We start from the raw sequence: 72,089 nt of genomic DNA, 5'->3' as shown, positions 1-72,089 counted from the left end.
TTTTGATTGGTCGACATGGTACATTTTTCCACCAACACGAACGGGCTGTTTTTCGCTTGGTCATAAGCAGAGAGTGCTTGCTAGCTCTGTCCTTAGACAGTAAGCGTGAGGAAACTATTGAGGAAAAAACGCCGCGTATATCTTGTTTATCATGACTCTGGTTTTACGTGGCCTATCAACACAATTTAAAAACTGGTATATATCACCTTGTTGCTTTGTCATCTTAAAGTGGTCATGTGATTGGCTTACCCCGACTACTTTATTCTTCCTCAGTCAAACAGCAGCACTCATGCGATTGTTTTGCCTCCTTAGCTCGAGGTGTTGTGCCAAAAAGTGATCATCTACAAGAAAGTGATTGCCGTCCGCGGGAGCACGTGCAGCCGCTTAAAGCTGTAGCGCCCAGATTACTTACGTAGACAGCTACTTCCGTGCAACTGATATAAGATGCGGTAACCCGAACACAGCTTCAACCGTCTGTTTGTTGAAAAATAGTAACGCGACCGCGCCGCATCTTCTTGTTAGTAACGGTAACGGCGTTGCAACGATAGGAATAGTAATTAGTTAGATTACTCATTACTGAAAAAAGTAACGCCGTTAGTAACACCGTTACTTGTAGCGCTGTTATTTCACTGCTAAAGTGTATCTCTAGTTTTTGTTTTTCCTTAGAATAAGGCTATCATACCACAAAAACTACTCCATTGGTTGATTTTTCTAACTGTTTATTATTTTTGTGTGGGAATTATAATGAAATGTAATAAAGTAAACATTGTTGTTAATTGCCAGCATGGCCATATCAGTCATACAGAAGACGTTAGATGCCACTAGAGAGGGTGCCTTGACACAGATGCAAACTCTTAATAAGATGGCAAAGAGTGGTTAAGCTTGCCTTACAGCAAGAAGGTTTGTAGTTTAAATCCCGGCTGGGGCATGTCTGCGTGGAGTTTGCATGGACACCCTGTGCCTGTGTGGGTTTCCTCTGGGTAATCTGGCTTTCTGCCACAGTCTAAAAACATGCATGTCAGATTCTAAATTAGCCATGGATGTGAGGCGAAGTGCTTTAAGCGTATAGAATAAAGTGCTGTATGATTATCATTAAAGTGTAACTTGTGGTCAAAAGCACTTTGGGTAGTCAGTAAGTCTAGGAAAGTGTTATATAACTGTGACTATACTGCATTGCATTTTCAACAGCAAGTGCAACACAAGCAATGTAACAGAATAATCTAAAATTAAACAAATTCAAATCCATTTGGTCTGGGCTAACTGAGGTCCCAAACATTCCAAAGTTTTCCCATCACTGCTCTGAACATACCAAGTAATTAGCAACAGATATTTATTTGTGTTATTTGTTCTACGTTAATTAATGAGGGTTGTTTTATGATATAGGAGTGAGGACGATTGTAGATGGTTATATAATAAAAAAACCTTAACAGTTTTTACCGTTTTCACTCTTCAAAAAAGTATATCTAAATCTTTATGACTGTTATGTTTTCATGTATTAAAAGTTAAACATTCAGACATATTTGTCTCATTTGAATTGTGAAGCTGGCATTTATTATCTAAAGGCTTCATAATTTAATAGCAACAGAAATATTTATCTCCTTTAGATCAATTAAATGTTCACATGCCAGTGTCTTTATTTTCCTACATATGCTATACATGAGCTTCTGACTGTGAATTGCAAATGGACCCCACATTAGAGTATTTTGCTACAATTAGACTGAAAAGGAGGTCTAAATAAAAAACTTATGAATCTTCCTTTGATGTTCTAAGATTGTTCTAAGAGTTCAGGGAACAAGCATGGATTTATACACATATGTGATAATGCCTGCTTAAACAGAGAGATATATACCACCACTGCAAAAGACCATAGTAATGTTATGTCCGAATTTAGCATCCACCATAGAATTTCTCATATGTATCAGCATTGAGCTGTCTTTTTTAATGCAAATCGTGTAAGCCTTAGTGCATGCTTATTAAGTAGCTATACACTGGATGAATAATTTGATCACAGAGACCAGTAACATAGTAAACCATGTGACTTATGCTGAATAGGTCAAGATTATAAAGCTATTACTCACAGAAAAAATGTGTGATTTTTGTTATTAGATTTCTGCAGCATGCTAATAATGTGAGCCTGCAGCTAATGAGCAATGCATTTGGTTTGTTAATGCAGACCCTGAATTATTTTGGAAGGACTAATGAAATACATTTGTACACAGACACTGATATATTTATAAGTTGCTAAATGATGGCATAACAGGCATTTTTTATTATATTATATTATATTTTTTTAATGTAATAGGCTTCAGATTATTAGTAAGTGTTAAAAATCTGAAATAAATGCTTTTATTACACCATCAAACTATTATACCATTCTACATTTGATTTGCTGTAAGATGACATAGCTGCCATTTTTACTTTTACACACCAGCAGATTAATGATTGCAGACATTTTTTGAGCATTTTCATGATAAAGACAAGGCTAAACAGACGTTTAGTTCATCTTATTAACTGAGAATTGCTTCATGCAGTATTTTTAAGCTTTGTAACTGATGGAGGAATACAGACGGGGTTGTGTGCAGCTGAAATAAGAATATGTTACAGAAAAAGAAATATTGACTGAAATGTGAGTTCAAGTCTTAAATTTACACATGAAAGGAGAAGTTAAATGTAAAACTTTTCTTTTAAACTGGAGTGTTAATATTTAAAGCATTTGGTGTACTGTGTTAAAAGTGTGCAGGAGTGAGAGACATTGCAGCTCTCATTTAGGACAGGTAGGTGCGTTGGCCATTGGAGTGGAGTCAAGTTTGTGGCAAGCTGTGAATGTAACAGTAAATGTTGGTTATGGGCTACCATTTTACAGAGAATAACTGCTACAGCTTCTCAAGAAACAGGCAGAGCTCCCGTCTTGTTTACCAGCAGAGCTTAGTGACAGATAATAACCCTGAAGCTATAACTACACCCCGAAGGTCTAGAGGAGTCTCCTCTGTGCTTTCCAGCATCACTTCTGACACTGAGGCAGGTTGTTTCTCAGACTGAGGTTTAGTGGTTGTTACTGTAGTGCTATTGTAAACCCTGGAATATCATACTGGTATTATGGATATACGAAACATTACTGGCCATGTAAGTTGGTATGCAGAACCTGTTTATGTGTTAAAGTGCTTAAATTCTGTGTTAAAGAAATATTACCCAGTTGCAAATATCAGTTACAGAAGTAAAGAGGGCCACTACTCTGTTAGGGCAGGCAATCTTCTGCACTGTTGAGTCTAATGAACTGCATGTTTCAATCATTACCTAGGTATATGTAACAACTGTGATATTGATTTTAGGTGATATTACTCAGCTGAAAGGATCCAGTATGGATTGACAGGAGGACCGCTGATGCTTACATGTTGTTTTTTTACAGTCAGTGCACACCAGGCGCTGAGGTGTACCCAGACTGAATATAATTTTCAGTTTGTATGTGGCACAACTGCTTATGAAGTTAATGCAAAATTAATATTGGATGCCAGTAGACTGCTTGGTCAGCTTGACCCCAAGTAGAAACGTGGGGTAAAGACATTTCAAGTTGGAGGACAGGTTTGTTGGTAAAGTAAATTGTTCTTTATGATGCAAGCAGTTTAGTTATTTTTTTCCTTTTATCAAAGACACAAATTCAAACCATTTTCACTCTTTGCAGAAGTCGAGCTGCAACACATCACGAGGGACGTATCTGAACAAAATTTCATAACAGATAAATCCAGAATTTGTGAAAATTAAAAAATGCCAAACTCATTAGTTGACATTACTTGTCAGTTATAATCCATTAGAGGCATAACAAAATGTTTTATCATCTGAGGAACATGTAGTTCTGTGCAAGCTTTCACTGCAATAAAAACAAACCCACCCAAAAAAGGTATAATTGCAGTAACCTTTTAAGGGAACTCTTATGGTGGTGGCGTTTTGCATTTTAATAAACAAAGCAATCAGCCAGCTAGATTCAAAATGAAACTTTTAGAAGGTCTGGGACAGATGTGGGGATTGGTGTTAGATTTGGGAGAGCAGCCATGAAGCACAGTCCTGGTCTATAACCCCTGAACCCCAGTGTGATTGATGGCTTCTATCAACAAGCTGCCGGCAAGGTTAAGTCCAAGATGCACAGTGTTCCTGCACAGCACAAGCAACAAGGGAAATGGAAGATTTTTTTCCACAACAGTTGTTAGAGAGGCCATGACGGGCATTAAGAATAGAGGGTAAATAAATAGAAATTACAGCATTTTTTCCCAGCAATAAATTTACAAGCGATTTTTTTTCTTCTTTCCTTTTTTTTTCGCTTGACTGTGGTAGTAAGCAGAGCATTAAAGATTCCTTTGAAATCCTCTGTGGTCTAGTTCAAAGATGCGCATACCCTTAGCTAAATTCCATACTTGATTTAGGACTATACAAAAACTTCAGTAGAGTTTGCTCAATCATCCATTCATTCACTCTCTGACTCTGTTAGCCTCTTATGGGCATATGTGGAGCGTTCCCACCCAGCGGCTAATCTCTGGTTCCCTGTGCTAGATTTCCTGCTTGAATGCACTGTAATGACATTTATATCATTTTGTGAGTAACCTACTCACATTCCTTATAATTCCACCCACTCACAAATGTGCATTACATTATGCTGTATGTGGAAGAAACATTGTGATGATTACAGAATAAATTGTAAATTAGAGTGAATCTCTCATAAATTGCCCATCATGGCTTTTCTGTACAGTGTTCTGCTGCTTGGCTGGTTATCATTAATTTTCATGTGGCGTATGCTTTAAATATGAATTCTTCCACAAAGCATTTAATCAACAGTGCATGTGCTTCGAGTGCTTCTGGAGGCCCAGAAGTTGTAAATGAATCATGGATTGCAGCTGGTCCTCTGGTACGGGACTTGCAAGGTCATATCTGGCTGAAAGGGCAGAGGGCTAATAAACTACTCTCCCAAATTACTTTCTCTAAATGTAAGAGTAATGCCCACACATTATCTATGGATGTCATTTTTTATAGCCGAAGGACCCGGTGTTTCATTCCTCTTTTAATTAAGATTCAGAGTGATTCAGCTCAAACTACAGACACAGACAGTTTACAGCTCTTTTGATTTTGAAACCAGGAAAAACAGCATTTAATGGAGTGACAAAGGGTCCTGTTCTCTGTCAGACTATACGTATAACTCTATGAATAGGCTCATTTTATAGATAAATGATTAATTAGGCCTGACTAGACCTGTTAACTGTGGGGAGGAATTTCTTCATTCTACTAATATAATAAACGTGCAAGATTAAATTAGCCACATTTCACAGATATATCTCTCTGTGCATATGACTGCTGATAAATGAAACAAAATGTCACTGCAGACATGCCAGTAAATTACATTTGAAAGTCTCCCCAGTACTTAGTTTGTCCATTAAATTGCTCTGAAATTATTATTCTTCAACTATAAATTTTCCTGCTTAAAACATCGCGTCTGTGTCATATATCCAAATACAGCATGATGTCTGTATTGGTCTTAATAATCCATTATTAATTGGTCTTCAGTAAATATTATTAAAGTCTAGAAATTGCTCAGCGACCACCTTGAAGCCACTTGCCAAACTGCTGGTCATGTAGACCACATGACCGATCAGTGTCTCCAGGTTGCTAGGGAACTCTAAAAAGTACATATATCCATAACTGGTTGGCAGGTGGTTGCTGGCAGTTGCTAAGTGAAATTAATTGCAAAGAAGAATCTGGTGTTGCATTCAAATCCTCTTTGTGATTGCTTTGGTTGTTAGATGTCTGACAGCTCACCATCAAAGTAGGTTGCAGGGGTAAGGCCCAACTTTACTTTGAAGGCAAACATGCTCCATTTTCAGTTTGCACTTAATTTTGTAACATTTCCCTGCCGCTCAACGAGTAGTTGGCAAGTGTTTACAAGTCAAGTTTGCATTTTTTCCATGCAAACTACAGGCAACTGGACAATGTGCTAGCACCCAAAGCAAATTGCAAGGATGTTTTTGGTCGAGCGTTGTATCTGCAACTGATTGCACCTTCCAACAGCAAGCACCCTTCGCCAACTGGTTAGGGAATACATATTTTTGCAGTCATGGGTTGTCAACTGGTCTTTGGGCCAGTGTGTCTGAAGCTGTAACAACCTATAAAACCTACCTGAAATAAGAGGTACCAAAATACATAGTTCCTCTGGTGGCCACTTGAGTTTGGCCCCAAAATGAGGAAACAATTCCTAGTGACTGAAGTTTAACAACAATAATAATATCAATGACTTTAGAGGAATAAGAAGACAGACTGGTAAAAACAAAAAAACACAGAAAGTTGTAGCAATATAGTCTGCTAGGCCTCACCTCTGTTCTGCAGCATGTTTTAAGAAAAGATAAGATAAGATAACCTTTATTAGTCCCACACGTGGGAGATTTGTTTTGTTACAGCAGAAAGTGGACGGTGCAGTGTTACATAGCAAAAAACACTGGAATAGGATAAGAGTAAGAATAAGATACTGTACACAACTGTACACAATAGAATAGAATAACATAAAACACTATATACAATAGAATAAAATAGAATACAAATGCTATATACAACTGAGTATAATACAACGATTTCAGAAAAGAGTATTTCCTGCAATTAGTGTTATTGCTATTGCACATGTGTGGATATGTGTGTTTGGTCAGTTGCAAAGTCTTTGTTGTGGAGTCTGACAGCAGTGGTGGTGCCTTTCTGTATATTTTCTAATCAATAAAATGTTGTATGGTGTCTGTATCGGTGGCATTTGTTATTTATCACTAATTAATACAAATGCGTGTTGGCTGCAGCCCGCTAACTAAGCACTCTACCCTTAGCTGATAACTTAGCACTGCAGCCTATCATTCATATATGGTAACTAACATGGTGGTGACCAAAACACTAACATTGATGCTTCCAAAAGTAATGAATGACATCACAGAGGCTATGTCAGTGTTTATTATGGTCTAAAGAAAAAACACAGCCCAGAAAAATGTTAGCATATTGACTACTCATACGTAACACTTATCTATATCTCCTTATTCATAAATATACATCCAGAACACATTACCATCCCATTTGAGTTATATTTATGTTTCTGCAATTTACTGACCTAAAATCTCTGGGGATAGGTTCATAAATAATGTCACATACAAAAAAAAAAACACCTATAGCCTATAATCAGACATTTGTTATGAAAGAATGTGTGGTAAATTATTTTTAAAGCACACTAATCATAATAAGATAAAGAGGTCATGAAAACAATGACACAAAACAGAAAGGTTTTTACATAAATGTAGTAATATGAGCCACAAATATTTGTGGCTTCTTATTAATGTTTCTGTATTATTGCTAGCACTTGTGTGGGGGGGATAAATAGGTATTGCCATGCCCGGATTTCCAGCTTTTTTGCCTCTTGTTTGTAGTTTTTTATTTACCCCTGTCAAGGTCTTTTCCTCTGACTTTCACAGTTGATTGCTTTTGTTCTTCCCCCTCCCCAAAACTGAGACCACCAAACACATATTTCCTTTTCTCGAATTCTCCAGAGAGTATCTTGGTTTGTGGAAATATAGCTTCTGCTGTTGTCTAAACTGTCAAATAATAACGGAATTTAATATGCAAATGACTTAATAAGGAAGACTCTGTCCATTCATGGATAGGAGTGGAAACACGGCTCTGCATAAAACTTCACTCTGAGTAAGACTTATAAACACAAACCCTGCATATGCATGGCTTTATAAATCTGCCAAAAATAATGTGTGAGTATGTATGCATGCAAACAGTTTTATGTGCAAACTTTCATGCATTGCTCAATAACTTGTGAAAAAAAAACGTATTATTATTCATGACTTCAGCTGGCCACACGCTTGACTTTTAGTACCGGCCGCTTTTTGTTTTATCTCTTTGCCCTTTTGTGCCGAACACGTAACAGCTTTAGTGAGAAAACAGCTGATTGATTATTTTATATGACGAGGCTAATATGACTCAATCGTCCTGTTTATGTGGAGGTCAGAGAACCAACACAAGGAGCTTAAAACTGAGAGAACTTCATGGTCACAATAAATGGATTTATGGCAGAATAATTTAGACATGACGTGCTGTAATTCTGAGCTGCTACTATTTGGGTTTAACTAAATATTTGAATAAGAATTTAAAAACTCTCCCAGCGCACCCTTTACAGCTGGCCTGTTTTGAATTCATGGCCATCAATAGGATGCTCCATAATTTACATATCAGACTGTACCATATTAATTAACATCACCAAGTGTGCACACTTCATGGTGACAGAGACACATCGCCTGCTGGCTCCGTTATTGGGATCCAAGCCCTCTTTTTTTTTCTCGCACTCAGCAATCAATATTAAAGCAACTTAAAGATTTGCTTAGACTCTGCCAATGTGCCATCGTGCCACAGTCACACTGGGGAAAACAGTGGTTGGAGATTGCTGCACAAACTAAATTATTCCTTTAGAAATGGCCGTTTCAAAAGTTGGACCAATCGCACTCAGTTGGCATCTTCAAATCAACTTCAATGCATGATGACAGCAATAAAAAAACAATAAGATGAAGTCAGTCTGCTATCGGTTTGTAATTGAATAGGGTCAGGTTGGCAATTACAGGTAATCGGTTTGTGATGACATAGTAATTACAGTAAATGTGATAAATTGGTGAGAGACTCAAATCTGTTGCTGTCTGCATAGACAGAAATTCTCATAAACAGAAATTCAGATTAACTACTTGCATTTAGAGTCCAGCCAGAATTACAGACCTGAAATCAAAATTCCTTCACAAATAGTGACATTGCTGCAGAATGGCAATTTAACCACAATGTAGGCACTTGGTAACCTTGCTTTTATATAGGACTGTAACCAGGTGCCTACCAGCTGAGTTAAGACCCTTTTACAAAGACAGATGTCGCAAATGAGTTATGCACATCATCACAGACCGACTCAGATTGATTGAACACATTGGTAATCACTTATGAATTAGACAGCAGTTATTTGCAAGTCTTTGCCACTCTGTCTGAGAGCGATTACACCGTGATTGTTTGAAGACACGTTGCCTCCGACCAAGCAGCCTGTGCAATCGCCTTGTGATCAAAAGTAGTTGGATGCCAGTTGGCTGCAATCAGTTACCAAATGCAAAAATAAAAATAAATAAAAAATCAGTACAATAACAGGCAATGACTGAATTTTCCCAGTTGCAAGGAGGTTGCTCTGGAATGGCTCTAGTGTGACTGAGAGAGCAGGTCATCTACTAAGTAGAAGGTTGGTGGTTTGAGCCTTGGCTGCTCTAGTGAGCATGCCAAAGTATCCTTGGGCAAGATAGTGAAACCCAGGTTGCTCTCTGATGCGTACATCAGAGTATGAATGTTAGATAGAGAGCACTTAGGCATAGAAAAAAGTGCTTGTATGAATGGCTGAATGAGGCATATTGTAAAAAGCACATAGAGTGCTAAAGTGCAGTAGAAAAGCGCTATATAAAAACTAGTCCAGTTACTAGTCACACAAATATTTTTCAGTAGTTTTCACACAAAGCCTTCCCACCATCACAAAGTCCTTGTTCTTTGGGGGTATTGTAGTATTACTGGGCCTGATGCCTAAAATATAAATGGCCTGCAGTTGTTATAAATTGATATATATTGATTGGTATATAAATTGAATTGAACTGGATTTAATTAAACTAAAAATGTTATCAGGAAAACATGAGTACAGAACATGTGGAAAGATGCAGTACATAGACTAGCTTTTAAAATCATGTTCTGTATTGTGTCTTACCAGCCTTATTAAGGTTCATAAGTAAAGTAAAATTAAATGATATGTCATGTGCATTAAACCGAAAGCAGTGCATTTTCATACAACTCATTTGCAAGAACTGCTACTCCAAACATTTTTATCGATGATGAAGATAAGGGATAAATGAGGGACAGCATTCTAGGCCAGAGGGTGTATTTTGTAGAAGCTCTTATCACTGTGGCTCAAAGGGCTGGAAGATACCTGTGATATCTATGTGTGAAGATGATGAAGAGAGGCTGAACGAGGGGCAGGCAAGCATTTATATGGTTACAAAGGGGGAATGCGCCCACTCCTGAATTTCCCCAATAAGTAATAATGCTGTTATACACACAGCCTTATGCATAATGTACACAAAAACTAGTGTTTTTAAGTATGCCATGTACTTAATGTTGTTTTTGAATGTGACCCCAGTCAAAAGAGACATTTCTGGATTATATACTTATACCTTGAATCCTCTGTGAAAATGGCTAATATCCACCAGCGTGCCAAAAGCCATCTTACAGTTTTACAAGATTCTCACTTTCAAAACCGTGACTTTATTCATAAAGCGTTAAATGAAATATAACTCACAGAACAAAGCAGATGTTTGTTTATCAAGCATCCTTTGTTGGAGATAAATTTCCCTAACTTGTTACAGTCTGTAGCACTAAAAGGACCGTTGGCTGCTCATCTACTCATCTATACACCATCTGTTGATTCTGGGGACACAGCTACCAGGTTATCGCTCTCTTTTGGGCCGGGGTATTTGTGGAGCTTTACTGACTGCAGGTTTTGACAGTTTGTATAGCTTTATGGTTTGTGTATTCATTTTTGGTGAGTGAAGAGATGCATGTTAGCTCACACTCGCGGCAAGCTGTAGCTTGTTTGCAGAGATCAGTGTCAACACACATCCACATTCATACTGCACATATATACACACAGCCTCAAGTCTAGTAGCAGATTATGTGATCCTACTCAGTGCATAAGCACCCAAGTGGCACCTTGTATTAAAAGCATTCCTGGCACTGCCAGTGAGTGTTGTCAGATGTTCCATAAACTGGAAAAGTTAATGTTCCCCAAAGACACATCACAACAGCTTCACAAGGTAACAGAAAACCGCTTTCCTGGGATCTTAACAGTGTGAATAGAAGTAGGATATGAAGTATGGAGATGGTACCTTTTATCTCCATCGGCAGGGGCAGAGTTATTAGGTAAAATGATGAGCATGGTGAAACAAAATTGCTGGTCACAGTGCATACGCTGTGCACTCTCTGTTCACTTCAAAAGGGCCATTGAACCTTAACAAACATGGACAGTGGATGTTGGCTCAAAACCTCTCCCCACCACAAAATCCCTTAAGCATATACTGTTTGCCGAGTGTGTGTGTCTCTACAATGGGCTCAGATGTTGAACTATAAGTGCGCACAGATTTTCCAGTGAACTCAAACAAATCCCAGTACTAAACAAAAATCATACCAGGCCTGCTGCCCTATCTTCTATTCATGGTCTTTAAACATCAGATTGAAATGTTGTCACTAGTCAGACTAAAAGAAGCCCGTGTTCTTGTATAATCACCTCATCAGCAAGAATTTCACAAACATTGCGATAGAAAGTAGCAAAAGCTGGAGGCAGTGTACTGTTTCCAGATCCATGTCTCTACTCCTTTTAGCTCGCCTCCACAGGGAGTGGAAGTGTGACAACATTGTGTTTGTTGTTCCTCCCCACCTTACAGCCTACACAAGCTTCCTATGTTACTTTTGGGAGGTTCGCTAGGCTCTTTTAACTTTACCAGACTTTATTTTACTTTAATTGTCCTGTCCCTGAGCACAGAAAATGTTCCCTTTCTTCTCCCAGATGCAATCTCAGTTGGTTTTATAGTTTTCATTGTGCAGGCTACAGTGGCTTCCACTCCAGAGGATGATTAAAGAAAACACTGTCTTTAATAGCGTTTGAAACTACTTCTGACACAGCATCTTTTTGAGGAGAGCAGCCAAATATCAGTAATTTAAGCTGGCTCGCTTTATTGATGTAATATATAGAAGGTTGGAAATATACACAGAGGGAACAAAATGTCTAAAACGAAAAGTCTTATTAACCTTTTGTGTGTTTTAATTTAACACTTACAAGATGTACTAGTCTTAAACCGGAGTCCCTCTAATGGGATAGAGTTTCTACAGTCCAATCATGAAATCTTTGCATGATTACATACTTTAGTACGCCCAGGAAATAAAACTGATAGTCGTTTAGCCGTTTACTGTCTGCCTCCTATACATCCTGAGAGCTTGAATTGCACAGGTAAAATGCCAATTGTCTCTTTCCGCCTCCTGCCTCAGAACACAGTTAAAGTTTAGCCATCTGTTTCCACACATGACCTTTCTTTTTAATTGGCTAAATTAGAGGAGAATGAGGAAGACTGGCTGGATGCTCGCTCCTGTCCAATTCTAATATTGAAGAAACAAATGTTATTTACAGTGACAAATAGCACTGGGGAGCTATGTCTGTGTCAGCTGCTTTCCACCTGGCCATGTTGAACACCTGCCCAGAACCAGTTTGGTTCACTGCAGATGGCTAAGGTGAGCGTCCCACCTTCAACAACCTTTCCTGCAGGCAGGATTAATTCCTGCTCTCTGATAATAACTTCCTGGAATAATCAGATATGAGTATCTTCAGAGTTTAATGAGAAACAGAGTTGATGACGATAAACAGAGAACATTAGATTCATCAGCAACACTGTTATGTGCTTGCATGGCTAAAAGGCAGGATTTGTTGCCTGATGTTGCTTATTTGTTGTTTCAAATAATAGCTTATTTCTTGCAGTAATAATGAAAACAAACACATGGTCTTGATGGAACCTATATAATCCTACTTCATTCAGGCTTCTGTGCTGTTTCCACAGAGGTGCTGTGCTTGCTGTGGCAGCTAATCATGCGGCTTTGTATTCACTGCTAAATCACTCTGGAGTTGTCAATGCGACTTTTGTGATTTAAAAAGAATCAAGGATAATGCTCTCACACTGAAAATCATTTGGTGTCTTTCAGTCCTCTAATTAAGGCACTTGTTAGGGTAGCATTAATGCACAAACAGATAGGCAGCTATTTATTATAAACTATTCATCTGATAAGCTTGTTACTGTACACAGGAGATTACATCACAGCGATCGTGCTTTTTAACCAGAAATTTGTGTTTAAATGGTTCTCAGCAAAACACAGACACATTTACAAAATGCAGTAATTACATATCATGGGAATTGGTTCTATTATTGACATTTTTTTTTCCAAAAAAAAAAAAAATGCAGCATGTGCTTAAAAATTAAAGGTTGCTGTCTATGGTTGACCTACTGATTAATCCATTTGTATGTAATATATATAATCGTCTATTACAGTAAATGATCTATTTTTATATTAAATTAGTTAATCGCAGGTCAAAAATTCTCAAAGCAAACCTGGTTAGAAAAGTTTGTAAGCATTTATAACCTCAGACTTCACTCCATATGGCTTGCCATTTATAGTTTAAATTCTGATGTATTTTCATCATGTTTGAAGGAAGAGGAATCCGGGGAAATGCCAGGAGCCACTGTTCTTTTGATAACCAGACAGCAACAAAGCAAAGACAGACTCGGTAACAAAGCAGAGCATCTCCTGTGTGCCTTCTTGTTGTTCTCCTTTCACTGGAAACAAGCTGAGCCTTATGAAAAAACATGGGGCTTGTAAAATAACTGTGACACCTTCGAGTAAGCTTCATGAAATACTCAAAGACAAAAAGCTGGTGCCAAAATTCCGATCTCATTATTTTATTGCCAACAACTGTACTTGGCTCAGAAGAGGTTGTACCGTTGTTATGACTGTGGCTCGGGACTTAGCTACTATGTGTTGCTAGTGGGCAGAGGTTTCAGGGTCACGCATGGACATCCCTCAAGGAAGGTGCGCACTGAAGCTTTAGACACAGCTGGCGCTTGCCAGGGCACGCCTCAAGTTACAAGCAGGAATGAGAGGTCATTTTTGGACTAAAACTGTTGGAGATTAAATGTGTTTTCCAGTGCTCTGGAGGAGGTGCGTGTGCTAGCGACTGGTAAGTATACTGTAGATTAACCTTGGTTCGCAGGCTAAAGACTAAAAAAGGATGACAAATGACTTTGAAAGACTGCTCTTGACCACCAAACCCTCTGTCAATGTATCCCCACAGAGCACCAACGAGAAATACAGTGGAAAGCACGGCAAAGCAGATCTCATCAAGTAATGTATAGCAGCAATACAATGAACGATGAAGGGTAGCCCAGGGGTAATCGATAATTTGAGCCACCAATCTGTTCCAGGTGCTTTATGATGTGACTGAGGTAATTATCACCAGATCAATGAAAGAGTTTGTTGTACACACGAGCTGGAGAGGAAGGCATAATTGCTTTCTGCTACTGAACTGATTTTATTTATGTATTTTTCCAACCTGGGAAAAAGGGTTAAAAATGATTCTCTCTAGAAGCAGGAAGATAGTGTTTGCCCTTTGCTATTTGTTCCCTCAGGGTTCAGGAGCAATATTCTGTGATATCTGTGGTTTTATTTGCATTTGCATGCATCATTAAACACTCACAAAGTGGCCTTTGGTGATTCTTGGAGCAAAGAAAAATGCCCAGAGTAAAAAAGCGAAGGAAAAAGAGAAAAGGGAGAAAAAGGAGAGGATGTCAGAAGAATGGGCAGTTCATCTGAGAGAGGGAGAGTGAAGCTTGTTCTTTCGACTTGTATGTCTTTAAAAGAAAGAAACATTTTCAGCCAAACTATACAGGGTTTAAGAAAATGAACTATTTGTGAATTGTGAAAAAAACACAATGTAGAGAGACTGGATCAGCTAAGGGATTGTTTTATTGTGACTGACTGTTTCTCTGTAAGGCAACTGATGACTCTGGGCATTTGAAAAGGTCATGCAGCAGCTTAATGGGTCAGTTGTGGACTTGCTGTTTGTTGTTTAGCTGGCTGGGGATCAGTAAATCCCAATCAAGGGGTCCAAGAACCAACACAGGAGCTCCTTTTGCATATGCCAGAGGGAATGTGAAAAGATTAGCTCAACTGGAAAAAAAAAAAAAGAACAGAAAAAAGGAAATTTTCAGTGAACTTTCAGCAGAAAGGTTAATTAGGGGTAATGGATAACTAGCAGAAACAGACAGCCTGAAGATATGCATAAATGATTAAAATAGATAAGCTGAATGTGGTCCAGAAATGGTTAAATAGCAGTTTAGAAGGTGGCTAGAAGTAATTTAATGGACATTTTTAAACCTACGTTAACAAATAAATAGCTCAGCTCAATGCAGCCTAAACAATACAAGGAGATAGGTGTTTTAACAATGTCTGCTTTTATACAGGAAAGTGTTAACTAGGGTCTATTTTAGTTCGAAAGAACATGAGAGTTGGTGTTAATGGAGGGCCCATCTGACAGGCCTGTGGGAGCACATAAAAATGAAAAAGGTTTGGTGCCACTGTGTTAGACGGTTGGGTGAGCATTTTCAGATGCTCCTAATAACTTAATAACGAATCATAGTAAACAGTCTTTCAGCCCAGCCAATCTTGCGCTCATCACGCAACAAGCTGTAAACACAATACTGACATAAAATCACCCCAGTGACACTGCTGATTAAGTGAAAGTGTTAGCAAAAAAAAAAAAAATACAGAGTTTGTCTATGACGCCCACATCCTGGAGAAATATCTGGCTCATGAGTAGTTAAATGTTCCATTATGTTCATCATCTAGTGACAAACTGTCCGTGCAGATTGTGATTTTTTTCTACTTTTTTCTCTCTCTTTCTCTATTTTTTTTTAACCTTTTTTAAACAGCTCCCTGTTGTGAAAGGAAATTAGGTTAATGAGAGCAGTGAGAGTGAACCAAATCATCCCATTCAAAACAATGAGGTGAAAAAAGTAAAATGGTTCATATAGCTGAGAGGAACTCTAGTCTTTCATGTGGTCCAGTCACCACAAAAGACCTATTTCATGTCGTATTGACACTGAATCAGTTGTTTATGTAAAATACAGATTACTGCAGCATTGAAGCACTGAAACTCTCGACTTCACTGGAGAAATTGAAGTTGGCTTTGGTATTTAAACTTGTGTACTGTGTGGACTTGATTTGAGGTTATGTGCAGGTTAGATATTTTTAAAAAACCCTTTTTGAAAGGAAGGAGGAAAGATGACAGGAGCCATGATGAGCTCAGAAGGCGTTGACTTAGAGGTGAGAGATTGGTAATAGAGGTATTTGGGTGGTGGATGACCCTGAATGGGTGAAAACATCTGAGTTTTTTTTCTGTCAGACTTCCTCTAGATCAGGGTTTTCATCAGGTAAAAACATATTCACTTTGATGTGCATTTCTAATGCTGACTGGCCTTTTATACCTTTACCTAATAATGTTCTGTGACACCACAGCTCCCCAGCATCATACTGCTTTGTTGCAGATGATTCCCTCTGCAACTTACCCTCCTGTCTGTCCTCAACACTAATTCTTCTGTTGTTAATATTGATAAGAGCTTTAATGTCTTGCCTGATCCGGAGTTCTCTAATATTTATCATTCATTATTGGGTCCTGCCAGTGCTCACATTAATATTTAAATAAGCTTATTATACACCAGGTGGCATCTAAAGTATGCTTATGATGTAACCCATGGAACACATCTGCTTACCTGAGCAGAGTCATGCGAAGGTGAGTGACCATATAGAGATAATAATTTAACCGGTTAATATCCAACAGGTCAGTGGGAGCCCGTGTAGGGTTTGCTTTATGCCAGGCACTAAATAGGTAAATTTTCAGAAACTGGAAGATGTTACTTTTCAAATGATGTTTTAAATATTCCTTTTGCTCTTAAAGTTTTTATTTTTTTTATTTGCAAAATAGCAAACACTCTGTAATTATAGGATCGTTAGCCTCAAAGGTCAGCAGTTGCCTGGTAGATGTTAACAGGTTAAAGCACTTAACCTAACTCAAATCCATAAAACTTAAAAAGACGTTAAACAATATCCTGGCAGGCCAATATTACTGGGCCCTATTACCTTTTGGCCCATATATCCGTATCTGCATTTATAACAGCCAGTAGGGGGGCACTCTGCAACCTCCCTTTTTGCAGCACACCTGTATGCCACAAACACAACAATCAGCTCATCCAAGCAGTGATGCAGAGTGTCACAAAGTAATTAATGACCTCTTGCTATCAAAAAAGGTGTCTATTTAAAGTGCATTGTTATATTAGTGAGGACTCAAAAATAACTACACCTAACAAATGTATCTGACAGAAAAAATAGATCTTGACCAACATATCTGATTTTGGAATCACCAAACAATTTACACATGTGTCCCAAATGCAAAAAACCTGAGAAATCTTCATATATATGCTTGTTAATTTCAAAGGTTGCAGAAGTCCAAGCATTAACTAGTGTGCATATGTCCCCACAAACCATCAACATCCACATCTGCCAGTGATGGTGACACTGTGTAATTGTTTATGTTACAAGTTTGGTGAACATGGAAAAACAGTTTAATAATTTCACTCCAAAATATTTGAGTTTTATGAAGCAAATATGCCAGAATAGAATAACTAACGTTAGCTTAGAGTTTAAGTCATCAACAACAAGATGGAACCACAACACAAACTCCAACAAACCCCATGTAAGCACAGGAAATACAGAAAAGTGTATTTAGTTTAACAGCCACAGGTTGCAGAACAAATCCACTGTGACTATGCAAATTAAATGTGTTTTCATTTCTCACATTATGGTGTAAGACTTGTAATGTTTATGTAATAGCGCTATTTTATTTACTTTTTTTGTAGCACATAAGAACACTAACACTGACTGACACTTTTGCAACATATCTGCCCAATCTGATGATTTTCATTTTATTCCTCACATTTTTTTTAAATCTGAAATTGATGAACAGTCCTTATGTTGTTTACCTTAACAGTCCCAAACACAACAATATAATTTCAGTTGTTGTGATGAGTCCATCTCTGTCTGCTCTGCCTGGTAGAAATTTGCAGCAGTCCCTGTAATACATTGTAAATGTGATTGATGCTCACAAAAGCCTTCTAAGACAGTAGTGCAATCAATTATGCTTGATTTATTGTCTTTGAAGTTTCAGTATGCATTGTGTAGCATTTGTAACAACAAAAACTTTCTGTGCAGACTTACACACAGAAACATAATCATTCTTCAGCCATACACCCCCCAACACACACACACACAGTAGAATCAACGCTCCCAAGCTGCACTCATCATATTTCATTACTATAATTCACAATGAAGTCATTCTTTTGAATTGAGTGAGGAAAGGCCGGTTTTTGTCCTAACTTAATTAAAACTCCAGCATATCTTTCTGGGCAAGGCCTTTTTTTTCTTCCTCCATGACTCAATAATCAACAGAAGTAAATCATCTACAGTCTATTGCATCAGTCGCCAGCAGGCTGGAACAAATGCAAAAAATAAATAGACCTACTCTGGCATGCCCTGAGTTACTGGCAGGAGCTGCAAGGTTACTCTGTGACACACTCAGAGGCACCTTTAGACTACACGGCTAAAATTATCAGAGAGAAAGTCTGTTTAAAGCGCTATGATCTATGGCGGGCTGGTCAGATGTTGATGCTAGCTGGTATATATTATTGTGATGGCAACAGCTGTGGCCAGAGAAATTATGTTTTTGATTTTTCCTTCTGTCAGCTGGTCCCATTCTCCTGATCGTCGTATCACTTTAATGCCTTGTGGGACTTTCTTCTAATCTGGCACTAAAATTCACTTGGACTCAAGGATGAAGTGATTGCATTTTGCTAGTCAAAGGCCAATATTACCACACATAGCCCCCAAAAATTTGACCATGACTCAAAACATCGCTCTATAATTATGACAAATTTTCATATAAATTACTAAAAAAATTATTTGAAAACATTTGAGCTAATGAAAGTGTAATGGAAGTGTGCACATTACAGGTGAGGTAATATGAGAATTATATACCAAAAATGGCAATTTCATAAAATGAATATGTAATATGTAAAATATACATGAGATCTCAAACTTTGTATCCAGCCGTTATAGCCATTACTCAGTGCTATAACTCAGGAAAATAAGGAGAGACTGTGACGACATTTCACATTTTTTGGGATGGGTGAATTGCCGACACTAATCTGAGTTACCCATCAATTAAATTGATTCAAAGTCTTCCCCAAACATATTATAGGAGTCTGGACAGACATGAATGTAAATTGCAACTTAATATGTTGGCAAAGGCAAGCAAACATGAGGCAATATTTGTAGTTTCTTCCTATGTCCTCCTATGATTACATATACAATGTCCTCTGTGCCGCCAGCTACAGTAATTGCTGAAGGTGATTTAATGGAACAATGTGACCATTTCCTCTCCTGTGCAGGTCCCATTCCTACAATGTTGTCCTTGTAAATTAGGTGTGCAACCGAGATTAATGGTTAACAGCAACTATTCCAAGAGAAGCATCATCAGTAAAGCATGTAATTAAATGGTTGTCTCATTTACTTAGCAAACTAATGTAGCTGAAACACAAGCTAACTTCATTAAACCATACGAAATGTCAGCCCCTCCAATTTTACAGAGGTCTTTCACCAATATTCAGATACTAATGTGTGCAGGTGTAAAGTCACATTAATTCCAGATGTGAAAGGTGTTGTAAGGCAATCTAGACTTATTTTACATATAGATATATATTTCCTCTAAAGTAGCACGTACTGTACAGTTTGATGGCAAAACAATCTTGGATATTTTTAGAACCTGTTTTTTCTGAAATAAAAAAAAAAAAAAAACAATCCTCAAATTAATTGCTTCTATCAGCTGGTTCAATTCCTGAGCTGCACTGCAAAAGACAAAGTGCCGAGCCAAACACGGTGCCCTGTTCCATCAATCATCGCTCTGTATTAACTACCCCACCTCCCATCGCAAAGAAAACAATTAAAGTTAAACTTGTTGATTTGTTATGGAAGGCCATAAATCACGCTGGTTTCTGGAACCCACCATCTCCTGGGGCCCCTTTTCAAGTTCCTCGATCAGCGAGCTGAGGTTAGAAAGCAACGCTTTGAACTAGTCTGATGGCGTTTATTTATTTCCTTGGTTGTCTTGAATAAAACTATCGTCGCTTCAGTCACCTTAAAATATGCTGAATTAAAGCTCCTTACGTGAGCTCATAAGTACTGTACGTGCACATATAGATAAAAAGCTTACATTTTGAGGGGGGGCAAAAAAAAGACACTTTTCAGAGAGACACTGAAGTCTTGAATATTATGGTATCTCTATAGCTTTCTGCTTCTCCTAACTAAAGCACAGTGACAGGGGAGAAATGTCTGTTTGTCTCAGCAGGTTGTCATTTTGAGAAGTGTAGTGACACATTGTTTTGAAGAGCCAAAACTACTGCGGCTAATGAGCTGTTCTCTTTTCATAATGTTTGATCTTTTCATGGCTGGCTATTGTTGTTTTTTTGCCCCTGTATTTAATCATTTTTTTTATGTACAAACACACTGTTCATGTGAGATTTTTCCATCAATTTTGGACATTTATCAATGAGCTATTCTGGTCGTATTGGTGCCTTTGTCTGCCAGGATAAAAGTGGTGAGCACTGTGATAACGTCTGTATATCAGATGCATGACTTGAAGTGAGTCACAATTTCCAGCGCTTTGTCTTGAAAATGTTTACTCTTTGGCTACTACGACTCGCTGCATGCATTATTAAGAAAGGAAATGAGAGGGATCCTTTACCTCTTAGTAAAAGTGGCAGGCTTGAATCACAGAGCCTGTGCCATTCAGTGATCCTGCAGGGAGCAGAGAAACTCTCTGTGTGTTATTTTAGAAAAAGAGCAAGAAAAGCCAGTTTGATAATGAGATACAGGACAGAGGTTGTCCGTGGGTACTCAGCTTCGGCTGCACAGGAGACCTTGTTATTGTCCGGGGCAGGCAACGGGTCAGACAGTCTCTGTTGGAATTTTTTATGGATGGAAATTTGTCTGAATAATATCAAGTGCACTGAGTCTGCACAAGTAATGAGGCTTTACACGTGTTTTGTCATCTTAAAATACATCAGAATCAAAGTCTGACCTTGTTGAATTGTCAACAAATTAAGTGGATTCAGTAAATTACAAGACCCCAGTAGCTTTATAAATTACCGTATCATTTTAAAATCAATCCATGATGCTGTATGCTTCTTCTGGTGTTAAATCTGCTGTCTTATGGAGTTCCTTTTCAACTCGTAATTGAATAAAAACATTAAGCTCATTACCGTTTTGGTCTCCAAAACTAATCTAACACTGACACGGTTAGGACTCTGTGGTTGAAAAAACAAATTAAGTCGCTGATGCTGTATATTCATTACAGCCAGCCTTTAAAAAAAAGTCACTGGTGTGGATTATAATTGTTTTGCTTCTAACTATTAATCGTAAGGTTAACTTTTGAAATAAATTAGGTTCTGTGCAACGAATCTCTTTGCGCTGAGAAGAAACAAGATAGGGAAATCATGTCCATTAAAAAGTCATTCATTCTGCTGTTCCACCTAATTAAGGAAGCACTGCTATTTTCTGTTTACATAACTTTACAGTGGGTACAATCACTACAGAATGAGTGCTGGCAAACTGACCAAAGAGACATGTACTGTATCTAAAAAAGTTCCCAGTGTTAAGAAAACCAGAGTGAACGAAAGACAGAGAGGTCACAGAGGTGGTCAGAAGTCCTTGCTGTCATCAGTCAAACTGCTGGTTGAGGTACTGACGTGTTGGATACATTAGAAAATAATCTGAACCTGGAAATTATGCCTACAGGAAATGAGCATGATGTAATAATAATGGTGTAATAATGCTACTAAAAAGGAAATGAGCATAATGTATTTTCGGTTATCCTTTTAAAGTAAATCATTTAGCCTGAAGCAGATTCATCTAGTGGTTGAACACAAACACAGCTTCCACATCTAAGCCAACTACCATGGTGTGAACACACATACTGAATAGCCGGTTGCCAATAAAGTCACTTTAGCTGGTCCTGACTTTGATTTTTGGCATGTTTTCAGAGCTCTTGCTCTGTCTGGCAGAAGCATCTTAGCTAATGAGCTAACCATGAGAAGTGTAAAAGCCTACCTGCTGGCTTCAGAGCCCAGACTTTCAACTAAAAGGCAGAAGAGCTAAGAGCCCCGCTGAAATGCATTTCTTTCAATTAGACTTTGAAGACGCCCCAACTCTCTTTCACTCAGCCTCGCTGTTCATATGGCTCAGTGCGACGTGCATTAATATCAAGAATAAGCCCAGGTTTGTTATTTGGGAGATGACAAATCAAACACGACTAGACTTTTGTTTCAGGACTTTGATTTATTTCGCACCTACTCACTGTTCAGAATGATTAGCAGCTAATCGCATTTGTGTGCCAGCATTGCTGCGGTTTTATCAGTTGTACATCAACTGAAGTGCTTTGTTTGCTCCGGATTTTACACAAAGTAAAATCCAAGCGACTAACTTCTGAAAGTTTAAGAGCTCCACAAACAGTTGAGATGAGAAAATTTGTTGATGTAAAGCCATAAAAGCTTTGATTTGTGGTGAGACATTGGCACAATCTTTATGTACTTTTGCCTCATTGATTCACTGTGCTGCAGGGGTCTACAGAGAATGTCGATTATTTGGAGCTGCGCAGCACTCCACAATAATAGGGACTGACTATGAGATTTTGTGCGAGTACTTCTGTTGGTTCTGGGAGTGTATTTGAGCTGGCCACATTCAAACAATGTTACCCAGAAGGCTTTTTTGTCTCGGTACAAAAAAACAAATGACAGTATAGTATGGCTGCTCCAATTTTAGTAAAGAGATGAGGCGGAGGATGGGGGGAAGGCTGGTCAGCCTTTTATGGTGGAGCAGTGATTATAGCATCTTATGACAGACATGGGGTGAACTCAAAGAGGGCCATTACACTGCGAGGGGAGAAACATGCCACATAAGTATGATGAGCTTGAAACGTGTATGTGTTTTTTTTCTTTTTTCTTGCACGATTTTGGGACTGCAGCACAGAAATGTGAAGCCGTGTGCCTCCGTGCAGCACAAATATCTCTACTCTCTCTCTCCTCTCTGTGCTGTAGCTTTCCCTGTTCTATTGGTATTCCACCAGATTCATCACCAGCAGGATGGCATTCTGCCATCTCTTCTCAAAAATAGCTGACAGATAATTCTAAATCACCTCCTGCTTTAGGGACTGCTGGGTGCTGGATTGTTTTAATCACAGATAATTGATTTTATTTTAACAAAGCATATGAGAGAAGAAATCCTAACGCTAATAGATGAAACTGGGAGCGCTGAACAAGAAGACAATTAGTTAAATGTTGTGCTACAGTGTTCTGAAGAATCTAGAGTGCTGTGAACATGTGTCGACTCCCTTCTTGATTTCTTGTGTTTTCTTTTTTTGCATATTTGTCACACTTATATAATTCAGATGATCAAGCTAACCTGAGTATATACAAATGCAATGCATTTTTTTAAATGGTGATTTAATTTATTAAAAGAAAGAAATGAAAAAAAGCCATCCAAACTTACCTGGCCCCACCTGTGAAAAAGTAACTGCCCCCTAAAATCTAAAAACTGTCTGTTCCACCCTTGGCAGCAACAACTGCAATCAAGCATTTGCAATAACTGGCAATGTGTCTTTCACATCGCTGTGGAGGAATTTTGGCCTGCTCTTCTTTGCAGGATTATTTTACCCACACTGGAGGCTTTTCACTGGTCTGTTTAAGGTCAATGCCTAACATCTCAATTAAATTTAAGTCCAGACTTTTACTTGGCCATTCGAGAACCGACATTTTGGGGATTTTTAACCATTCTCATAGAAGGTCCTGCTGGTGTCTTATTGTTAAATCATGAACACTGACTTTAACTGAGGCAAGTGAGGCATGCAGTTCTTTAGATGTTGTTCTCGGTTCTTTTGTGATCTCCTGGATGAGTCATAAATGCACTCATGGAATACTTTTGGTTCTCCAGCCCCTCCTGGGAAGGTTCACCACTGTTCCAGACTTCCTCCATATGTGGACAATAGCTCTCAAATAGCTCCCAAACCCTTAGAAATAGCTTTATAACCCTTTCGAGACTAATAAATGTCAGTGACTTTGTATCTTATCTGTTCTTGAGTTTCTTTAGATCATGGCATGATGCTTTGCTAGTTAAGTGATTTCTTGATTTAAGACACTTGGGATGTGGATAACTCAGCTTTCCAAAACTGCTTAATCACAGTTATTTCATGGTTTAACAAGGGAGGGGGGCTGTCACTTTTTCACATCTTTTAAAAACGTTTACTTACTTGGGTTATCGTTGTCTAATTTTAAAACACCTACGTCTGATTAATATGTAAAAAACTAAGAGGAGGATATCAGGAAGGGGGCAAATACTTTTTATAGCACTGTGTATTCAAAGGCATGTAACTTCCTTTTTCTGTGTATGCTGCCCTTATGCTCTGTGAAGGAATGAAGGATTTTAAAAAGTTAGTGAAGATTAAATCAAAATAAATAGACACATTGAACATGGGCTTAAAAAGACTTGGAAATTCCATTTAAAAAAACTGCATGTGGTTCAATTTATAAGAAAAACGCTTTAAATATCCCCAAGAGGGTTATTTGAACAAATGGCCTCCCAGGAGCTAGGGTCCCCTGCTTTTATCATTCATTTTGTCATTCATTTAATGGGAGGTTCTGCTGACCTTGGTCACCTCAGTAATTTCTACTCCCACTTGAATTGCATATAATTGTCGCAAATGCTACACATGACAAAAAGCTGCGTTTTGCTAAATGTAATGTTTGCTTTGTGGCATGTTGTTTGTACAATATCCTCCTACTCACGAGGCTGGTCTCTGGATAAGCTCCTCGGAGCGGTGCTACAGATTTATAGAAGAGATTTTCCAGCACTTCTTACCCGTCCACTCAAAATATGTATGCATTTGGTGTTTTATATTCTCTTTACAATGCATGCACATTCAATAACGCAAATTCTTATGTGAGTGGATGAAATAAATGCATCTAACTAATTGCTGCATTATTGGGAAAATATTGATAAAGAGCCTGAAATAAAGCAGATTGATAACCTGTCTCTGTGCTTTTGTTAAGCCTCACACCATGTGGGCACAGGCCTGTGTATTGGCAGGCAGTCCATGCTTTGACAAAATAATCCCTCACTGCATAGCGGACATTATCCACCTCTGATGCTTTCACCAGTTGATCCGTATTCTGGGACTGGGCCATGTTAACCACCATGGAGGATTGCCCCTCTCCCCATTTTTCTAGGTCTGCTTTATTCTGCAATTTGAGCATTGCATGTGGTTAATGATCATTTATATATTAGCCTATAAATGATGAATATTCCTTTTCTTTTCTGTTTTTCTTTAGGGAATAGATTGATGATAGATGACTGTGTATCAAATCAGCAGATACAGATTTGTGAAATCTCATTAATTAAATGACAGGCCCATTGTGAGTTTGTCTAAATTAGCAGAGGAGTAAAGTCTCCAAATTACTTATGCTGTCTTGTTCTTAATTGCATGAACTACTGTATACATTATGAATTATCCTCATAACTAGACCCCAAAGTGCTGATATTACAGAACCGCCTCTGATGAAACTCTAAACTCTAATCCAATATTTGGATTGTCAGTTTATCCTAGCAAATCTTATCTTATAATAATACTGACTAAGGATGCAAATTCAGTGAATTAACTAGTCAGTGATTAAACAGACTGAAGTACTGTTTTTCCAATTGTGCTTGAACTAATGTCTGTTACCCCAAATCACCTCAAATTCCAAATACATTAGGTATTTCAGCGATATAATGTATAAAAATCTTGAGACAATTGAACAAAATTTTGTCACTGTTTGCCAGACAGGTTCAATATTTTAATGTATCTCTATAGGGTTATTGTTATTTCATGAAGTCAAAGGGCTTTAGCTATAAATAGCTGCAACAAATCTAAAAAGAATGTAAAAAAAATAAGATAAAATAAAGAAAAAAAATATAAATGTATTGTATATGACAGCCACTGGGTAACATTGCTTTTAACCCGACCTGTTGCACTCAGGTACTGCTACTACAATGTATTGCCCCAGACCACTCCATTGCCTGCTTAGAAAAGCAAGCTGTTAGAGAACTTTTTTGCTTTCCAGTATAAACGCCACTTTGCAGTTTCTTCCACATGTCAGTTATAACTTCCAGAGAGTTTGGAGGCGATTATACATCAACCTTTGAATGCAGTGATTCACCCTGACTACACAGTGGTTTGGTGTTCTTAGCTTCTCTTCCACCATATAACCAACAGCAAACTGGTTAATTTCCCACTGAGTGACAGCTATCCAAGCTAAAAATAAAACCGAAAAAACTAGCTGTTGCTGTAGTATGGTAAGAACTCATGGCATAACAGCTTAACTACCCAGGATTTAGTCCTATCCCAGCTTACACTCGGCAAGTGACAGGGTACACTCTGAACAGGTTTTTGCTCCATCACAAGGCTGGTAAATAGACACATAACAGTTAACACTTATATTATTTCACGTTTTAGTTATTATGTATGTCACAGTTGGTATGTTATGTCCACTCAGTGTATACAGGCTATTATTACTGGACTGTGTTCATTGTGGGGGGGTTGCATTGTAGTTGAAGGTTAAAACCCTTCCCCTCTGCCATTTCTATGAAGGCAATTCAAAACATCTCCATGTGTCTGTGTATATACACTGCACTGATGCTGCACACTGTGATGGGTTTGTTCAATTCCACCTGGGATTGGATCCTGTCCTGCCGGCCTTATTTAATCAGCATATTTGCCAGATTGTTGATTTTGGTCATCTGGGTGCAGGGTTCTGGGACTGAACCTCAAGAGTCTTAAGAAGTTGCAGAGAGCACATTTTGTCCCACTTAAAAAGCTACGTCCAGACGAACAGAATCAAACTTTCTGGGATTTATTTACTGGTTATCCTGAGCATTCACCAAGACAAAGGTATATTTATTTGCTGTCCAAACAGTTTTCACTCTAAAGAAGCTGCTCAGGAATACTTTTGTTTAAATCTTGATAGAAAGTGTTTCTTGGCCAAACTATTTCAGCACTATAATGCAAGTGTTCTAGTTTTCTGACTGACATGCAGCTATTAAAAGGTTTTTCCACTGAAGCATGAGTTTATTATTATATTGCATTATGCCATTTGAAGCTGCTGTTGCTGTATATCATTCATGTAAACACATACATTATAATTACATTTGACAAGCTCATTAATGAAGTAAATGTGAATGTTTTACTTCGGCTGAATACTGTCATTCAGTGTCATTTAAAACCATCCCATATGTGAATGCAGCCTGAGCACATTCAACTCCTAAATAAACCAGACCAGCTGTAAGACAACAGCTTAATGATGTTTTCATCATGCTGCTTTATGTTCAAGGTGCCAGTGGAACATACCAGCTGTTACCTAGTTAGTTTGGTTAGCTAGCTCTCAGAACAGCCACTGAAAACACCAAAGTGATTAAATTTAGCTTTAAAATAGGGACACTCATTTAATGTGCACAGCCCCCACAAGTGGTTATAATACAATTACCTACACCTCCATGTCACTAAACGGATAGATGCCACTTTTCAATTTACCATGAATGCCAATGAAGTTATTAACAGCAAATGAATTATCCCTCGAATCCTTAATATTACCTCATCCACAGAGAGTTGTAAAAAAATCCACTAGTCTATGGATTTAGCTAAAAAAAAAGAAATGAATAAACCTAAAAAAGTGGCTGAAAATGTTCTGTGTTCTTGCAGCTTGAAGCCACGAACCATGAAAGGACTATAACTCAATCATTAAGAAATGGCTGCTTCATGCAACCTATTTCCTTGGTCTGCCCCTTCACTGGCAATTATCCCTGTCAAGGTCATGGTCATCAGCCTTCAAGCAGCTATCAGTCATTTCCAGACAGAGTTAAAGATATAATAGCTAATCATTGATTATCGTCTCTTGACACTGCTTCTTTTTATTATAATTTGTCAAAAAGGAGAAATCGATACTGTTTTAATGGAATACACTGAATTCTCAATGTATGGCTGACAGTCCGTTTGCACTAAGGAGAGACTTTAAAATGGCTCTTGTTATCCACAGGCAGTGAGGTTCACTATGTTTTGCCCAATCCATCCCATCGTTTTGCTGTTCTTTCACTTAATCCGCAGGTGCAGATACTGTCAACTCGATTGTAACTCCTGGCACGAGCGAATACTCTTGACACTATGACATTTTTTAGATAAATATCTGTCTACTTGAGAAAACACTTTTAAGCCTGGAGCTCCGGCAAGATTAAATGGCCGGGCAATTGTTTGTGAATCTGCAAATGATCTGAAATAAAAGAGCAAAAGATCAAATATTTATATATTTGCCTCTTCCTCGCAAAGAGAGAGGTGGATTTACTCGAGGAAAAGATCGAAACGTGGGCTTCTGCTTTAATAAGTCTCAGAACATCTAGCACATTTCATGCCTCTGCCAGTTTGACATACCTGTTCCCTTAATTTGATGGCCAGTTATCTTTTCAATGCAGCCAGATGAATTAACACGTTGAATGAAGGAGAATCTGTGGCGTGACTGATGAGCTGACTATTTCGTGCCAGAAAAAATGAACGTCCCGTGTCATCACACTACTGTCATTATTCCCCCCCCCCCCCCCTTTTCCCCATTATCAAGATGCTTTAACAGCATCTTGATAATACTCTTGTATGGCAGGCCATACTAATTAGGCCCAACCTGTTCTCATTTCCAGAGTGTCAAACACTGCCATTTTGTCAAACTGCCGGTGTCTCAAACATGCATTGAAGTGTCTCTTTGGTGTTGGTGACATCATGTGCTGCCATGGCAATACCAGACGCAGAGGAGTAAATCACAACAACGTCCCTCAGCAGACTGCAGCTCATGTCATATTAGAGATTGTTTTCTTCAAGTTCTTTAACTAAAAAGCTTCAATTTAATATGATCACCCTGCATATTTGGAAATAAAACTGACATAAAAGGTAACCTAGTGTGTGATATGCTGTGCACTTATACCCTGCCGCATTTTGTAAGTGCAGAGAAATAGGTGCGACAGAAAGAAGGTCAGCCTGCCTTATGCCTCATTGCCAATGTGCGTACATTTTATTTCATTTGGACAAAACGGAAGAGGAGGGAGTGGAGGATTTGGTATCGATTAAAAAATCCACAACAAAAAGTGGCAGACGGGCGATAGAAATGAGCATGAGGGATTGGAGAAGAAAGAGGGAGTGAACTAGAGAAAATGGGCGCCCACCAAAAGTGAAAGTGTGGAGCAGGAGGAGGACGAACTCGAGAGAGGGTGTGTGTGCGTTAGAGGGAGAGAGCAAAGAGGAGAAGCAGTGATGAGAGAGCACATTAGTACAAGAAAGAGAGAGAGGAAGACTGAGGAGTGATAGAGTCGCAGAACAAAAGGAAGACAGAAAATGGGGATGGAGAGCTGGGAAAAAAGTGGAGATGGAGGGAAAGAGAGCGACAGATGATGGGTGAAAGTGCTGGAGTGCCCCCCACAGGCCGGCCGACACAGCAGCAGTGCAGCACCCACTGATCTATGTATCATTGTAATGCATTGCATGTGTAAATTGAAACATTACACAATGATCACCTGAATGGCTGCAGTCATTTCCTAATAAGATAAGTGCAGTGAATGAAATGAATGCAATTTATTTTTCTGACAGACTTGTTTTCTCATTACATAAACTATTAGAGTTCTTCAGATTCATATGCAGGCAGAGAAAATGAACTAACAAAAACGGCATTTGATGGTCTGTGTTCCCAAACGGCAAGACTGTTTCCTTGCAGACACCCAGAACCTCTCACCTTGCAGCCAGATTCACGTAGGAAAAGGAAACTCCACACCCCCAAGGTCAATCGGCACATCACATTCTGCTAGTGTTACCATGAGAACAAGAGGCCTAGCAGACTCATTTATATTCACAGTCACACAGATGTACATTTGCAATAGCAATTAAATGCCATTTTGCCTTTGTAGGCAGAAAAAAAAACAGCGGCTGTGTGATTACAAAAACCACTGCAATGCATCTGCAGCAAATTGTGATTTCATTTTAAGTAACTCTGCTTTTCATAGATTTTTCATGCAACCCTCAGAAAAGCGCATTTGAGTTGCTGTGATAATATGCAAGTTTTATTATTGCCATTCATTTACACCGAAAAGTGTAGTCGAATTCAAATTGAAAGTGGGTGTTAAAATGCCAGGAGCACATTTTAAATAATTTTATGAGTGAGCACGAGTTGAATCAAGCTAAAAGCAAAGGAGGCTCTCTTTTGAGTGTGCAGACAGTAAGTGCCCTCCATCTCTGTCCCCTGTCTGTGAAGTTTGCTCAGCACCGTGGGGTTGCTGGTAAACCTGAATATACTGGGGAGTGAGGTCTAAACCTAAGGGGCTCAGACAAAGGCAGTAATACAAACACACGCCTCAGTGGGTGTTGCAGTTTCCAGTGAACGAGCTCTGCCAGGAGTTGGTGGACCTTCAGGGAGAAAAAAAGGTATTGTTGAAAGAGTGAGAATGTTATAAAAAGACTGATAAAGAAAAGGGAAAGGTGAAGGACACTTTTGCCCTTTTAAAATGTACATTTTACTCACCTTATCTGTATGAATTTTACTGGCCTAATGCTGCTGCTGCTTCAGAGACTTAAAAAAGAAAAAGATACCAGCAAGTTTTCCATCCTCAACTCAGTAGGCTTTGATTTGAAGGGTCAGGTTCTTCATGACTAAACATGCTGGGACTCTTTATAAATAGTGCAGAGCAAATGTTCATAATGGCCTTGGAGAGCTGGGGAAGCATGACTGACATTTAGCATGTCCATATATAACAGAAAATCCCCAGACCTGGCCATAAGTTGGTTGTGCGGCAGGGTACTTATTGATCCGGAATTGCAAACGCTTTTCTCAGCAAATAACGAACGCAGCATAAACGCCTGTGCATTTATTCATCCCGCTCGTGACCCCGCTCACCCAGAGCGCAGCGAAAACAGGGCTTTTGACCCAGTGATCAGACAGATCTTTGTAATGCATACTAAGCACACCTTGTGCGTTGATCTTGACTTGTGCTTAAACATTTTCTATAATCTAGCTAGCTTCATCTGTAATTGAGCCACACTCTTGCTATTCAGAGTGAATTTTCAAGGAGACTCAACAAACTGCTACCATCTGCAAAGTGAGGGTCACACATCAGCGTAGGTTTGGTTTGAGCATTGGGGGAACACATTAAGCGGGGTTGTTCGGGTCTTCTTTCAGGACATTTTGACACTTTATTTCCTGAATTTTATGGTTGGTTTTATGCGTCAGTTTGTGGTAGAAATGGCTTTATTTATGTAAAGGAAACACAAATTCAAACACGCCTGATTAAGAGGCACTGGAATATAATGCAATGAGACAGTCGGGCATTCTGTACTGTTTTCCAAATGATTATTTTCAGTTTTTCTTATTCAATACTATCCCAGCTGAGTCAACACAAATATTGACATTATGTACTCTCCTGTTAGTTTTTGTCTGGGTGAAGACAACTGGAAATTCTGTCTGATATCTACTTTTCTACTGGCTACTTTTGGGTCTTTCGATTGGGGAAGTTGGACTTTAAAAGCTCAGATTTCTGCTCATATCCTACCACATCGTGTCTAGCTGTGTTTTGGGATGATTTTTAGAAATCATATATCTCAGCTGTATTACAGAGGCTAAAAATAATAAAGGCGGGCAAAATGTTCTTGAGATTAGTTAGCAAACTAGAGTTCCAAATTTCTTTGAACAAAAGCTATTTCCAGAAACTTCCTTTTCAAGCTTTTAACCAAAAAAAGTTAAATATCAGACTTCAAATCAAAACTACACAAATATTTGGATTAGAGGGTGGAATGCTGTGTTCTTATTTATTGAGGTTTTGCATGTGACATCAGGCTGACGTGGCTTCAAGAGTAGTTTGCCATATTGAACTTGATAGAAACACCAGTCATGAGGAGAAATGATTATTACCTGACTGGTTGGTGAGTATTTCTTGATGGCTGTCACTGGATAAAATGGATTGCAAAGCTTAGTTTGGGGTGGCTGTAACGCAGAAGGTAGAGCTCATCAACTAGTAATTGGAAGGTTGGTGGTTTGATTCCAGTCTGGATGCCAAATATCCTTGAGCAAGATATTAACTCCAAGTATGAATATGTGTGAATGTTAGATAGAAAACACTTAAAAACATAGGGAAAAGTGCTTGTATGAATGAGGCATGTTATATAAAGTGCTTTGAGTGCTCTGGGAGAGTAGAAAAGTACTATATAGGAATCAGTCCATATACCATTTACCAAGAGGGCGTTTCACCAAAAGTCTCCTTATGGTTGCATTTGTATAGGGGATTCTGACATGTCTGCAGACACTCACTAAAGCCAAAACGTTTTAAAAAACATATTTACTTGGACAATAACAGCCCTCAAAATAACTCAGTTAGCAGTTTCTGTTGCTCTTTTCACAGTTCCACTTTCGCACAGACAGTAGTTGCCGAGTGTTTGCAGATTTGGAGGTTTTTGCCATCTGTTAAGGGAATACACATGTTCTTTCATGTCACATGGTTACAAAACTTTATCAGACTGTTTTGTTGCATTGCAGAGACAGATACCTGCTAACATGCTAACATATACATTATAATAGAATCTCACTAAAACTAAAGCACAGTTGTCTGAATTCGTAAAGCAGTTTTAATGTATGAAGCCTGACTGGCTGTTTGAGCCAGTCTCAAGTGGCTATTCACGGAACTGCAGTTTTAACTGTAGCACTAGCATTAGCTCTAATGAACTAATAACTACTATTAGCTATGCTATCTAACAACACTACCTGTTGTTTTGAAAGGTTTGCTGTTTTTTAAATTGGAAAAATTAGTAATTGGTAACAGATTCTTAAATATGGCTTTAAAAACGTGCGTGCACGGCAGCATGGTGGCACGGTGGTTAGCACTGTTGCCACATAACAAGAAGGTCCTGAGTTCAATTTCGCCATCAGGCTGGGGTCTTTCTGTGTGGAGTTTGCATGTTCTCCCCGTGTTTGCGTGGGTTCTCCCCGGGTACTGCGGCTTCCTCCCACAGTCCAAAGACATGCAGTTAGTGGGGATAGGTTAATTGATCAATCTAAATTGCCCATAGGTGTGAATGTGGGAGTGAATGTGAGAGCGAATGGTTGTGTGTGTCTCTATGTGTAAGCCCTGTGACAGACTGGTGACCTGTCCAGGATGTACCCTGCCTCTCGCCCTATGACAGCTGGGATAGGCTCCAGCGCCCCCCACGACCCTAAAAAAAGGATAAGCGTATTGATGGATAGTTTTAAAAACGTATTAACTTGTGCATTTTAACGTGGTCGCATATTCTATTGTGTAAGTATTTTGAAGGAAGGTTAGCTTTCTAGAATATATGTATTTCCCATGAAGAACCTGCCATATACAGTTGTTCTTCTACAAACTACAAACAGACAAGGTTAATGTTTCACTATGAAACATATACACACACCAAAAATTCAATACTGTTTGTCACTTAAATGTTACTGATAAGTGTCTACAAGCATTGTTTAATGTAAAGCATTAATGCATTAAAAGGTGCTGCCAGTCATCAGTAATAATACATAGAAAAATAAATCGTTTCAAAGTAGCTGCTGCTTCCACCCAAATAATTAAGTCTGCAAAAATGGCACATCCATGACTCTATATCAGTTGCCCCAGCAAGGACTTGACAACAATAGCCCACCTGGACTCTGCCATTCCAGCTCAATGTAATCAAACGCTGTATGCTCAGAAAATGCAGACATGTTAAAATCTGAAAGGATGACATTAAGGATGAGAGATGAACAGGATGACAGAGGGCTGTGTGAGACAATAAAATCAAGGCCATCCAAGAACCAAGATGGATTGATGAGTCCATTGAGTGAAGATGGCAGTCAGCCAGCTAGCACAGAGGTCAGTGCAGAAGGATATCTCTTGGAAGAAATGATGCATTTAAGAGGGCCAAGGCTGCCAGGGTGGGCTCACTGGTGGGGAGAGAAGAAGGAGATATGAAGTGAGCGATGGATGAGGAGGCGGGCAGAGGAGGTTGGTATGTAGATGAAGTGGGGACGTGAGAAATATTTAAAATGAGAACGAAAAATGATGGAGGGCGAGATCGATTAGAGAGAATACAGAAGCAGTAACTATAGAAGCAGCAGTGAAAGAGAATAATGAGGGGTTAAGTTGAAGACAAAAGGCAAAAGGTGGAGAAAACATCATGTGGGGAGCCAAGTTAATCTGAATTAAAGCTTTGAGCATTAATGATGAATTTGTCACATTATTCGTAGCGGTGTTAGAGAGCTGGAAAAACAAAAAGAATTCATCCAGCACATGAACACATAGTGTACCACAGAGGCTCCCCCCTTACTACAGAAACACTCATGTGAGCCAAATACATTATGCCTACGGTGACTGGTTTTATTAATCAAACTGATTATTCAATGAGTCAGGCACTCACAAACAAGGAAAAATAATGGGTTTGAGCCTTAGCCACCAAAAATGAAAAATATCACCCTTCTGCCTATTGTGATTTGCTGCAATGGATCCGACTAAGTGTCTGCTAACACCCCGGCTGGCTAATTGAGTTAGGTTTATAACGGTGAGTTCCGCGATGAAATTTATGCAACCCATCTGCCACATAAATAAACAATGCCGATGGAGATGAAGTGAATCAGTCAGAAGTTAACTGTCTGACTTTTCAAAAGGTCTCAGCTCTATTCACTATTTGGCATGCCGTCTCAAGACCCTGCCTTTATTCCTTTCACTCTCTGCTCCTTTCAAAGTCTCCCCCTCCTCGACACCCCCCCCTCCTTCTTAGCCTGAGGGCTGCGGAAATCCATGGTGTAATGTGAGCAGCTCTACAGGTTGTCGGCCTTCATCATTTCTCTCCTCACTTTCCTGACACGGAGATAAATGCTTCTCAAGTTATTAGTCGACTATGGCATTTTAGAGTCTCCTCTGTGGAGATCCTGAAATGTTACTCTTTGCTTCCCGTCGCAATTCAAGGTTACCAGGCTAATAAACAGCGCTATTTTCATAGTGTTGTCACATATAAAGCTTTCATACGCATACAATAATAGTGATTTAAAAGACTCAAGAAAGGGAGTCTCATTTGATGGGGAACAGGTGATCAACATGTGCTACAGTATGAATGACTTCACTGAAAAGGGTTCAACAAAACTTCAAACCATAGAGGTAAACATAAAGAGCTTAACTCTGCTTTTAGCCCTCCATGATAATGTTTGATGTGTCAGCTCATTGCATTTCTCTCTATTTAGAAATGCAGTCATAGAATAAAATGGATTCCCTTAAGATGTCCCCGAGGGAAGTTCTTTATTTTTTTTTCTTCCTCCTCCATCTGTCAAACTCATAATCTCACTCCAATACACAGCCTGCGGAGTATATGAAGCAAGAAGGTTGTCGTAATTGTATATCGAGCTTTTTTAGAAGAACAGTTGACAACTACCAAGGGCTAAATTGCTCAGCTGAAGCAGAACCTGTTCTCAAGCAGGACGCAACATCCTCATAATCCAGGTCATGGACGGAAACAAATTCTGATCCACGGGGGCCGCAGACACAAATGCATGCATACGATGGAAAAAAGAGAAAAATAAGATTTTGCAAAAATAATTACTTTCCCCTTGCAATCAAGGTATCCTACAGGCATATTGCTAGAAAGAAAAAAGAAATTTACATGGTTAAAACACAAACTGATTACATCTGGACTAATTGCTGACTAATGCAAACATATTTACCACCTACTAATATAAAAAATAGACAAAATTCTATTTTGGTCTGTTTTTGCTAATGTAAGACTTTTCTGTTGTTCAAGTTTTAGCATCATAATCTTATAATCTCTGTTGAGTTTTTGCACATTTATAAGAAAATCTGAAGACATCGCCTTTACTTGTGGGAAGCTATAGCTTTGATACTTATTTTGGAAAACTTTAATGACCAAATGAAAAATAACTAATCATGAAAGTGATTAAATTATACAACTGGGCATCCAATGCAAGCCAAATTTAAAGATTAAGCTTTTTATTTTGAGCTAAGCTGTTGATGTACTTTGGGAGAGTTACTAGGCCTAGACTTACTAGAGAGAGTTGGGTTTCTTTAGCTGACCTTTTGTTTCTCTGCTGTGGTTAGATGTTTGCTGCCAGCCAGCAATGTCATTTTCGATGACTTGCCGGGTAGGCATTGCTAGTAAGTTTTGGCAGGTTGTGTTTTGGTTGTTACTTCAACTTCTCTTCATTGGGCGCACGCTCAATCTGCCTCGTCTATCAGCTTGGCAAATGTCCAACAAACCGTGGGTAAACACTGCTTTTGCTGCCGCTGCATCCATGTGGGAAAGGCATACCTACAGCTGTGCTTTGATATTTTCTTTAAAGCACTACATCGACTTTCTTTGGATGTGAAGTATGATAGAGATGATGCACAAAGAGCTAGCTTCCCTTGTAGTAAATGCTGGACAAGGTATACTCACCTCGTTTGACCACACTATCCTCTGTGCAGTCCTCAGCCTCCTTTCACTGTGACAGTCTCATCCCAATTCAGCTGACAGGCCTGTTTGCATCAGGTTGCGATCTATTCGAGGAGAGAGCTTTAACCTATCTCGCTCAAAGAAACGTCAAACTCCAGCTCTGCCCCCATCTTTCTCACTGAGTTGTAGAGGTGTGAATTCCCTTAAGGTAGCTTGGCCTGCTGCCCCATCCAGGGCGCTGTGCTTTCTTCCTTCCATTGTACCTCAATCTTTGTTGAACCCTTCTAAGATCCAACTATTACAGACAAGATTTTACTATCACGCTGAATTCTTCCAATATTCCACGTCCTGATTCAGTCAGGTGTATTGGTTAATGATCATATAGTTATCAGCTGAATCTGTCAGCTTTTATAACCCAGGTAAGCTTGTCAACATCAGAGTTTAAGAAGGCCAACATTATTCATACAAACACTGCAACAGCTTAACAGGATTCCTGCTCACAGCACCATGGAGACAACATCCCTTATTATCACCTGCAGTGGAAGTAGTTTAGATGCCTGTACTTTAATAAAAATATCTAAACCTCAATGCAAAATCCTTCACTTTTAAAGCTCTTTCCATCAAAACCATAAAAACAGTATAACTAGATTGTTAAAAATATAAATACTGATGTATCAGTGTGTAAGCAGCATCCTCCCTATGTTTTGGATCATGGCTAATTAACTTTTTTTGTTAAATGTTGGATAATTTTACCTCTCTGGCTACACACAGTTTAAATATAAATGTTCTGATGGTGTGAGTTGGATTTATTTACAAGTCTCACAGGACAATATGTACTAAATTAGTCTTTGAACAATGAATTGTGCTTTAGAGAATCTATTTTAAAATGAAATTATGGTCTGTAAAGTGCTGTAACTAGTCACAGATACAATTTATTAGGTTAAGGTAGTACAATATTTCCCTCTGTAATGTGGATCAGAGGCAGAGAATAGTAAATATGAGTATGCTGAATCAGTAGGGGAAGGATGCGATTTGTGATATTGGAACCTTTCTGTGAAGTACTGATCAATCACATTTGCACAGGATTTACTGTAGCTGCATGCAGGGACAGTCAGAGAGTAGGAGGGGAGGAAAGGCATTAGCCAAAAAGCAATCTTGAAGTCTTCAGCTACTGCCTTACCACAATTTAGCTTTTTATGAGCTTTTTTGTTTCTTTAAAAATTATTTGCATTCAGAGTCAGATTATGAGCAATGACCAGGACTCGATTTCTGTCTACTATCTGGACATCAACTGGCTGAAAGCCTGCAAGACATTGGCCACTGCCCTCAGAAGCTAAGTCATTTGATGATAGCCAATCTTAATTCCCATGCTGACAGTAGCTTAAAATAAAAATTTACAAGTGCAATATAGGAACCCAAGTAATTTTCTGCCACAGTGTTACATGTGTACTGCACAGAAACACATAATATGAACATCCATCCATCCATTTTCTTAACAGTCTGTCCAGTTCAGCACCACAGCCAAACTGGAGCCCATTCCAGCTATCATAGCCCATGACCCAACCATAGCTGTCACAGGTTGGGTCAATCATGGAAAACTTGGCAACAATGGTGAGGAAAAACTCCCTTTTAACAAGAAGAAACCACCAGCAGAACCAGGCTCAGGGAGAGGCAGCCATCTGCTGTGAAAAAATAGCACACTTTAACATTATGCTGCAACAAATTTATTATATCTATTCTTAAATTATTCTTTGTAATTACCGATTTAAAATAAACTTGAAACTCCACAGTGATTTAACTTGAAATGTCATTAGTAACTTAATATTAGGAAATCAATGATCTAAAAACCATATTATAAAATTAGGTTTCCTAGCCATCCTCACAGTTTAGTTGGCAGCTATCTATGTTTACCTCATCATGTTTTATCAGTGATCCCAGCTGAGTGTCTCCAGACTCTCTGGGGGTCTGTCCTTATTGAGTCACAATATGAATCCCCTTTTGAACCACTGGATGCGGCAGGTCTGCTTGAAGTATCTTAAAAACGCCCTGTTCTTGGCTCTCTGCTTTGCCAAGACAATATTTAACTTTCATGCACTGTCAGTTCATACTTTCTCTACCAGTTCCCAGCTGGGGTATATGTTATGTTATACCCTAAATTTGAGTGTACTCATAAGGCTCTTAACCTGTCTCTTGCTTTTGATGTAGATGCTTTTTTCTCCCTTGTGTCTTTAAAGAGCCGTGGAGACTGACTGCATTGTGCATGGATTACACGTGAGGCACATATCAAGGCCCTCAACCCATGCAATCAGCTGTTTACTTGCTTTGTAAATCCGGCTCAAGGCAGCACACAGCTGAAACAGTCTTTGTCCCTTTGGATCATGCATACTATTACCCCAGCCTTCAATGCTAGGAGGGCTGATTGCCTGGCAACTCACACTCACATTTGCTCTTTTGGGAGGAAAACGACATCTCGGAATTATTTAAATGACTTTCATTGAGAGATGCCATTGATAAACTAATAACTGTGTTTCTGTCTAACACATTTATTAGATACTGGCATATGAATGTGAGGGGTCCCATTAACCTCTTTTTTCCCTGCTAAGCTGCTGTCAGCATTTGTCAGGGTATTACTTAATATCCTGCACGCACTCTGTGCTACAGTGGACTGACCAAAATGGAGCATGAACTTATCTGCATAACCCCACTTTGCAGAGACAAAGACGTTCAGATACAACAAGTGTTGGCCTTCCACCATCCCAGGGGACTTGTAGCACTGAATTAAACTAAGAAATAGGCCTGAAGTAAGTATGCAGTGCGAAAAGACATTGCTTATGCCAGATGTATTCATCATTTCTTAGGAAAAATCCCAAAGGATTTAACTTGCAAGTGAGCAGATATTGTATACCGTGTAAATTACTTCATGGTATTTACGGGGTTACAGCAAGAGGATCTTGCACATGAAATAATCTGAGAAGATTAATGTATAGCCTAATGCTAACCCTGTAAAATGAAATTGGTTTAAGTGCGCTTGTCAGGTTGTCCTAGGTTTCAAGGATTATTAAGTGAATTTGCACTGTCGGGGCCATGCTGTACTGAGGCTGTTATAAATGGTGTGTTTCACTCACACCCCAAGTATCCTATCAATCTAACACTATAGACTATCATCAGTACAGCAGACCTTGGTGTGTTCATCAGCGCAAAAGAATTGAGTGTCTTTCCTGCTGTTGGATCATAACGGTGCTTCTTTTCTTAGCCATCCATTCATTATATTTCTTTAGAAGTGCTGTGCTGTTTTGTCATATGTTTTCCCATCCCAGAAGAGCTATTGTTGAATTACTCATGTAATTTTCCACCACGGCAATCCATTGACTAATGTCTTAATGTATAATATGGGATTTCTATGCTGCTGTTCAGAAAGGCAAAATACTTGTGTTTACTGCTGTAGAATCGGTTTAGTGTTGGATCTCAAAATAGATATTTCCTTTGAAATCCAACAGCAGTGCCTTCTGCAACTCTCCTCTGGTGAGGAGGAACATGTAGTGTGTATACTGAGCTTAAACATGGCCTTGTGAAGATTTACAGTGATGTCCAGGTTGTTTTAATTCGCTGACCACTGCTGCATAAAAGGGCCATTTGCATCATTACTGCAAGAATAATGAATTAAATATGCAATAACTTAAACAAATACAAATTACAAATGTAAAACAGGAAAACTGCTCTAAATAGAGGACTCCTGCATGGAATTATCTGACTGAGACATTTGATCTTCCAGCTGAGCTTTGAGCTGGTATCTCTTTGTACAATGACACTTAAGAGCGTATTCGTCTCTAGTGCCAGCACTTCCTGATACTGTTTTATTTTTATTTTTTTTTAGTATTAGCGATGTCCTCTGAGTGTTAATTAGATGAGCTCCTGATCAATTGTGAGTGAATTGTAATAAAATGTGTGAGTGGTGAGCGTGCCCACACACTGGCTACCGCACTTTGTATCTCCCTTTAGATTGATTTCTGTTCTGTGCAGCAGCAGCAGAGGCAGCTAAATCTCACTGTAATGATCATAGTGTATGAATATATGTCTCTTCCCTAACTCCTACTAGACATGTTAATCAATCTACATGAAACTTACCATATAAACTGCCCAGAGTACCAAGATTATCAGCATCTATATAGCTTTTGGGAATTGTTTTTATGACACTCAAATCCTTATAAATTATATATAGTATGTGTAGTGGCAGATATCAAATCAAAAAGTGATGTTACGTGTATGTTACATTTTTGACATTGACAAAAACCACCAGAACTGTAGATATCTGCACAAGAACGGGAAATCATGAATGGATATGTGATGAGAAGACTGGATTTCAAGCTGTCACTGCAGGACGCGCACATCTGTGCAATCAAGACATTTCCTAAAGAAATTTTAGCCAAAAGTGAAAGACAAAAGGTTAGTAATTACTACAAAGGAGAAGTTAGAGTAGTTTTGTACATCCTCAGATACAAAGGTGGAACCTTACCGAGAGAACTCTGAGGACAATGGTTGTGTTGCTGACAACACTTTTATCTCATAATGAAACAAAAACACAATCTGTGTTGTACTTGTTAGTGTGTTTCTTTTAATTCCTCTGTGATGTGACATATTAGCACCACAAGGTTTCAGTTCCCATGAGTTCACGATCAGATCGCTGCTGTTCATTAATAATAATTAACCGTTTGAGCTGGTATTCATGGCACTTCTACGTGAAGCTGCATTACTGTAGTTGTTGGATGGATGGTAGCACAGGTGTGCGGGGGGAAAATGGCATCAAACTCTATGTCAGTGAAAGAAAGAAAAAACTATGGCTTTGCTGCATGTGCACATAGCTTGATGTACATAACTTGGCAGTGAAGTGAAGTGCAGAACTTGGAAAAACGCGGCCCTGCTTTACGACAGACCTTATTGATACAATGTTATGAATATCGATTTTTTGACTCCCTAAAGATGCAGTTCTTTGTTACACGCTTGAGAAAGATGGACTCTGTTCCTTAACTGGCAAAGGTCCGAAAGAAGACTGCAATATCAAAGGCAGACCGAGGCGTTTTGTGAATTCCTCCTCCACACTCAAGTGCTTTCCCTTGTTGCTGAATAGAAATGCTTTTGATCTAAAACTTGAGGCTGCCGTGTTCTCAGATGACAATGAATATTACATGGAAACAGCCTTGAGATGCAATCCGGCTTCCTGTCCTCTACAGTGATGTAGCATTTGTCAACAGGAGCCTAGACCACAAGCAGGTCTGCAAAAAAAAGAAAAAGGAAAAAAGAGATTGCAAGACTTTCACAAGATTAGCACTGCTAATGGTTTAACTAGCCTCAGTGACAGCTGCTGTCATCTAATTGAATTCTGTAATTCATCATTCATTCTTGTTTACTGTTGGCACAACAGGTGACAGGCTGGTGAGACATCTCCAAAGAATTAAATGATAAATGAAACCTACTGGTAAAATCTCAGTGTGTGTATAGGCCCCCTGCCTACCAAAAGACAGGATGTCTGTGGAGTCGCTTACATCAAAGTCACACTGGAAGTAACAGGTGAAATCACACAAATCTTTTGAAGCTGCTAAATACCTTATACATCCCTTTCTGCACAGTTCTCCATTAGGTCCCATACCGACACAAAAAGGGAGTAAGGGGGAAGAAAAAAACCATTATGAAATGCAATTGCAAGGTGCTCAGGGGTCCGAACACAAACAAATTGCGTAGCATTAGGGCAAATTTTATTTTGCCACGGTAAGTGGTTGCTTATACATATTGCACTAAAGAGATAATATGTCGATACATTTCCTACAGGCTTTGACATCAGTTCACAGCAAGTGATAATGCTCAAAATCATTCATGCACTTGGACTCAGCCAAATCTATCACCAAAGACCTGCGTATGAACTTTCTCATAGTGTCAAAATTTAACTTGGAGTTCAAGTTAACCTCTTAAGCCCCAAGCCTAACTGATCTCCTGCCTTTTGCCCCCGTATCAGGGGGCGTTGGGGCTTAAAAGGTTAAAGATTAAAAAGAAGCATTATATATGAGCAACAGCGCTGCACCACCTACACACTAAACCTATGGGAGCTGCTCAGCCATTGGAAACCCATGCCATGAAGCTAACGGTGCACAGTTTTTGTGCTGATGTTAATACCAGGAGTTATTTACTCAGCAGACCACAGGCAGTTCTTACACACCAGTGTTAATTTCTTTAACCTATATAGACATCATTTTCGTCAGTGACCTTTTTTTCTGACGAAAACAAGAAGATAATTATATCAAAAATGATGCACAAGGACAAATGTTCATGATCTTATTAAAGTCAGATAATAATATTCTGGAGAGACAAGAGCCAATTAGAACTAATTAAGTAAAGAAACAGTAGGGGGTGTAACAGCAGAAGTAGCTTCCATGCTCTCTGAAAACTCAACAAACTGTCAACGCTTGGTATAAAGAGTAGTAGAGCAGATAGGTGCATTTCACTGTTGATGTCAAGGAAAATAATGTAAACTTTGTGGATCAACTCTCACAAGTAAAAAGCAACAAGCTTTAACACTTTACATTTTAGACACTGTCTTGTTGCAATGGTGACATCTTTTAATGAATGTTTGCAAAGGCAAACTGAATAGCTAGGCCAGGCAAAAGGCCTGAAAACACCTGAATTCAAAGAATTCAGTGGGAAGAAGTGGTATTTCCCAATACTTTTGTCTATATTGTATACACAGAGATATGGATTACAAAGTTCACACAGAGATGTACAGAGCAGTGAGACTGACTGCTCTGTGTCCCAGCTAGCTAAAGATGTATATTAATAAATAAAGAGATGTGATATTTGTTTAACAGTATATGAAGCATGCTGGCACTTATTTAAATAGCTGCTCAGATGAGCTCACTGTGCTGTAATTAGCCTTTAATGGTGAAATGACTATTTGAAGAGCTTGTAAGGAATGCATTCAGTGCCTGAGCTCCACCTTAAATTCTAAATATAGACTCATTAATAGCACGCCTCCTCTTAGGCTTTATTCTTCTCTCTAAAGCTGTGAAGATACAGTTCCAGCATCTTGAAAGCATCTGCAAATGCAGTGGCACCTGATTACTTTCATCAACTCTTCATTAGTTATGCCTTAATCAGAGATCATAGCAGCTGATGCACCTGGGAGTGGAATGGTTTTAATATGGCTGCTGGCAGAGACGAGTTCTCCAGCTGTTTGCTGCCCTCCAAAGCTGTCAGCCCTCATTTGAGCCAATTGCCCTGTGGAACTCAATAATCAAACCTGTAATAACCTCACACAACCTGAAATGCACTCGTGTGCAGGGCCAGCCAGAGCACATCCCCTTCCCCCCCGCCCTCTTTCTCCCTCTCGCTCGCTCTGTCTCACTTTGTCCAAATGTACATGTGCATACTGAGCGTGATTAATTTCAGCCTCAGTTATTTGACTTCAAAGTGTGCACACCTGCAACTATAATTTTCAAGTTAGTTCACATGGCAGTGCAATGCAGCAAAGTATATTGCCAAGTCATTAAAAGTAAGCTATTATGTAAAATAGAGTTCATTTGTGTCATCGGAGGCCAAAAGATACCTTTCAGCTTGCCCACTTTGGTGTACAGTAAAGAAACAATTTTACACAAAAACATCTTTGTGAAAACCCCCACTGTACACAATCTCAGTAAGACACGGGTAACTTTTTATGAACCTGTTTGTGTACCTACCCTGAATAAACATCTGTTGTAAATCATGCACTAAAAGGATTTGTTTATCTCCAGAATGGTTTCCAGTAAAAATGTTATCATCAGCCTCAAAGCAGATGCTATAATGTGTATGAATGTGCTTTTAAGCACTAAATTTGACTGATTTCGCTGTCTGTAATTTTTCAGTGCTTCGGATAGAGAGAGAATTTATTGCTGCGAAGAAATAAAATGTCATAGTGTAAAAGTAAAATCATGCGCAAGGACTGCTGTGGGGGAGATAACTTTGAAGATTCCGCATCGTGCTCCTTTTTAAGGAGCGTCTCATTATGGTGATTTTGATGCTTTATGCAGCCATTACAGTATATACGTATAGGGATACTGTAATTCACATAGGAATTCTTGTAAAAGTTGAATGAAAAAAAGGAATAACGAATAACTTGGTGCTGTTTTCTTTCTCTGTCCATTTCCCGCATGGCTCCATGACTCGGAGGCTCCCTGTCTTGTCCTGTAGAATTCTTAATGAAAAGAGTTTAAAGCTAAAACTTTTCTGGACAGCTTCCCTTTTCTACTTTGCTTAACAAGCTAGGTATTCCATTTCACCTGGGAGCTTTCAGATACATTTTAGTCTCCGCAGTGTGATGAGGTGCCAAAACTACCAGGGGAAGGTAACTCTGTGGAGAGTCTGTCAGTATGCTGAGGATCAAAGCCATTTGCAAAGAGCACACACACATCAAACACTGCCATGCAACGTGTTACCTAGCAACCCAAACCAGGTGTTGCAGAGAGTAGGAAATATTAAAGCCTACATTCTTCCTGTTTACTGCAAATACAATTTTAAAGGAAATCGATAATGCTGTGAATGTGTACTGCATGCGAGAGGAGTGGGGAGGCTTTCTTTTTTTCTTCTTCTTCTTTTTTTTCCCCTGAACTACGGCAGACAACAGGCGTGAGGAGAAGATAAGAGTGTAATATCAAAACCTGAGAGGGTTGGAAAGAAGATATGAAGTAGTGACGCATATCCTCTGATGGATCACACTAATAATGCCCAGTCTGTCCATTTAAGGACATATTCTTCAAGCACACTGAAGTGAATGTGAGAGACACACACCACGCCAAGAAGAGGAAGGTGATACGTGAAGCTAGAAAGGCCTAATTCCACTGAGTGGCCATGTCAGAATAGAGTAAGGCAATTATGTGTGATGCAGCATAGCTGAAAAGGGAAAGAGTGCTTTAAGCACTAAGGTAAGACCAGTGGGTCTTCACACAGCCAAGCCAGCTCTTTATCATGATTAGAACACATCTGTCATATTAGCAGGGAATTAAGCAGTGCTATAGCCTACTGTACAAGACTGAGCAGAAGGCATCCATGCCTGCTGCTGCTACTGCTGGCAACGACTTTACGAAACCGCTGGCAGTGTGTGAGGTCACACCCTCCCTCTCCACAGCACAAGTCAACTATAACAACATCATGCTATAATGTTGTTCTGGACCACATCATCGCTGCAGGTGCGGCTGAATTTATGATATAAGGACATTAAAAACAACAGTGTCCTCGTTTACTCGCTCCACTGTCACACCGAGTCAGGTTAGCTTTATTTACCTATAAGTGGCGATGGTCATTGCAGGGTGCTAATGTGAAAAACATCAGGAACAATATGTGTGGGTAGCCCACACAGGAACACTTGAGAGAGAGAGAGCGCAGAGAGTGATGTGGCACCACAGCCGTCCCAGCTTGCCTGTCTTAGCCAGCAGAAACAGGTGTAAGCTGCGAAAGTGCTTGATGAATGTTCTCTTTAGTGCTGGTGACTGACTGCCCTTATTCAAACAGCAGACAGCTCCTCTGGCTAAGTACTCCGGGAGCAGATACTGTACATGGCTCACACAGGCATATCGTGCAACCGGGCAGATGCACTCACAGATACGCGAACACGTGCGCAAACAGGCACATAAATACATTTTTGGAGCGCTGCTGTGTCAGGCTGTTTAGCCTGCTTCGATAAGAGAGACGCGTGATCATTAATTGATTTTTGTTTGTTGATGATAAGTGACAAGAGCGACCCACCTGTAACCTCGTGTGTATGCATGTGTCCTGATAATTATTGCTCTGCAAGGTTGAATACGCCGTGAGAGACTACAAGCCCCTTCACATGACAACTTAATAAAGCCTCAGAAGGACAAAAATAGGTTTAAAGAAGGCAAAAGACAAACGCACAACGTCTCTCTTTTCATGATCTATGAATAGAGTCTGAAACAAAAGGACAGCAGTAGATGGAAGGCTTGGATGATGAAGACAGACTGTTCCCCTCCGGGCTGAAGAGATGACTGACAGAAGCACGGGGTCGCGATCTGACTCCCCCTTGACAAAGGAAATCAAGAATTACATTTAAACAAAGAGCACATCCAAACACGGCTTTCATCTCGTTCACTCCGACTATGAGATGCATGAAAGGAAAATGTGAACACACACTTGCATGCACTCCAAAAGCACAGGCAAACAAGTCAGTAAACACCCTCCTTTAGAGCTGTGCATCCTTTATTATTTTTGCATTATTGCTGGCTTCTGAATCCATCTGCTCCGAACTTTTATCCTGTTTCCTTTTGATCTTTTTGATGCCACACGCAATTATTTCAGATGTAAGAGCTAAAAGTGAACTGGCTGCAAAGTTGCCGCAGCGAAGCAAAGTTTCCGCACGGAGGGCATCTGAAGGCATTGGCTTCTCTCGAGTCACCTGTGGTGATATTGATGAAGTGATCAACATGATGTGAATGGGAGATGATGAGGGCTTCTTAAAAACTGTCACTCGTGTGCTGGTCTGGGGAGTTGCATGTCTGATGGCCTCTTTTAACCTTTCAGTTGACACCCTGCCACATGTCCCAAAGAAACCAATTAGTCCCTTGTCTGAAGCTTCTCCCCAGCTCGATATGCCAACTCTCATCCAAGCACGCTTTGGTCCGAGCCAGTAGTTATTCACTATTAAACTATTTATTTCTGATTTCTCCACTTTATTTCTGACACTTTTTCTGGATTGTACTGTACATAACAAAATGAAGCTTGCTTTCATTTTCCCTTATGTGCTAGCAAATATAAAATCTTTCAAGACAAGAAAAAAGACATTAAAAATAATAAGCAAAACACAGACTAACCATCGAGAGCTTTACAATAAAAATAACTAACTGTGGGACAACTGAAGCACAGATAATCTACTAGCACTGATATATAACTGGTTCACTTGGCCCAGCAGGACTGACATCGTGCACAACAAACCAGAGACTATGTTGTCATCGTACATATGGTGTATACGTTCAGAATTCTTATGCTATGTGCATCCATGCAGCACTTCAAATAACAGGGTGGTGAGTATGCAGCAGCACAACTACGCACCATTAATCACACTTATGTCAAACTCATTCCTGACACAAAGAAGTGTTTTCCCTGTGGGGTAGGATGAAAAATACTATAACAGTAGTTTTTGCAGCAAATAAAGAGCTGCACATCACAAACAGAACACGATACACGCGCTAAATTTCATTACAGTCAAACGCTTCTTGAGGCTGCAACACTAAGCCCTTTTGAGGAAAGAAATCTTCTTGATCTGTCTTCATTCAGTTAGCATTGCACTGGGGAAAACTCTGTATGCAAATTTAGCTTCGGTTGTCACAGATTTAAGAATTTTCAACCAACTGGCAGCATGCTGTTTGGCAGGATGGTCTCAGTGGGTGTATGTGGGTAACTTTGATTGTAAGCAATCTTTATAACTTAAAGAGGAACCGATACAGGTGGGGCTCAGGAAACTAGGTATAAAATGAACACAAGCTGAGTGAATATTTGCTGATGTTACTGCCGCAGCTTTGAAGAAAGAGTCAACCTGAGTCCTTTTTTGTTGTTAAAGATTGTTTGGTGTGTGGTTTGTGAACCTTTTCAGCTTCTAAAGTAGTAGTAGTTTCAGGAATTCCAGAAAGAAAAACATGGGAACTACTAATATATATGTATACTTGTATTTTTCATGATGTCATTACATAATTAACACATCATGGACAAAGCAGTAAAACAGTTTTTTGTTTAGTTCTAATGTTTGTTTGTTTTTTATCTAGTAAGTTTGCATATGTGTATGTCTCACTTTAAACCTGTTACAGCAGACCTGGACATCATACTGTCCGCAGGCCACATCCAGCCCATTGGTTTTTACTGATTAGTCTGTGTGTGATCAATACAAAATTAGGATTTGACAATAAATAATTATACATCATTCAGTTTGTCCCATTTCAGTCTTCAAACAAACTCTATCAGAAAATGGCTTAATGGGTTTCTTTGCCGTTTTGTGGGAATTCACAATACAAGATTTTTGCGTTTACTTTGAAGAGGACTGCTATTTTTTGTTAAATGTACAAATGCTCTTGTGTGCAACTGAATGCAGCTTCCCATGCAGTGCAGCCAACATTTTTGAGAAATGTGAGGTTGCTAGACCTGATAGATGTCAGCTCACATTCAAAACAGAAAGACTGATACAGAATGTGGAGTTTCTAGCAGGACATGGTTTTCTATGTATTTATTTGCTGAAGTCAGAGGTAAAGCTGTGTGCTTAGTTTGTGGAGAGCAGTTTGGTGTGTTTGAGGATTACAATTTGAATCCTTTAAATCCTCACCTTTATAAGACTAAACACGCAGAGAAATTCAAGAACCTGACTGTTGCAGAGCGGGAGTAGACATCTGAACCTTTGCTAGGAAAGCTGCAAAAGCAACAGGACCTTTTACCAAGCTTTACACATCCAAGCAGTCAGGACCAGCTTTGTGATTTCCCACAAAATCACAAACAAACAGTAAGCCATTCTCTGATGGGGAGTTTTGGTGGACACTGCTGTGCTAATATTCCCGGAGAAGAAAGAAACATTTGAGAATATGCCCCTCTCTAGGCTAACCATGATGGATCAAGGACATTGTGGGAAATCTGCAACTTAAGTTGAAACAAAGTGGAAATTTTGTATTTTTTCTTCTTGACTTTCAACGAGAGCTATGATGTCCACAGCACAGCCCCGTTTTCTTTGTATGTGGGATAGTGAAAGAGTTTGAGATTACAGAGGAGCTGGCAGCAATGAAAGGGACTACGACAGGGAGTATTTTGTTCACAAGGGTAACAAACCACTCCCTGTTGCCCCATTTTACCCCCATTTACCCCTATAGGTTGGGCCGAAATGGGGGAAACTGGCAGGCGGTGCAACCGATCGCCATCCAAATCTGCCAGAGAAATATATTGGATTTTTCAAGCAGCTGCAAAATAAAGTGACTGAAATGAACCCAGAACTGTAATTGGTATTTTTTCAGTGGGAGTGTGGTGTAAGTCACTTCTAAAAATGAACCATTTTGTTGTTGCTAAAATAGTTAACTTCATCAGGGAAAGAGCACTGAATCACAAACAGTTTGTTGCACTTTTGATTCACTAAGCAGAGCACTTCAAATCAGCTTCACTGCTAGATTTTTATTCTTTTCTCAAAGAGGAGAACTTTCCACTCATATGAGACATACTCAGAAGATGTGGGTTCTCTTTGTACAGCCTAGATTTCTCCCTGAATAAGAAAAATGAATAAAAAAAAACTGCAGAAGAGTTACACTACAAGCAACATAGCGACAGCACTTTGTTAAAAGTTAAAAGTCTTTGAAATTTTGCAAATAGTTATAAAATATTCAAATTTTTACTTCCCGCTTTACATTTGCTTGCCTAACTGTAACATCTACTCATATCAGAAAGAGTTTTTAAACTGTATTTGGTATGGGTTTATAGGACAAAATAAGTGAGCCAACATTACACCGTGAAACCAAAATGTTGATATAAAATCAAAAATATATTTCAGGTAAACAGATTTTTGTTTTTTCTGTTTTTTTACTTGTTGACCTTTCAAACATCACAATTGTTCATTACTTCAGTCTTGCTGAAATCTGTGAGGCTTCAAAAGAAGAACATCACTCATGTCTATGCCGTCACAGGAATTGACCTGCACTCCTGGTGTCACAGATTCACTGATTTAATATGAAGCAAACTCTGAAACAAGAAGACTTTGGCTGCATCTGAAACTCATGATCATCCACCAAACATGTCATATATAGCTGTTTTTTATGGAGGACCAGAAGTCTTTATGTATATTTTATGTACGCTTAATCCGATTACTTTTTCAAGTATCGAGTAAAGTAAGGGATTACTATTGCAAAAAAAGGTAATTAGATTACTGTTATTTTCTCGTAAGCACACTGGGTTACTGCATTACTAAACCGTGATTTTGTTTGCGAGAGTGTCTCATGACAATGACATAAGCGTGTGCGACGTTCGTGGTAACAGACATGTGCAGATCAACAATGGATGATATATCGAGTGTGGAAGAGAGCATGACCGTGCAGCATTTAAAGCATGGAAGTACTGACCTTACTTTGAGTTTGATTCCGTAAAAAGTGACAAAAACATTAGCGTCCACTGTACACTGCGAGAGATTAAACTTCTTTATACAGTGAAAAAAAACCCTAAACTTCTGAGCAAGTACCTAGCACGCTGCCACAGGAATGTGAAATTCACAGAGACACCCCCGGATCCCGGACACTGACAGATGAGATGAGATGAGATGAGAAATCTTATCTTTTCCATACCAAAGGTGAAAACACCTCAGTAGTGCATACAGGTAGTTAAATGTAAAAAAAAAAAAAAAAAACACTGACTCCCTATGGATCAATTTTTAGTGCTATAAGTTTTATTGTACATATTTTCATGGGGGCCTGATTTAGAGATGGTAGCTTAGGATGTTATTAGCTGCATATTGTGAAATTGCTTGTCTTCTTTTTTGTGTCTTACCGAAATACTTAATGATAATTTTATATGTAGAATGACAATAAATTTAATGAAGAAAAAATGTATTCCTTTAATATGAACAATATGACAAACTGACAGACAAATTCATATCTTTCAAACATAGATTTATATCTTCTACACCAAGGCTGCAGTATAATGTAAAACATAATCTGAACAAAAAAAGCACACTTGACCTCTTAAAAGAAAAATGACACAAGTATTCACCTAGAATTTGGTACTACTCACACTAAATAGACATTTCTGTTGTATGAATAAAGATTTTTGCCAGTGCAAGTATTGCATTTCTGTATTTCTGTGTCACTTGGGCAGAAGCACCAGTGCAATAACCCCAAAACAACATTTTTGTCTGTGAGCAGATGCATGCTTCATCAAACTTTAATCACTCCCAAGTGCTGCGCTCTTTTAATCGAATACACTCAAGCCAAATGTCCTATTTGTCACTGAGGAAGTGGATAAAGTATAAGCGTGATGTTTGACCCTCGTGGAATGAATTGTTCCTATATACTGCAAGCAATTTACAATTGATTTAATCAGTAATGTCTCTCATGACTCCTTTGTCATACTCTCTGTTTTCCATGACAAGCTCTCACCAGCATTTGACTCAAAAACGAACACAGTTTATGCTACAAAAGCACACTGGAAACCAGAGGGATTTTATTTCTTCTGAGTGACCATGTGATTTATTGTCCAACACAGAAGCCAACTGGCAACTTCATTACAAGCTAAGCTTTTCAGCTGGGTGAGACACAAAGCAACAAAATATAGGTGTGCACAATTTTTCGTATTTTATTGTATAAAAGCTTTACTTTTTTCACATTTCTGCAATATCCGAGCCTATAATGTACATTTAACATTACACCTTCATCTCACACTGCAAGAAGAAATGTTGTTGTTTTTTACCTGTTTTTTTTTTAATTTATCATGATTTGTACAGGATGTACTATGCCTACAGGCAACAATTTCAGAAACTCTGGGTAGCAGAATGATATAGAAGAAGGAAGGATGTTAGAAATCCATGTGCATTAATTTGATATGTATCAGTCACATCTTAAAAGCAGTCATACCTGATGAAGACTAAATCATTGATTGATCAGTTTTAAGTAATGTTACATTATTCAGTTACTCTCCAGAGAAAGTAATTTGCAGCACTATTTGTTTTGTCACTTTTGCATTACTCTATAACATGCCCCTGAAAGACACTGTCACGTAATTACCACTTTACAATATAAGCCTTAGGTTACACACTGACAAATCCCTAATGAAGGTTCTAATGAGGACATGCATACAATCTTTCTAATGTTCAAACAACACAAAGCAAAGTTAAAAAACAAGCCTATAAAAGCCCACGGAGCAATCACCACCGCAATTCTTTGTAGAAAGACAGGTAGAAACCAGTTATAGATCAGGCTCTGACTGCTGGGATGGGGTCAGCATAAACTCAGCTTTAACATCACCCTGGGCTCTTGGCTAGCTTTGTGTTAGCATGCTAGTATATGCACATGCTTATAAAGAGCAGTATAATGCAGTTATTTCAATCCTGGAAGCACTCTGTGCTTTACTGTCGCACTGTAATAAGAATAAAGGTGAAAAACAACAAAAATAAAAATAAAGGTCATTCGTTCAATGCGAATAAAAAAGATGTAGACCACATCACCATTTTGCTCCTTCCTGTACATAAACTGATTGTAGTGCAGGTTATTCTTTCAGTCCACCCAGCCGGCAGATAACTGAATGCAAGTAACTGCATAATTTTAACTGTAACCAAATTTTTACTGAATTACCAATTTTGTTCCATAACTGTGTTACAAAAAAATCTAGCGTGACTGCTCTGCGTCTTCCTTAGTTTCAACATCATAAGAGGTAAGTCTGTTAACTTTGCTAATACTTCGAAAGAATCGATGCTGTTAGGGCCCGTTTGCGTTTTACCTTCTTGTCCTTTTGTGCGAAAAAAAATAAAAAATGTGCAACGTTCATATCTTCATATCTGCTCAAAAGTTTTAAAACACTTTATATTTTATTAATTAAGTGATGTGATTATAGTACAGGAAAAGGGAACATTTGATGAGATTTTTTTTTGCCTATCAGGGAGATAACTGAAGAGCTCATGTAACACAAGGAATGAATCAAACAGTCGTTTGATTAGTAGATTTATGTGTGATTACTGAACTTAGTAGAGTGATGTGTTAGATTGCTGCGTTGGAGAAAAACTCACTTTGGAAAGTGTTACACACAATATCAGTCCAGGATCATATATGCAGTGAAAACTTTGTATTAAATGTATTTATTTGTTAACAGTAAATCTAATTTTGATGAAACACAAAGATATTGCCATGACAATAGTATCAGACCAAATATTCCCATATATTATCATAAATTCCTTTCTTTTCTATTTAAGCAGTTATAGAACTGAAAAAATGTCCAGAAATCGTGGCCAGAAAGTGTTCTTGTGAGGTCACAGTGACCTTTGGCCTCTGATCACCAAAATGTTATCAGCTTTTCATTAGGTCAAAGTCAACATTTAGCCCCAAAACAAAATGCCTTTCACCGTGGTCCTCAAAAGCGGCAGATGTTACTGACCCTCCAAATTAACTGTTGTCAGTCTTCATTGCAACCTTCTCTGAAAATATTGAGGAGGAAATAGGAGCCACTTGCAACTGTAGAGCGGTGAGTGGGCTTCATGTGGCTAGTTGATTAAGAATGGTATTGTAATCTCGTTTGATGGTGGTTAATTGTGCATCGGTGCTAACTGTAAATAGATGAGCCACTCAGGACACAAAGACACACAATGGACATATGTGTGCCTCCCCAAGCCAAAAAAAAAGCCCAGCTTCTTGACACTCGGGCTACACGAAGGAGAATAACCCAAATGGCCACTTGTGACCGTGCAGCGACACCGTACAATGTCAACAATCACGTCTGCATTATGCAAAAAGTGGGTAAACAACAGACTGAGGGACACAAATTGGCTCAGCACCAGCTGTCTAATTATCTTTGTGCTGCTCTTGAAAAGCAAACAAACAGTGAAAGCGGGCCGGTCTGAAAGCCAGCCAGGCATCGGTTCTAAGTGCTCTGTTTCCCCCAAATCAGATGGGGCGCTCCAATTCTGCTTGCATAGAGAAAGAAGGAGGTTTCAGATAAGACATACAGATTAGATCATAAGTTAAGTCCCCAGAAGGCCTTCGCGCAGTTATTTTGGAAGCACTGTAAAGACTCACAAGAGGCCTAGATAGAATTTACATTTTAATGAATCCTTAGCTGATTGCTGTTATGTAGAGTATCTTGTAAGCGCCTTGTTTAGGCTAACATATATGCATGCACATATACACAGAAAAACCTGCCTGATGCTCTAGCACAGGCCTGCAGATACAGGTTTGTATTCTTGTGCCCACTAATTTCCTGCTGAGAGGCTGATGCAGAAACAAACTGTCCTGTACACATAGGAAGGGAGCAGAGGGGACACAGGGGTGCATTACATGACAAAAACACATTCTCACTCATGTGAGAATGTGTTTTTGTGGCTGAAAAATAATACAGAAATTGCAATATTCTTACCTGCTTTAGAAAATGTACAAAACAGAGGCCTGAAGCGTCATGTTTTTCAATGTTGCCTGTTCATTGTGGTGTATTTTCATGAACAGGATATCTACTGAAAGCCTCGAGGGATTTATTTAAATTCGACACAAAAATGTCCAGTTGGACTCGAGAATGAACTGATTAGATTTTGGTGAAATGGAACAATGATAAATGATCTGCACTTATACTGCTCCTTCTAATTTCTGCTAGGTCCCACAGAGGGCTTTTGAACATTCGACCATTCAAGATTCAGGACTGCGTAATTAGAGGACACCCCACTCGACCACATGAGCCCATCAAGGTCAAAGGTTAAGGTCACATCAAATCTCTGTAGCACCTTTAGGGAATTCCTTAAAATATGAAGACTTTATTAGATGTTAGTTGTCACAGGTCACTGTTATGTGTGACAGCTATAAAATTGTTGGCTATGCATAATAGCCTATATGTATGGCATGTGCACCCTGACTGGTTGATGCAGGTATGTCAAAATGGTCATTTTTGTATATTACACAGAACATTAGGTGATACAGTTCACTATATATACGTGGAGCAGGGAATGGGGTCATCTTTTTATGTTGCAACATCACAGTGACAGGCACAGCACTGAGTAGCAGGAGCACAGTGACAAGTGGCACTGTGATGGGTGTTACTGACGAATTTGGCTCGGTGAAAGACGACATGTATCATGTCAGAATCGTCAGGACTCGTCACTTCACTGTCATTTAGCACCAGCCTGTGTGGGAGTGAAGACAAATCCACATTCCTGCGTCGTTATCAGGCACACTGCAGTCGGAGGCGTGAGTAATGATTAGTCACATACAGTGGTGGCTGCTATTCACTAGTCAATACTAAAAAAGATGCCAGCAATGGCAGCTCCTGCCGTTAATGACATTTTTGGTGAGTGACATCAAACGCACTACAAAAGGCTGATCCCGGCTGTGAAAAACAAATCCAGCTTGTGCCGTGGGACCCGGAGTGAAACAGAGTCCTGGCAGTCCTTACACTGCTTTAAAAATGATCAGTTCCCTCCCTTGTAAATGGCAGGGGCTCCTGGCATATCCAGAATAGGAAGCATCTTATCTGCAGCACCCCTCTTATCGCTCAGCCCCAGTGGAAACTATTGCCAGGTAGCGGGTTGTCATATGACACACAGCTCTGTGACAAGCCACAGCTCAACATAGTTTGCCACACCACTGGCAGCACCCATGTGATAAAACACAACACAACAGTACTGCAGGGTCTTGATAGCACTGAGGGGAAATATGAACTCAGTGATGATTTATATCTGTCTTATTAAAGAGCTGACCTTGACCGTGGGGAAAACTGGATTAGTTGGATTTATTTTTAACAAAGAAATGGGATGGTGTTATGCAGAGCCTCTTCTTTTTCACGCTCTCTATTATTTGCCTCACTCTTTCCCTGTCTTGTTTTTACTAGCATCCAAAAGCATGTTCATTGTCCTGTTAAACAAAAGGAAAGGCTGATGCAACAGTCCGTGGCCAGGCGTCTCTCCCTGGCACAACATTAACACAGCAGACACTGACTCGGCACTCGCTGTGGGGTAGCACTGCTTGAGCAAACAGCACACATAATGCCAGCACGCTGCTTCATAGACACAGCCTGATGAAAGGATCCTGGAGGTGATTGAAGGGATGAGTGCACGCTCCACCTGCAACTGCAGGTATACATCCTGCTTTTTTCTTTCTTTGACAGAAATGCAAAAGCAGTTCATTTTTTATACTGCTATGCATGGCCTTTATTAGCTGAGACTATAATCATTTAGATGCACCCGAAGAGGCATTTTACAAACATAAAGTAAACTTTAAATGCCACTTGCGACACCTTTTGGTGTTCCTGAGCTCACAGAAACAAGCCCTTGCTAACATTAACCTTGGCGGTGGTGACCGGGTACAGTTAAAATCCATTTGGAACACTAGTAAGTCCAAAATGAGAAATGATAGTCTCTGAGGATGAAGACCAGTTCTTGAATAAATGAACCGCAAGGTATTTACATCGCTGAATTGGCTGGGGGACATTGAATTGACCTTACATTATAAGGTCACTTCTCCCCTCTCACTTTTCCCACACTCAACATTAGTGCTCCTTAATCTCCTCCTTCCTTTTTCATTCCCATTTTCTCCTCCGCCGTCTACACGGCTCGCTCCTTTTCCCTTACCGTTAGACGTTATCTCAAAGACCAGATCACCATGGCAACAATTAGTCACATCGTCATCGCCCACACTTGCGTTTGATGGCTGTTTTTATTTTTGAGGGTTCGTCGATGCACCCCTACCTCACTGGCAGATCGCCAAGTAACCTGTTCTGGTGAAGAAGGAACAATGTTGCCATCTGTTGGATCCGTGTGTTTGCACACAGTCAGTGACACTGAAAAACACCCAGCATTTCCCGTGATGACTCATGACAGGCAATCACATGCCAATTAAGACCTTCGGCTCCAACCAGGAGCTGTGTGGCTCAACCGTATTTAACAAGTGTGAAACACATCTAGTTCCTCTTCGAAAAGGTCAGCAGACGTTGTAGTATTTTTTTTTTCTGCCTTAAAAATAAGAGAAAAGAAAAACAAAGGTGCTCTCTCTCTCTGGAGCTCTGTTATATATTCTGCAGGCAGCCACATGTAATGGTGGTATGATACAAGTCTGACTCAGGTAAAAGTAGAGCATGAGTAGCCTGATGACAGCTTGGTTAATTAAACACAGAAGATATTCAGGCTTACGACCAGGACTCGTATTTATTTGTCAGGGCCTGCCATATTGTATATCTCTAAAAGAGTGCTCTCCTGCAGCAGGGTACCAGCTAATGTGAGAGATAATGTATTGGCTGAGATTTTGGCTGAGTGTTACCCTTGAAATCTTGGATCTGTTTCTGCTCTCTGGAGGCGCTAATTAAGTTTTTTTTTTTCTTCTTCCTCTTTTTTTCCCCGAGTCTCACCGTTAAGTGATGTAATACTTCATAGTCACAAATAATTTTCCATGTGGGACAGATCATTGCTCTTGTTATTTATTCTGCTTTCTCAAATCCTTGCCAGGGAAATCTTTACCTCCATATCACGATTTCTTCAGCAGACAGTGCTAAGAAACACGCTTCTGAGAGCTGAAGAAAAAGGAAAGAGCTGATTGTTCGGGTTGTAGATCACCCAATATTGAAGATGACTGAACTCGTGTCTGCTGGGGGCATTTCTACACTCACACAATAGGTGGGGACCCCTGCTGAGACACGAGCCCAGAGCTACATTTTAATTATTATCCTGGTTCCCCAAATGATCCTGTCCCACCACAATTTTTTTAAGGAGATTTTTCCTAGAATAGGCCAGGCTGTTCTTACTGTTATAAACAGCAGTTTAATATCTGGTGTAGTCCCTGCTAATTTTAAGCATGCAGTAGTACAACCCTTGCTTAAGAAACCTGCCCTGGACCACACTGTATTGGCTAACTACAGACCTATCTCCAAGTTGTCTTTTATGTCTAAAATCTTAGAGAAAATTGTACACTGCCAATTGATGGATTTTTTAAATGAGAACGGGTTCTTAGAGGTGTTCCAATCAGGGTTTAAAAACTTTCATAGCACGGAGTCAGCACTCTTAAAGGTTTTTAATGATATCCTCCTTTCCTGTGATTCTGGTAATCATGTTGTTCTTGTCCTCCTTGACCTAACAGCTGCCTTTGACACTGTAGACCACAACATTTTACTGTCTCGCTTGCACCATCTTGCAGGCATTCATGGTACTGCTTTGAAATGGTTTAGGTCTTATCTTTGTGACAGAACTTTTAGTGTTAACTTTTTAGGGTATGAGTCTTCCTCTGCCACTTTTCAGTCTGGGGTCCCGCAGGGCTCAATTTTAGGACCTCTGCTTTTTTCATTATATTTACAGCCCCTGGGAACCATCCTCAGAAGGCATGGAATATCCTTCCACTGCTATGCTGACGACTGTCAGATTTCTCTGCCTCTAAAGCAGAAAGAGGCCTTCTCTATTAAGCCACTTCTAGCATGTATAGAAGACATTAAATCTTGGATGTCCCTAAACTTTCTAAGATGTAATTCAAGCAAAACTGAGGTGATTCTGTTTGGTCCTAGTGGACCTTGTGAACCCTCCGCTATTGATTTGGGACCCCTGGCAGAGTATTTTAAATCTGTTGTTACAAACCTGGGTTTTAAGATGGACAGTGATTTTAAATCAGACAGTCAAATTAGGGCTACTGTCAAGTCCAGTTTTTATCATTTAAGGCGCTTGGCAAAGATAAGACCTATTTTATCCAGGCCGCATCTTGAAACGGTAATCCATGCTTTTATTTCATCTCGTTTAGATTACTGTAATGCACTGTATTTTGGAGTTAGTCAGCATCTTCTCTCTCGTCTGCAGCTGGTCCAAAATGCTGCTGCACGACTTTTAACCAGAACTCGTAAAAGAGAGCACATAACTCCCATCCTGGCTTCACTCCATTGGCTGCCTGTATATCTTAGAGTTCATTGTAAAATTCTCATGTTTGTTTTTAAATGTTTAAACGGTCTTGCCCCAACTTACCTCTCTGAGCTTCTGCATCCTTGCATCATTTTTATACTATTTTATTATTGTTTTTGCTATTTGTGCTAATTTTATTATTTTAAATGTCATTTTAATAATCATCTTATTTTTTATTTTTTAAATATTTTTTATTTATTTTATATTATTTTTATTTATTTATTTTTATTTCTTATTTTTTAACATGTTAAATGTATCATTTCTGGCATGTCAAGTGTACAGCACTTTGTGTTCAGCTGGGGGCTGATCTGAAAGTGCTATATAAATAAATTGCTTGCTTGCTTGCTAGCAGAGCTTTTTGGCAAAAAGATATAATTTGCTGTCTTTGCAGCGGGTTAGAATAGTGCTTGTGCACCAAAGATGAATTTTTGCGTCTCTCTCTGACCAGTCGCTGGCACACAAGTCTCTCTGTTTTCAGGTTTGCATCAAGAAAAGACAACAGCTTTCCTGTTCTTGGACCGTAAAGCTCTGCTATGGCATGCCAGACTCTAGACGATAAAAGAGACAATTGGTGTGCAGATGCTCAGTGATATTCTGTAAAATGACTCACTATTGTCTTAAGCAGATCTGCTCAGTGAATTTTTAGCCAAATTGTCAAACAGCTCTACATCCATCAGCCACAACATTAAAACCACCGACAGGTGAAGTGCAGAGCGTCTGTCATCTCGTTACAGTTTTAGTGTTCTGCTGGGAAAGCCTCAGGTCCCGGCATTTATGTGGATGTTACACTGACATGAGCCACCCACAAGAACATTGCTGTAGGCCGAGAACACTCCAACATACAGTTGAACAGTGGCACGAGGAACACAGCAAAGACCCCAGTGCCTCCAAACGCCCTTAGATTCCAATGCAGTCATGCAGCCAAAAAAGATGTGCAGGAACAAACTCGATCGACCCTGCGAGCTGTAAGATTCACTTGCCAACCCCCTGCTGCTAGGCCCCCCTGACAAGTTCTGGTGACACAGGGGGCACCTACACAAAATTAGGCAGGTTGTTTTGATGTTGCAGCTTTGAAGTTCAAATTTTTTGAGAATTAATACTCAGAAAATGGATATTAGAAGGACAGATGAAAAAATAAAATGTTCACATTTCCAAAAACCTAAAAAAAAAGTCTGAATTTTTTGTTGCACTTTAGATTCTGCATCCTTCAACTCAAAGCACACTCAGCTATTCATTTTAGTTTACATTTGGATTCAGCACCACTCCTTTTAAAATAAAAAGGTTGTAGAATGCTTTCCATTTCATTTACTGTCAAAGTACGCTGCATTTTTAAAGTTTCCAAAGTGCTGCTATTTTTGGCTGCATATTGTAACACCCCGCTGCGAGGATAATGATCCCACCCAAAAACCTTGGCTTAAAAACTGTGTGAAATATTTTCACATTTTATGCTTTGCAAATTAATGCAAGCACCTCATTTCCTTTCATTATTTATTCATTGGGAGCAAATGTTTTCCTCTGTATCCATGCGGATGCTTTTTTCCCCTTCAGAGGACAAAGATACAGTAACCTAGGTAGCATTTCACAAAATTTAAAAAGAAAAATTCTAAAGAAAGACATGTTTCCTGTCCACATGCCCTTCCTTTAAATACCAAACTGAAAGAATTATCTTGACAGAGAGGGATAAAAAATAGTTTCTGACTTGTTTTTCAATTATTACTGAGTTTTCCATGTGAGGCCTCTTTTTTCTCCAAAGAGATTTGCATAAAGTTTTATGGAGATTACAAGTACAAACATGCTTCAGCTGTTGATCTCTTGCCAGCCTTCGTTATTCAGGGACCAACCTCAGATATCTTCAAACATCCTGAATATCACTGTGACATTATATAACTGATAGAAATCCACATCAAGACAGCTTTGAGTTAAACCTTATTTTGGTCCCCGAAGGTTGCAAACAGTCATTACTGTGCCTTTTTTGGGGGGGAGGGGGGGTTCAAAGTACTGAACTGAAGCTGATCTGAAGAATGAGTTTCCAAAACAAACATGTAGAAAATGTTTATGTGATTTTAATGAGCTTCCGGTCAAATTTGCATTCTCTGGAATTGCTGTGCTTGCCAATTATATACAGTAGCTCGTCACACCAGTCACCAGACCTCACACAACTCCATTTAATTAAGCTGTATTCAGATCCTAACATAGCCAGACTGCGCTCATTGTTAAGCCTTTGCCAAACCTTTGAATGTCTGTTGTACTAGACGTCCTCGAGACTGCATTGATCCTCTGGGGTACATTAACCTATCAATGCAGAAGGCACTGTGCATTATGATTAAGCACATGGAAAGGATCCACGTTCCTCACTCAGAGGTCACAGAGAGGCAGGTACCACAATGTCCTGGCAGCAATATCGATGTGATGGAGTTCATGCTATGCCATATCTATCATGGAGTAAGTATACTGTTAAACCTATATGGCAAATATGGTAAGTGGGTCTGAGGTATTGATAGGAACACATGGTTATATAAGGGGGGCGAGCGGACAAGGAAATGGCCATCCATCGAGATGCAGCGGAATTAAAGTGCAGGGAGGTGCTTGTGGTTATGACGGGCTCCTTGCCACGTTTCCCACTGACTTTCAACTGGATGAGGAAGGTCAGCACTAAGGTGTTTAGAGCGGTCCCCACAAATTGTTGGACTGAGGCTTGATAATCTCCAAGGCTTTAATGGATCTGAGATCTGTTTACCAAGTGAGTGCACCTTACAAAGTCGTTTGGCAATTGTTTTACCCTCTAACACAATAATAGAACTGGAATTGGCTTCTTGATCAATGACATCAGTGGTTAAGTTGATATATTCAATAAGCACAACAACCTTGAGCCGCATAGAATCGCCGCCCATGTGTGTGTGCGTGCGCGTGCTTGTCTCTGTGTGTGAATTAATGCATCGCGCGCCTGATCTGTGCAGAAGAAATCATAATTTTTTACGGGACATATTTGTTATAATTTCTCTTCAAAATGGCTTTAAATGATTTTTGAGGGTGCCTCTCTTCAGTAGATTGACCCTTAGGATATTATATTTGTGAATGAGCATTTATTTGCATTCAAGACAAAGTGCATAGTGCTGAGTAACTACTGTGTGTTTATCTAACGCCCCCCCAACAGCTGTTTATTTCATCAAAAAAATCTGAATTTCTGTGGGTGCAGGAGATTACTGTAGTGAATCTACTGTATAAAGAGGATATGAAAAATGTTCTGCACTGTTTTTTTTTTTCACTACTAAAGCTGGGAAAAGGAAGCGGTTAGCATGAGGAGAAGGAACCCTGGCCTATCTGCCTGAGAGTGGATCTAAGGGCTGTAATGTTTCCTCCGGTCTACTCTTGGGCATTAATGGTTGAATGGATAGGATTGGACATGCCTGAAGACTCAACCAGCCTCTAGTTCCGCTCCCAGCAAATCTCAACAGCTCCCATCTTAAGCTCAGATAAGCACTGTGGTCACTGCCCTCCGTAGACTTTGAATAACTCCCAAGTGTAAAAGCCCTTTCTAATTTGTAGCTCATTTAGAAGATACAGTAGTTATGTGGTTTGCTAAGGCACCAAGAGACCAAAACGTGAGAGGAGGGAGGGAGCGAGGGAGACCTTTTATGACAATAATTTTGTTACTGATATACGCAATATTAGAGCAAACTAATAACTAATAGTTATAGGTAATTATTGTGTATAAGACTGTATGTTTTCAGGCTCTCTGGCTAACATAAAGTGAGAACAAAGGTGAAATGTCTATATGGTTTTATTAGTCTTTACCAAGAGCTACTTGTCACTTGTTATGCCGCATTGCAGCTCAGATGCAGTTGCAAAGTGTCCACTCTTTATAGCCGTTTAAGACAGATTCCTTTTTTTTTTGCATGCCATTTCTTTGTCATCTTAATTTCACTGCAGTAATATCCATAATTCACAGAGAATGTCTCCTTGTCTTTCCCATATGAAATGAAAAAAAAGTTCAGAGATGGATTCCCCCTAAGTTTCATGAAAAAAGTGTCAGATTCTCAGGCGAACAATGAGAACACTATTACAAGACTTGGCACAGAAAAGCCTCAAAGGCCTTGGCACAAAAGCCTGTACAAATTGAGAAGATAGAAGTGCAAACTCATTAGCTTACCAGGTTTCCAATCACAGCATTTTTTATATGCTGTATGGCTCGGTCTGCAGAGCTCTCATCTGATGAGAGCCACTTTGCATGACTTCAAAGGACACAGTTATGCCTCAGAACATAAAGGCTGATGTTTCCTGGGCTGATGTATTGTGTCAGAACATACAGGGCAAGGTATGTTTCACCTTAATGAAAACTTCCATCAACAGACCTTGACATCTTATTTCCATTTATGTGTGGGGTGGGGGGGAGTACAGAAAATGTCACATTGTCATGTACGAGCACTCTTTGTTCTGAGTCGAGTTTTTTTTCTTTCTTTCTTTTTTGTGCTTCTGCTACAGTGTGATAAACTTCCTTCACCACACTTTCTTCAAGCACCTATGAGAGGGTGAATCTATCTGCTCCTATTTGATATTTCCCAAATGGAATACAATACAGCGCAGAAACAATACTTGACTTTGTGTTTAGGGGCAGAGACAATCGGAATCTCAGATGAATCAGGCAGGTTGATCTCACTTCTGCATGCACTTACGGTGTGGCAATTTTGAAAAGGCCAACTCGGAAATAGTAATGTGTTTCAGTCTTACTTTATATTTGACTACATAATGCTTGTAATACCACAAGCAATACTCCAGCAAAGCAAAGTGTTTGATGACACAGAAGTCACAGTTGCAACAAAAAAAACTCTTTGTTATGCAAATGAAGCCATTATGGAGAATTTTTTTTTTTTTTTTGGAGTCATCACGTCTGAGCATATTTGATATTTGCTCTGGTCCTAGTTTGGTTTTGGGTTTACTTTCTGCTCCTGCCGAATCAAGTATTTTATCTGCTGTTTGAAAATTTTGCTTGCACTCAGTCAGAGATTCATTTGCGTAAGTGAGCGGATACAAAGCTGCAGCAACACACACACCCTGTGCTCCACTTTTAACCTTTACATACTGTTGACACTAAATTAATTTTTGCCACAAATAATCTATTATCACCCACTATTATGTCCCATTTCCTCTAAGACATGAAAATATATCAGCCACATTGATTTAACTACATTTTATAGAAAGTAAAAATGACAATCACATTCTGGAACTTCTAGCATCCATTATGTAACCATGTGTAAACAATACAGCTGTTATCAACACACTCTGATGTGTGATTAAAAAAAACCTTCTCATATCTAACATGTAAAACACAAAACATAAGAATCTGTTTATTGCAAACAAGGCTGTGTGTTCACAGTGCATGCGTGTGTGGGACTTGTGCATGTATTTTTCTCACTCACTGAAAAGGCAGCTTAGGTGGTTTTATAATCTTATAACCCGCACAACCCCTCTTTTGATCTCTGCTTTAATCTCAGTTAGCGCTCAGTGAGTTTAATCTCAATTAGCTTAGAATAAATCTCAGTTACATCAGAATAAATGGATTTGGTTTGTTTGGGGGGTTTTTTTGTTCCATGTCAGATCGACAGGGCTTCAGCTTCCTGATCCACAAAAGCACAGAACCACTACAACTCCTCCTGGGAGTGTTGGTCCATCTTGTAGCTTTTTTGGTTGGGCCCAGTCAAGCTCCACTGGCTAAAGCATGGCCACCAGGTGCTGTCCCTTGAGCACCCCACCAAGGCATATCATAAGAGGGAGGCCCAGGTTACCCTGACCGTATTTTTGGTCAGGGTAACCATGCCCAGTAATCTTCTCTTCTTCATATGTTTTGTGAATACAAGTTAATACAAGCAAGATATGGACATTCAGGAGGATCTCAGAGATGGGACTCTACTCCTGCACATTATAAGGAGCTGGTTGAGGTGGTTCGGGCTTTTGATCAGGACACTGGACCCTAGTTAAGGTTTTCAAATATGTCCTACTGGCAGGAGACACCGGAGCAAGCTGGAGACATCATATATCTTGGCTAGGTTGGGAACAACTCAGTGTCTCCCTCGATGGATGGATGGATGGATGGATGGATGGATGGATGGATGGATGGACGGACGGACGGATGGATGAAATTTGTTTATTTTTAGGTTATTTAATGACATTGTCTGTGCTTGTGCTTGCAGGTACAGATGTTGTGTCTCTGTTGAGTCACCTACTGACCTCCGTGTGACCTCTGTTCCTCATGTGCACCATAAATGATCACTCCTGAGCTGTGTTACTGTCTCTCCATTTCGGGATATCCCATGACCCCGCAAAGGCCATTCTCTGCAAAAACCTGGACAAACACAGAGGGAACACAAACACTTCTTATGTGAAGGTTCCCCATGACCTCTGCCACCACTGTCTCACAAAAAGTACACACAAACCCATAAAACCACCATTTTCCTTTATTTGACTTCACACTGGTGGATTTAAAATCCATATCAAAAGATGCAAATGATCAAATTCAGTCCAGAACAGCCTCGGTGTACAAAAATCTGTAGCATCTAGACAAAAGTATAAAATCTTTACTTATTTTCATTTTTGTGAAATTTGAGTGACTTTGGGAAAAGGCCAAAAAAAGAAGAGATTTAAGATATTTTTGCTGCCGTCAAATATCAAAACATGTCAAATATGACCTGAACAATATGTAAGGGTTAATCTTCCCCTTGGGTACACCATATGGGAGATACTGAAAGATACGCTGCTGTCACTCGTGAGTCTGTCTATTTTTGTACAAATATGCCATCTTGCAGGGTGTGTGGGTAAGACATGATCCTATTATCCCATTAATGTCCATGCCTCAGAATCTTTAGCATTCATTTGCAGACTGCTCATCTCCCTGCACCACTTTCATGCTGTTCTGAGAGCAGCTCCTCCATGATGCTGCACTACCATCTGCTGGGGGAAGCTACAGGCAGAGTCGATCTCCGCTCACTGTCCCTCTTCCACATCTCTCTCTCTCTTTCTATAACAGAGATTGATTTCTCTGTCTGTCACTGATGACATTGTACGACTGCTGTGTTTAAATTAGCGGCAGTCTGATAAGAGAATGTAAATGAATCAAATCTCCCTGGACTCAAAATCTTACAATTCATTGACATAATATATTGAAGTGCTGTAGGAGTTACAAAAGACCTATTGATATGGTTTGAGACTGACAATGACCTGTGACAGCTTCCATTGATGATCAGGCTGTTGTCTGGGACTGTATTCAAGGAGAGAGCTTGACTCTATGCACAGCAGAGACAGCCAATAGCCACAGCTGTTCGACTCTTTTTAAAAGGCAGCATAACACATTATGTAATGCAATTATGCATCACAATTAATAGCAGGCAATTGTACAAGCAACCAGCCAGCTGTGATGGGTTTATATAACTGCCCAAAATTGACAAGTCAAAAAAGGAAAGTGAGCAATGTTTTTCCAGTCAGGAGGAAAATTCACTCCTTACTGGAGGCAGTAAGGCACTCACGAGACACAAGTTCTCCTTTGCCGCTCATGTGGTCAGCCTGGAGACAGTTTAATAAATTGCTATGACATAATATAACATAGTATTGCTTCCAGTATGTCACATTGTTAATCTGTATAGCTTGGCTTACGTTCAGGTGCTGTATATGGAGTTCAATCATTGGTGAAAGTGCTCTCACACAGATTCATCGAGCCCGGGCGCATAAAGAAGATGGAGAATTGCTTTGAGCACTTTGTATGTATAATTTGCATAATGCCTTTAATTTTAGCACGCCCGCTATTACACCCAAAGGATAGTTCAATCAGCCGACTATAGGCAGCGTGTGTGTAATGTACATAGTGAATGGAGGCTCGTCAATACAAATATATCATGTTACATAAATTAACGCACATTATCAAAAGCGTGGGTGTATTCTTAAGAGATATGGACAGCTATAGGTGATTACTGGCACAGTTTTTGTATAACAAATACAAACCTGTGTGATAAAAACAAATAGAACATAAACCATATCCAAGAGCAGTAAACACGCCACAGTGTTACACTATGTGTGATATAAACAAAGCCATTCGAGCCGAAGGATGTGCTTTCCTCCTTCCTTCCATCTTGACTGTGAGGCAAGAGTTTATCTTGTGCCATTTTGGATGTTGACGCTAAAGTTGCTGCTCTTACACATGCAGACGTGAGACACAGAGAGCCAAGGCTTTTCAAGGTGATGTCAGCAGCATCCCTGCCACATCTAACAGCTGCGCACCCTGGCTGCCGAGAACGAGTGGCAGATACAAGGAAATATTTAATTCCTTGCAACGGCGCATATACATTAGAATGAATCGATTCATGTATGTCCTGAGCTGATATGCTCCCTGGTTAGTGCCGGGAATAGTAATCACAGCCCTTGAGAAGACAAACAGTCTCTGCTGCCACCTAGAGGTGTTGCCACTCTGCTTCGTGGTTTTATTCATCATTCTTAAAAACGTCAAGCTTTTTTTTCTCGACTCAGAGACCCAAAGCAAACACTCCTACTTTTTTTTTTACTGACAGTTTGTGGCAGACTACAAAATATTAATGCGATCCAATGCGGTAAATGTACACAGTCATTCACAGCTGCTTCAAAGAAGGAGTAAAACTCAGAATTGAAGACTTTCACATGCAGTCTTTTATTTTCACTCAGCTTGAGAAGGCGGATGCAGCATGTAGGTGCATGCCATAGGGAAATGACTTGCAGTCTAAACAGCTATAAATTTCAACTGCATGGTGGCCTCAGTCTATGTCAACATTTTATTACCTAGATTGATTAGAATTATATAATGCTTGCCGTGACTGACTGACTCTACTCAATGGCTCTGTAAAAGGAAAAGCATCGTGCAGGAGCTGGAGTCGTAAAGAAGCCGGGTTCACTGGGGGCTGAAAGGCCCGCTGCCCACTGAGGCTGAGAAATCTGACTGTGCTAGCGATTTTGGAGCTGCACGCAGAGAACATTTTATGTCACAATTTATTTCCCAGGATATAACGCATGGTGAGTCACCTTTATTTTTGGCCTGCTGGGTCTGTAGAGCTTGCACAGTCTACTTCAAACACGGCCTGCTACTCATTCACATAAACTTGTGGGCACTAAAGCTGTACAAACACAATGTTCTGCGAGCAGTGAGCATGTCTTCTGCAACATTTACAGGCTAAGGAGCAGATATTATTCAATTTCCACGATTCTGAATTCAGATAAACTGCAGCCAAGGATGAGAGCTATTTTCTTGAAAGTGTTGTGCGAGGTAATGTGGTGTAGTAAAGGGGCATTTGTTAAATGGATTGGAAAAAAACATGTTCACAAAAGCTGAACACTGGACCCTTATTAGCAACAAACAGCAAGCTCCTCTAATTTAAATAAGGTAAACCTACCGAGAGGAGACTTTGCATGCTGCTGTTCATTAAAGTGCTGTTAACTGGAAGGGTTTTCAGAAGTTTTCACTGAGGGGAGCCAATCAGGGGTATATCCGACCGTGATGTGTTTACTGGGATAACTGAGCAAAGCTGGATTAACGAAAAAGCAAAACAGACACCTTCCTAGGGAACCCAGATCTTCAGGTTTCACTCCAGATCACAGATGTACAACCCCTCATACTCAGTCTTTAATTGGTTCAGTTTGCAGAAATCTAATATTAACAATACATTCAGCATTTAGGAAGTTGCATCAGTTTTGCTATCAAGTAATCAAAACACGGAAAAACTCAGGTAAGGTCCTACTTTTATTAGTACATCGGGTAATTATTTTCTTTTATATGTTCTATTGTTTTGTCTTGTTTTTTGTTTGGTTGATTGGGGGGGGGGGGGGGTTGTGTGTGTGTGTGTGTGTGTGTGTGTGTGTGTGTGTGTGTGTGTGTGTGTGTGTGTGTGTGTGTGTGTGCGCGCGGGTTGGGGTGGGGGTGGCTTTTCGGGATGAAAATCAGTCCATAACAAAACAAGTAAAAATTGTGGAAGAAAAACATGTAATGTAAAAAAAGTTAATATTTTAATTAAAAAAAAATTAACTGAAATTAACAAGTTCTTAATGTCATTGTGCCTACCTTATTGTGAGCTTAAACGACAGGGGCATCTGTGTCTTTTCCTGTATGGTTGAGTGGCAGGTCTTAAATCTCAGCATCCGTTTTAACAGTACGCCTACAGTCATTAGTCACCACGACCAAGATGTGAAATCTGTTCACAGTCCCAGTCTGACTGTATCTGTTAGCATCACAGCTCAAGCGGCACTGATTAGCTTTTGTATTTAAAAATAATTAATTATTGCAACAACAGACCAAATCTGTCAAGTCAGCATGAAATAACAGTTGCTGGATGCTAATACCCATGAACCAAACATGTTAGATTGATGATGAGTCATTTTAGAAGGTATATGAGTGTATATAAATCATTAAATGATCAGTACTGACATACATAGTTAGCAATGATCACTTCCATTGTTACAAGAAACATGTATCAGCCATATGACCTGACTTAAATCCTCTCTGTGCATTTTATTGACTGTGTCAGTTGATTTGGTAACTTTTATAAAGCCTTCGGGGACTTTAAAAAAGGAGCCTTGCCTCAAATCTGCCAACTCCAACAAGACCGTCTTTTCTTTGAAGAGATGAATCTCAAGTTGTGCTGCTCTCTGTGTTTGGGGCTCAGCTGTGTCCAGTGGCTGTGATGCATGAAGCCAGTCCGATAGAAACAAATGTAACTGCATAAACTGTATTCTGAAAACGACATGTTCACTTGTTATAAACACTCAGTGTAAAAAAGAAAAGCCACCTTAATTCTTTGGTTTGATTTACCTGAAAGAACTGGGTTTCTTTCTTTCTTTCTTTCTTTCTTTCTTTCTTTCTTTCTTTCTTTCTTTCTTTCTTTCTTGTTGTGGATATTTGGACATGAACTGCAAAATCTAAGCTTTTATTTCTTTTTTTTTTTTCTTTTTTTTTTTGCCTGTCCCATTTGGTTCTTTAGCCGTCAGAATTGTTGTCTGAAGACCAACAAGGATACCCAATGGATTTACTTTGCCAAATGGATCATCACGGCCTTGCCGTATTGGTCCATTTGATCAACCTTTGTTGTTATTATTTATTTTATTTTATTTTCAGTTGTTACAGACGGGACAGACATGACTGAGGGATAGGAAAGGGAGAAAGAAAGATGAAGGAAAAGAAAAACAGAAGGGAAGAGGGACAGTGAGAAAGGGCACTTAAAAAAAGAAAGAAGAGAAAAAAAATCTCCTGGATCACCTGTTGAGAGAAAAAGAAGAGAAAACAAGCAAAAAAACAGAGCAACATACTAAACACAACACCATCACGTTAATCTAGCTAAGTGTAGACAGCAGTAAATACTAAATATTGAATGTTGTTGTGTAGCAAGCAGGACCGACAGCACACAATGTGCTTGGAAATAGCAGCCAATAAAGGTGTAGTTTATGTCTATGAACAGTGAACACCCGTGTGCACACCTGTGTGGATCAGCGCGCTTGTATTCAAAAGGTTTCCCCATGTAATGGTCTGCTAGAGGATGTAGAGAGCCATAGCCCCTTCCCCCAGGGCATGAAGCAGGCATGGAGGAGATCCAGGCTCCAGACATCCAGAGGCCCCAGAGTGCGAGAGCCCAAGGAGGACCACCGGAGGGGCATCCGTGCCACCCTCCTGGGAAGAGCTGAGGAGAGCCCCAGATGAGGGGTCACCCAGTAGCCACGGAGCAGAAGCCAGAGTGGGCTGCAGTGGCGTGCCCGCCGGCTCTGCCGGCAGCCAGCTGTGTCAGAGTGAACCGAGCCGCAGGCCCAGAGGCCGTAGGCCCGAGGGCCCCCTTTGCCCCGGAAGAGGCCTGACCGAGCAACAGGCACCAGGCCCCGCCAAGTAGTCACCGGGAGTGAGCTGGTACATACCTGAGCGCCCAGCCCCGGACACCAAGAACCACCAACGCACCGACCCCTGAGGGCATCAGTTACCGGCAGGGAGTGTGGTGAGGGGAGATAGGGGGCTCAGCTGTGTCCAGTGGCTGTGATGCATGAAGCCAGTCCGATAGAAACAGATGTAACTGCATAAACTGTACTCTGAAAACGACATGTTCACTTGTTATAAGCACTCAGTGTAAAAAAGAAAAGCCACCTTAATTCTTTGGTTTGATTTACCTGAAAGAACTGGGTTTCTTTCTTTCTTTCTTTCTTTCTTTCTTTCTTTCTTTCTTTCTTTCTTGTTGTGGATATTTGGACATGAACTGCAAAATCTAAGCTTTTATTTCTACACACCACAGAATGACATCTATTTTACCAGAACAATTTTTTAAAAACTGCCTTCCAGTGATCTGTAACGAACTGTTAATGCTGAATGTAACTTGCTTACATACTTTTATTTTAAATGTACATGCTAATTATTCCTATAGCCTAGATGTTTGCTGCTGAAAATGTCCTTAAGACCACAAGAGGGCAGATGTGGCTTACATTTACAAACAGCCATGTGCTGAAACCAACACGTGAGTTCCTCTGCTCAGCCTCTGAGGCTGAAAGCAAAATGGAAAAAAAGACATCTGGGCTGACTGTATGTAAAAACTGTTGAAGTGTGTTTGTGGATGATTGGAAGGGGGTTTGTGTCCTCTTTTATGTTGCACCACGTCCTCCGGGGCTGTGTCAATACTGACTGAAGCAGCTCAGCACCATGGACAGAGATTCCCTTCAGCACCACGGACAGCACCATCCCGTGACTCTTGAACATAAGGATAAGATTTTATTTATTTGTTTGTTTTTTTAAACTGAGGAGTAGATCGCACATTAAATGGTGTAGCTCGTAAGTTGTGGGAGAAGATAACCTTACTGTTTGATTGTGCTTTGCGGGCTCTTTATGGGTCACCTTCTCACAGAAGCCACAGCCGAGAACAAACGTGAGAGAGCTGGACGATTCAAAGAGATGCGGCTATGTGGGATTTCCTCAGAATGGGGGTGGGGGGTTCTCGGGATGAAGGAGGGGGGAGGAGGATTTCGCAATCTTTCTCCCATTACAACATGAATCGCGTCAGCGCAAATACGTCAGAAAGGGGGGTAAAAGGGGAGGGGTGGTGTTTAACCCCTTCCCCCCTAAATTGTGCCTGTGAATTGCCTAAATAAAAAAGGAAATCCAACGACCACTTATGCAGTTTAGTGCACCATGCTCCATATACT

This window comes from Pelmatolapia mariae, linkage group LG2 (assembly GCF_036321145.2).
Source record: "Pelmatolapia mariae isolate MD_Pm_ZW linkage group LG2, Pm_UMD_F_2, whole genome shotgun sequence".
NCBI lineage: Eukaryota > Metazoa > Chordata > Actinopteri > Cichliformes > Cichlidae > Pelmatolapia > Pelmatolapia mariae.
Note: the sequence above shows the minus strand (reverse complement) of the source record.